Source organism: Nylanderia fulva, unplaced genomic scaffold (genome assembly GCF_048542155.1).
Source record: "Nylanderia fulva isolate GAGA-0341 unplaced genomic scaffold, ASM4854215v1 Scaffold127, whole genome shotgun sequence".
NCBI classification, from domain to species: Eukaryota; Metazoa; Arthropoda; class Insecta; order Hymenoptera; family Formicidae; genus Nylanderia; species Nylanderia fulva.
Window position 1 is genome coordinate 20,121 of NW_028189485.1, and position 60,948 is coordinate 81,068.

Genomic DNA, 60,948 nt, shown 5'->3' on the forward strand with positions numbered 1-60,948 from the left:
TTGTGATCTCATATTTGTGATATATGTAATCATCGCGGGCACATCATATATTCCTTCTTCGTGAAAGCTGATAGAAAATACAATACATCTTCATAAAATATTTAAATATACACACGCATTTGTACATATACTTCTGTATATATAATATTAATATACATATATATGATATTAAATTATATATATATATATATATATATATATATATATATACACACACACACACACACACGCACATGCTAACGCACACGCACACGCACACGCATACGCACACGCACACGCACACGCACACACACACGCACACGCACACACACACACCCACACACACATATACAATATATATATATATATATATATATATATATATATAAAGTGCGCGATAAGTCCAGAACTGTCCAATATTTCGGAAAGGAAATATTTTAAGAAGAGATATGTTTTAAACGAGAATTGTAATGTTAAAAATATTTGAAGAAAACTTAATTGGTTTTACGGTTTGAACCTTAGATAATATTATTAGAATCGTACTAAACAGCATGAATTTTTTAAATGGGATTATTATATTTTTTCATTTAAAAAAATCAATATCTTACAAATTGTGTATAAAAGTGATGAAGATATTTAATTATTTTTGCGATATTTAATTATTTTTAAATTATTTTATACTTTAATGAGATATAATTTCATACATATAATGCTATAAAATATATCGTAAAATATTCAATTTCTGATTATCTTACCTCAATATTTTTATGCATGTATTATAATGTATTAACAAATGATACAATAATATTTATATAATATATGTATACATATATGTATATAAATTTAACGCCATTCCCATATTGTTTGTCCAAAAACTCAAAAAATTTTTATTAAAGTATCCAAAAATGCATTTGTTTTTGAAATAATTTTTAAAAATTTTAGATGAATATATTAGCTGTTTCCTTGAATCTTTAAGTAATATGTATAAAAAATTCTTTGTGTAAAAATTTTGATAATTTTATAACAAAAATTATTTATACATAAAAATAAGAAAGCACCGTATTGGTATATTGAAAAATAAATATAAGATGTATTTAGGAAAAATGCTAATTCTTAATTTTGTTGTAATTATATTAAATTTGCATTTACAAAAACTTCACTAAAGGAAAAACTATCTAATTTCAAAAAATTATTTTTTTTTTTAAATTAATACAATTGTCGCTCGTATATTGAAAACAAAGTGATAAATATAAGGCCAACTTATCGAGCTGAATATTCGAGATGTTCAGTCAACTACCATTTATTACATGTATAAATTATAAAACTACAGTCATTATATTAAAACTAACGCAAATTACAATCATTCTATAAACGTTTCGACCGCACGCGGTCTTCTTCAGTATAATTATTGAAATATAAATTCTTACAATTCACATAATATCGAAATTTAATTATAGTTATTCAGAATCAAGAGTTTTTGAGCAATTAACGCGTGTTTCAATCCGTCCTGTCCAACAATGTTCGCCTCGATATGATCCCTGATTTTGTTCAGATCTCGGATAGTTTCATCGTTAATATGCGAGAAATTAACCCGTTCCGTAGGCGCTGCGATTAATAAAAAATTACCGATCAACGTATGTCCAAATTATAATATGTATCCCCTACAATTGGTAGTATGCTTACCTATCATCGTTCTTCTTGACAATTTTGCTACTTATTAACAGTTATTAAGGATGACACATAACAAACCAACAATACAGAAAGACAGCTCATTTTAAACTCTACTTAATCGGAGAGCGTGCGTGTTTATATATGATCTAATATCTATGTTTTACTCGTTAATGACCTATTTGTCCTATTATTATTTCTTGTTCGCTAATATATCCAAAATATCAAAATACGACTCGCTAAGTAACTCAGTATCTTTGTTTAAATTTAGTCCATTTTTTTGTTCCTTGATATGTAGCATCTCAGAAATGAGTCTTTTATAATAATTATTTTCGTTGTCCATGATCTTAACATTGTCCCAATTAAAAGTATGATGTTCATTTATTATGTGTTCAGAAATTACTGAATGTTTCGTTGAGTCCAACCTAATATTATTTTTATGTTCTTTTATTCGCGTCTGCAATTGCCTCTTTGTTTGGCCTACATAAGATGCATTACAATTATTGCAACTGATCTTATAAACCACATTCGAATTGCATGGATGTTTAGTTTTATCTTTCTGCGCTTTAATAATATTATCCAGTTTGTTGAGACATCTATACCCTACCATACAATTTTTATTTTTTACCGAGGAAACAATCATTTCTGAGATCCCATCTATATACGGAATGACAAAGAATTTTTTATTGACCGAGTCATTTCCTATACTTTTTGTTCTTTCTATGTTGGCCTGTCTCTCTATAATGCTCCCCTTAGATATGATGTGTTCTATCCGATGATTAATTTTGTTAAAAATCAGATCAAGAGGGTAACCATTGCTTCTGAGTATATTAATAATTAACTCCAAATTTTTATTAAAAAATAGTGGATGTGATAGCAATAGACATCTGTCTACAAGGTTATATATTATTCCAATTTTGTGGCATAATGGGTGGTTTGAATAAAATGATAACGTCCTTCCTGAGAAGGTTTCTTTTTGATACCAGTCTATATATATTTTGTTATTAATAATTTTAAGTGATAAATCTAAGAAATTCAAGCTATGGTTAACCTCTTGTTCGACCGTGAATTTAAGTCTTTCATGATAGTTGTTAAAATTATTCACAATCTGAGTCATATTAGTCATAGAGGTGGCCACTATTATGTCATTCACATAACGAAAATAAAACAAACATTCCAAATTCAACGCTTTGAGAACTGTATCCTCAAGATCTTGTATAACCAGGTCTGCAATAATTGGTGATAACGGTGACCCCATAGGGGTCCCAAACGTCTGTTTATAAATTATGTCATCAAATGTAAAATATGTAGAAGTCAATATGAATTTTATACCCCCCAAAAATTCGTTTTTCGGTATTTTAGTATTTATTCCAATGTGATCCCATCTATCGTTAATACCGTCAATCGCAAGATCCAGAGGAACGTTCGTAAACAAAGACACCACATCCAAGGAAAACATCCTATCATTCTCATCAATCTTTTTACCAGACAATATGCTGTACAAATCAAAACTATTATTAATATGACTTTTCGCTTTGGGTAGGCTAGTTCGTAAGGTGTTTTGTAAAAACGAAGCCAGCGAGTATAGAGCTGTATCAACCGATGAAACTATGATTCTAACTGGATAGTTTTCCTTATGGATTTTAAGTAATCCATACGCTTTTGGAAGGAGAGAATCACTACAACGTAATTTATAATATTCGTTTTTTGAAATATAATCTTCTTTAAGCCATCTCTTCAACAAATCATTCAAATCGTTCTCTATTTTTTTGCACGGATTTTTTTTAACAATAGTGTAAGTGTTGACATCTTTTAAAACGTTTTCCATTTTGTTAATATAATGAGATCTTTCCATTGCCACCGTAGCATTACCCTTGTCCGCGCGTGTGAATAGAACATTCGGATTGTCTTTACAAAATTTTATTAAATCTCTGTGTGCACCAAGTAATTTTTGTTGACTTACGTCATTTTTATCCTTCGTGTTCAGAAGTTGTGCAAATTTTGGAACCGCGATATTTCTGATCGTTGTGAGATTATTAATATTATTTCGTTTGCTATTACTCTCTATGTCCTTGATGAATTCATGTATCGCTGTTTTTTTACTAATATTCGGAAGACAGAATTTATCACCCATTTGCAACAGATTAGAAACGTTAGGCGGAATGTCTGTGTTGGAAAGATTAACAAACCATTTTTTATTAGTATTTTCCAAAGGGTTAATTGTATCATTGAGAAATTTATTGGCTTCTATGTGTATATTGATCTCCTTGGCATCATTAGTGATTGCCCTGAGAGAATTTTGTGATATTTTCGTCGGTTGTGAAGTTTCAAAATGTAAAGAACAATGTATATCTATAGGTTTGATGCTGTTGATATACTTATAGTGTTGTTTTCTCTTAAGCCAATTGAATTTCTTTTCGTGTGCAGTAACCAATCTGTTGTGGCAATTTTTAAAAGCAATGTTATGATGTTCGAAAATTCTATTCCACGCGAGTACAGGTAAACGATTAAATAACCCGCTGGTGAGATGAAAAATCCTATTTTGTAATGACGAATTTTTGGGGGGTATAAAATTCATATTGACTTCTACATATTTTACATTTGATGACATAATTTATAAACAGACGTTTGGGACCCCTATGGGGTCACCGTTATCACCAATTATTGCAGACCTGGTTATGCAAGATCTTGAGGATACAGTTCTCAAAGCGTTGAATTTGGAATGTTTGTTTTATTTTCGTTATGTGGATGACATAATAGTGGCCACCTCTATGACTAATATGACTCAGATTGTGAATAATTTTAACAACTATCATGAAAGACTTAAATTCACGGTCGAACAAGAGGTTAACCATAGCTTGAATTTCTTAGATTTATCACTTAAAATTATTAATAACAAAATATATATAGACTGGTATCAAAAAGAAACCTTCTCAGGAAGGACGTTATCATTTTATTCAAACCACCCATTATGCCACAAAATTGGAATAATATATAACCTTGTAGACAGATGTCTATTGCTATCACATCCACTATTTTTTAATAAAAATTTGGAGTTAATTATTAATATACTCAGAAGCAATGGTTACCCTCTTGATCTGATTTTTAACAAAATTAATCATCGGATAGAACACATCATATCTAAGGGGAGCATTATAGAGAGACAGGCCAACATAGAAAGAACAAAAAGTATAGGAAATGACTCGGTCAATAAAAAATTCTTTGTCATTCCGTATATAGATGGGATCTCAGAAATGATTGTTTCCTCGGTAAAAAATAAAAATTGTATGGTAGGGTATAGATGTCTCAACAAACTGGATAATATTATTAAAGCGCAGAAAGATAAAACTAAACATCCATGCAATTCGAATGTGGTTTATAAGATCAGTTGCAATAATTGTAATGCATCTTATGTAGGCCAAACAAAGAGGCAATTGCAGACGCGAATAAAAGAACATAAAAATAATATTAGGTTGGACTCAACGAAACATTCAGTAATTTCTGAACACATAATAAATGAACATCATACTTTTAATTGGGACAATGTTAAGATCATGGACAACGAAAATAATTATTATAAAAGACTCATTTCTGAGATGCTACATATCAAGGAACAAAAAAATGGACTAAATTTAAACAAAGATACTGAGTTACTTAGCGAGTCGTATTTTGATATTTTGGATATATTAGCGAACAAGAAATAATAATAGGACAAATAGGACATTAACGAGTAAAACATAGATATTAGATCATATATAAACACGCACGCTCTCCGATCAAGTAGAGTTTAAAATGAGCTGTCTTTCTGTATTGTTGGTTTGTTATGTGTCATCCTTAATAACTGTTAATAAGTAGCAAAATTGTCAAGAAGAACGATGATAGGTAAGCATACTACCAATTGTAGGGGATACATATTATAATTTGGACATACGTTGATCGGTAATTTTTTATTAATCGCAGCGCCTACGGAACGGGTTAATTTCTCGCATATTAACGATGAAACTATCCGAGATCTGAACAAAATCAGGGATCATATCGAGGCGAACATTGTTGGACAGGACGGATTGAAACACGCGTTAATTGCTCAAAAACTCTTGATTCTGAATAACTATAATTAAATTTCGATATTATGTGAATTGTAAGAATTTATATTTCAATAATTATACTGAAGAAGACCGCGTGCGGTCGAAACGTTTATAGAATGATTGTAATTTGCGTTAGTTTTAATATAATGACTGTAGTTTTATAATTTATACATGTAATAAATGGTAGTTGACTGAACATCTCGAATATTCAGCTCGATAAGTTGGCCTTATATTTATCACTTTATTTTTTTTTTATTTTAAAAAAGAGTACCTAAAATCCCAAAATTTCCAATCTGATGTTGATAGAGAAATGTGCTTTCTAGAATAAGTAGTACCACGCATATTAGCCAACCAAACATCATACCCCTGATCCGCTAATAAATAAGCTAGAACATAAAATGTAAAAATATTTGCAATACTTGATTTCCTTTTTTTTTCATATTCCATATTTTTATCATATTTTTACTATAAAATAGTTTTATAACAAAATTAACACCGTAACTTGATTTATAATTCACTAATTACAATTCTAAATATAATCGTATATGTAAATTATATAAATATATAAAATACACACACACACATGTATGTATATATGTGTGTGTGTGTGTATTTTATATATTTACATAATTTACATATACGATTATATTTAGAATTGTAATTAGTGAATTATAAATCAAGTTACGGTGTTAATTTTGTTATAAAACTATTTCAGATATATATATATATATATATATATATATATATATATATACATATATATATCTGTATACAGATATACATCTGTATGTAACAAAATTTCTCTCTCTCTCAAAACTCAACTTTTAAATTCCAAAAAATTTCAAAAAATAAGATAAACTAAAATTGTAACGCAATTCTAAGTGCATTAAAATATTTTTGTTTCTTGCCATTTAAATTCAATATTTTTTTCTTCAATATTTTTTACTTGAAAGAAAGATTAACGATATGATGTGATTAACATTACTGGTATATCTTTCAATGATTATATAAAAAGTCGTACCGAGTGCTTTGCCTTTACCAAGAGTGATCCAAACACTGTCGTCGTTAAAAGCACCATGTACCAGTAATACAGGTAGAGATGCATTGCCACCTGGGATACGATGTAACGTCAAAATATAGCCATCTTCTGTTATTACAGTGTGAGTTTCCGTGGAGTAACCTGCTTTTTCTATTATCTCTGGCTGAAAAAAGAATAACGAAAATGAGAGTATAATATAAAATAACAAAACACTTTTGTGTATTATTAATTCAATCCCTGGCTATGCATTAAAACCTATAAAAATTTACTTGTGTAGCCTTTATATGAAAACCAATAATCAAGTACTCGCGAAAAAAATGAGGATGTCGCGTATAAATACACGGTCGGTCTGGCCCTTCATGCATTTACTTGGAGCTAGACACTACAGTATCTCTTGATATTTTCTTAATAATGTAGCGTTTTACAATAACAATATAAATATAAAAGATCATATACAATATATAATAAATATATAGGGTAATACTATGATAATAATTACATGATAAAAATAATAAAATTTAAAATAAAATCAAATAAACATTAATGACATCTAATTAAGCATATAATTATAATTTTCAAAAAATATAAAATAATTAAAATATTTTTGCGAGGTAAAGTGTAGAAGTCAATTAAAATTATTTTAGAAAAAATTGTAGAGGATTATATATTGTTGTCCATATCTCTCTAATATATAATATGTATGTATCTAATAATGTTTGTGTAGACACTGATAGAGTGTTCAATTAATCATTCACAAAGTTCGAAACCCCGGAACATCTTGAAAAATTTTAAGTTTTATAAAAAAATGTTTCAGATAGAAATTGTTTGAAAATATTTACTGATCTCATCATTTGGACTTTGAATGATATTGCCAAGGCCAAGAAAAATAATCTTGAATTTTTTAAATGTAACCACAGTATTTTTTAATATATTTTTTAAATTGATTCTTAACAATAATCTGCATAAAAAATAAATAAATAAATATTAAGAGTTTAACTAGGCTCTGTAATATATAAATATAAATTTAACATATATAAGATAGGCAATAAGAGCCAAATCGCGGATGACAGTGCGTTATTCTAAACGAAACTAAATTTTTTCGTTAGAATTAAATACCTGTGCACAAGGCACCAAATTTTTACTTGGACACGGCCAAGATATAAAATTGGAATAATCTCTACAAGAGATTTTTAATTCCATGTATCCCCTATTCCCCCTAAAGAAATAAAGTGCGAGAGAAAAATATAGATCCGAAAGTCGCAGAATCGGGAATCGAACCCGAGACCTTTCGCTTGCCGGGCGACTGCTCTTCCAACTGAGCTATTCAGATCCTTTCGATTCTATACTTTTCTCTGTTATATATATTAATGTTGGTAAATAAACGCCTTTAAGCCAGCGTGTATAAATTAAGAGTTTAACTAGGCTCTGTAATATATAAATATAAATTTAACATATATAAGATAGGCAATAAGAGCCAAATCGCGGATGACAGTGCGTTATTCTAAACGAAACTAAATTTTTTCGTTAGAATTAAATACCTGTGCACAAGGCACCAAATTTTTACTTGGACACGGCCAAGATATAAAATTGGAATAATCTCTACAAGAGATTTTTAATTCCATGTATCCCCTATTCCCCCTAAAGAAATAAAGTGCGAGAGAAAAATATAGATCCGAAAGTCGCAGAATCGGGAATCGAACCCGAGACCTTTCGCTTGCCGGGCGACTGCTCTTCCAACTGAGCTATTCAGATCCTTTCGATTCTATACTTTTCTCTGTTATATATATTAATGTTGGTAAATAAACGCCTTTAAGCCAGCGTGTATAAATTAAGAGTTTAACTAGGCTCTGTAATATATAAATATAAATTTAACATATATAAGATAGGCAATAAGAGCCAAATCGCGGATGACAGTGCGTTATTCTAAACGAAACTAAATTTTTTCGTTAGAATTAAATACTTGTGCACAAGGCACCAAATTTTTACTTGGACACGGCCAAGATATAAAATTGGAATAATCTCTACAAGAGATTTTTAATTCCATGTATCCCCTATTCCCCCTAAAGAAATAAAGTGCGAGAGAAAAATATAGATCCGAAAGTCGCAGAATCGGGAATCGAACCCGAGACCTTTCGCTTGCCGGGCGACTGCTCTTCCAACTGAGCTATTCAGATCCTTTCGATTCTATACTTTTCTCTGTTATATATATTAATGTTGGTAAATAAACGCCTTTAAGCCAGCGTGTATAAATTAAGAGTTTAACTAGGCTCTGTAATATATAAATATAAATTTAACATATATAAGATAGGCAATAAGAGCCAAATCGCGGATGACAGTGCGTTATTCTAAACGAAACTAAATTTTTTCGTTAGAATTAAATACCTGTGCACAAGGCACCAAATTTTTACTTGGACACGGCCAAGATATAAAATTGGAATAATCTCTACAAGAGATTTTTAATTCCATGTATCCCCTATTCCCCCTAAAGAAATAAAGTGCGAGAGAAAAATATAGATCCGAAAGTCGCAGAATCGGGAATCGAACCCGAGACCTTTCGCTTGCCGGGCGACTGCTCTTCCAACTGAGCTATTCAGATCCTTTCGATTCTATACTTTTCTCTGTTATATATATTAATGTTGGTAAATAAACGCCTTTAAGCCAGCGTGTATAAATTAAGAGTTTAACTAGGCTCTGTAATATATAAATATAAATTTAACATATATAAGATAGGCAATAAGAGCCAAATCGCGGATGACAGTGCGTTATTCTAAACGAAACTAAATTTTTTCGTTAGAATTAAATACCTGTGCACAAGGCACCAAATTTTTACTTGGACACGGCCAAGATATAAAATTGGAATAATCTCTACAAGAGATTTTTAATTCCATGTATCCCCTATTCCCCCTAAAGAAATAAAGTGCGAGAGAAAAATATAGATCCGAAAGTCGCAGAATCGGGAATCGACCCCGAGACCTTTCGCTTGCCGGGCGACTGCTCTTCCAACTGAGCTATTCAGATCCTTTCGATTCTATACTTTTCTCTGTTATATATATTAATGTTGGTAAATAAACGCCTTTAAGCCAGCGTGTATAAATTAAGAGTTTAACTAGGCTCTGTAATATATAAATATAAATTTAACATATATAAGATAGGCAATAAGAGCCAAATCGCGGATGACAGTGCGTTATTCTAAACGAAACTAAATTTTTTCGTTAGAATTAAATACCTGTGCACAAGGCACCAAATTTTTACTTGGACACGGCCAAGATATAAAATTGGAATAATCTCTACAAGAGATTTTTAATTCCATGTATCCCCTATTCCCCCTAAAGAAATAAAGTGCGAGAGAAAAATATAGATCCGAAAGTCGCAGAATCGGGAATCGAACCCGAGACCTTTCGCTTGCCGGGCGACTGCTCTTCCAACTGAGCTATTCAGATCCTTTCGATTCTATACTTTTCTCTGTTATATATATTAATGTTGGTAAATAAACGCCTTTAAGCCAGCGTGTATAAATTAAGAGTTTAACTAGGCTCTGTAATATATAAATATAAATTTAACATATATAAGATAGGCAATAAGAGCCAAATCGCGGATGACAGTGCGTTATTCTAAACGAAACTAAATTTTTTCGTTAGAATTAAATACCTGTGCACAAGGCACCAAATTTTTACTTGGACACGGCCAAGATATAAAATTGGAATAATCTCTACAAGAGATTTTTAATTCCATGTATCCCCTATTCCCCCTAAAGAAATAAAGTGCGAGAGAAAAATATAGATCCGAAAGTCGCAGAATCGGGAATCGACCCCGAGACCTTTCGCTTGCCGGGCGACTGCTCTTCCAACTGAGCTATTCAGATCCTTTCGATTCTATACTTTTCTCTGTTATATATATTAATGTTGGTAAATAAACGCCGTTATATCTTGGCCGTGTCCAAGTAAAAATTTGGTGCCTTGTGCACAGGTATTTAATTCTAACGAAAAAATTTAGTTTCGTTTAGAATAACGCACTGTCATCCGCGATTTGGCTCTTATTGCCTATCTTATATATGTTAAATTTATATTTATATATTACAGAGCCTAGTTAAACTCTTAATTTATACACGCTGGCTTAAAGGCGTTTATTTACCAACATTAATATATATAACAGAGAAAAGTATAGAATCGAAAGGATCTGAATAGCTCAGTTGGAAGAGCAGTCGCCCGGCAAGCGAAAGGTCTCGGGTTCGATTCCCGATTCTGCGACTTTCGGATCTATATTTTTCTCTCGCACTTTATTTCTTTAGGGGGAATAGGGGATACATGGAATTAAAAATCTCTTGTAGAGATTATTCCAATTTTATATCTTGGCCGTGTCCAAGTAAAAATTTGGTGCCTTGTGCACAGGTATTTAATTCTAACGAAAAAATTTAGTTTCGTTTAGAATAACGCACTGTCATCCGCGATTTGGCTCTTATTGCCTATCTTATATATGTTAAATTTATATTTATATATTACAAAGCCTAGTTAAACTCTTAATTTATACACGCTGGCTTAAAGGCGTTTATTTACCAACATTAATATATATAACAGAGAAAAGTATAGAATCGAAAGGATCTGAATAGCTCAGTTGGAAGAGCAGTCGCCCGGCAAGCGAAAGGTCTCGGGTTCGATTCCCGATTCTGCGACTTTCGGATCTATATTTTTCTCTCGCACTTTATTTCTTTAGGGGGAATAGGGGATACATGGAATTAAAAATCTCTTGTAGAGATTATTCCAATTTTATATCTTGGCCGTGTCCAAGTAAAAATTTGGTGCCTTGTGCACAGGTATTTAATTCTAACGAAAAAATTTAGTTTCGTTTAGAATAACGCACTGTCATCCGCGATTTGGCTCTTATTGCCTATCTTATATATGTTAAATTTATATTTATAAATAAATATTATTAAAGACTACTTACTTAACGATGATGTATATACAAGTTTGGGAAATTTTGTAGATGTAAATGTATGCGTATAATTTTTCAAAAAATATGATGCGTAACTACGCATTTGTGTCTGACCCCGCGTCCATATTGGACGCGATTTTTACTGGACGACAAGAATACAACTTTTTTTAAGCCCTAAAGCAAACGAAGCTGTGTTTGGTAGATTTTAATTTGCGAATCTGGCTCAGAAAATGTCGTATCACGTCAAGTTTTTGAAATATTCTAATCTAAAGGTGCAAAAATGAGCTTTTAGGCCATTTTCAACGACCTATAATATTTTTAACAATTTTTTAAAAATATTTAGGTAAATAGCATATTAAAGTGTTATACAGGGTGAATTTGAAATAAGTTTGGACCGTACAGGATGTTGTAGAGAATGAAAATATAAGCAAATAATATAAGTAACAATTTTGCCTGGGATCAAATAATAATTGTAAAAATTAGTAATTAGTTTTTCGACACTTGGCAGTGACTTTTTTCATTTGACGAATAGTTATCGATATAAAAATTAAAAAGTGTCTTATTTTTAAATCTCTGTTTTACGAAAGCAAACGACTATCTTAATTTTTCATGTCAAGGAAGAAACTTTTAAGTAGTTTAAATTAACATTAGCAGCAGTATGTAATTTTTACAACCAATAGTTTAATTCTGAAGAATGAAGCGAGAAACTTTGAGAATTTGTTAATAAATTCCGAACTCATTGGCAGTGGCAACAAAACGATTTGTTTATGCACATCAGCTGATAGTGCTTAGTTGCTAAGTGTCGAAAAACTAATTACTAATTTTTACGATTATTATTGATCCCAGGCAAAAACGTTACTTATAAAGGTATATCTATACGTGTAGCGGAAATACAAGGATTTACATATCTTGAAAAGATAAAACAGATTCGAATCATAGCAATCGAGTAAGCGTGGTAAAGGTTAAGAATAGCACTTTAATATATTATCTATCCAAATGTTGAAAGAAAATATTTAAATATTGTTTTAAAAAAGGTCTAAAATCTCATTTTTGCACCTTCCAATTAGAATATCTCAAAAACTTGACATGATATATTTTCTGAGCCACATTTGTAATCAGCGCATCAAAATCTACCAGAAACATTTGCTTCATTTGCTTTAAGACCAAAATGGTGTCGATCAGTGTAATTATTTCTTTATTAAAAATGTAGACAGAAAATGTATAAAAAATATTTTTTGTTAAGGAATAACGCTATGTACTTACAAATAGTGAGCGTGAATCAAGTGTCATCATGTATAAGATTGCACTTTTTAATCAATTTTTGACAACGTTGAAGATATTCAACTAATCGGAATAATGAAAACTTTAAGCCTTATTGTAATTAGTTAAAGTGTGTACTTACAGTGTTGAAAATTCTATTGGAATTGAGCTCATTGTTCGAGCTAGATCGAATTGTTTCCACGAGTTTGTTTAGCCCGATGGTCGCCCCATCAAGACAACGGTAAAACGACAACAAACATATAAACCCTATCAATCTTATTCCATCCATAATTAACTATACTAAACAGTAAATGAAAATGGACAACCCGAGAGAGTTTTCTGGAGTATCGGGATATGTATTATCAAAGAAGAAGAAGGGCAGAAAACAAGCGAGTAAATATGAATAAAGACTGAGCGCATTAACATCCTGTCCACTATTTGTATTTATAATGTTACATCGATGACGTGAGATATTATGCTAATAGAAAAAAATAAATTACATACTGATTGATAGAAAGAGCAAAGGTTGTACTGCGTTACTGACCACGTTCAATAGAATCAACAGTTTGACAAAGGTTAATAGATTTTTTCATATACATTATATGAAGATATAATAATTATATAATTTAATGTGTATAATATATAGTTTAATATATAATACAATATGTATAAAAAATTTATAAATTGTTAAAATTATAATAACATAATACAAAAGGCGTGGACAACTAGCTAACAATATTTTTGAATATTTTAAATCACTGAATTAAATTATTTACTTATTTATTTATTTTATTATTTATTTATTTATTTATTATTTATTCATGTATATATATTTCTTTGTTTATTATTATTTTTTTTACTTTGTATATTTATTTATTTAACTTCTATAATTTAGATCACCAATGTACCTATTATCATATCGTTGTTACATTGTTTGTATATTTCCCTCTCATGATTTAAAAAATTCTTTCGTACACAAGTGTAGGCGCATCCTCGGTCCATATAAAGCAAAATTTCCACTATAATTAATATTTAAATAATTTCTATTATAATATTTTTTAATAAATCTCTTTTTGTCAATGTACATTTTTTACAACGGGATTACCTGTATTACTTATAACAGGATCAACCATCGTCATTGTTAGCATAGAATATCGCGATCGGTACCATAATACTCGATAGATCATATAATCCGGAGATTCTATCGAATTATAGATTAAGAGATTTTCATGGCACCGTAGAATCTCGACGAAACTTGTCCGATTGGATTTTCTGAATTATGTGTACTTTTGAAAGATGAAACTAATGTAAATATTTTGAAGGATATTTTTTTTCTCTTACTACGATAATTCTGTGCAGTAAACATTTATCAGTTATTGTATTCTGAACAGTTATATCATTTGTCAATATCAGTTTTTTAATGAGCTTTTAATGAAGTAGAAATGCGCGAGGTGACATCAATCTTCAATCTTCTACTGCAGTAGTGTTAAACATTATATAATAAAAAACTGATAATGATAAATGGTGTAATTATGCAGATTACAATAACTATTAATGTTATGGGGGGGAGAGAAGAAAATATTGTTAGAAATAACAAAAATATTTTCATCTTTTAAAAGTGGACACCTAATCAATAATAACTAAATATTTATTTGAAAAATATACATATAATTTAAAATTAAGATTTAGAAAGACAGGGCCAACTATAACGAGCATATTAAATTAGTGAGAGATGTAATGTCAACACATAATTGATTTATTTCTTAGTATATACAATGATAATAAAATTAATAAAACGTTTCGGCTGTTACCTCAGCCTTCTTCAGTAAATATAAAAACAATAAAAATTCTTTTAAGCAAAATTATGACATATTACGCATTAGAGTCTATTTTTTAATGAACATTTTGGTTTAATAAGTCGATGAATTTAAATTGGGTTACGCATATAACATTTATTAAATTAGATATTTTTTCTAATCGGCTAACCATTTTTTAGTTAAGATGGTAAGCTTTTTGATTATGTCAAAAAACATGTAAACGAGTTCCCTGTTGTTAGTAGAACAGGTTGACGGCCCATTCCACGTCATCAATTCTTTTGAACATTATTAGTTAAAATTATCGTCAGAACCGCTTGATATGAGAATTGAAAACAATTAGATGTTATCCAGCATCAAAAAGTTAGTCCCCATCATCAAGGATATTTCCGAGTAAGTTCGTCATTGCAGTACATTTCACCGTGATTGTTTAAATTTCTGACGATAATTTTAACTAATAATGTTCAAAAGAATTGATGACGTGGAATGGGCCGTCAACCTGTTCTACTAACAACAGGGAACTCGTTTACATGTTTTTTGACATAATCAAAAAGCTTACCATCTTAACTAAAAAATGGTTAGCCGATTAGAAAAAATATCTAATTTAATAAATGTTATATGCGTAACCCAATTTAAATTCATCGACTTATTAAACCAAAATGTTCATTAAAAAATAGACTCTAATGCGTAATATGTCATAATTTTTCTTAAAAGAATTTTTATTGTTTTTATATTTACTGAAAAAGGCTGAGGTAACAGCCGAAACGTTTTATTAATTTTATTATTATTGTATATACTAAGAAATAAATCAATTATGTGTTGACATTACATCTCTCACTAATTTAATTGTGTTGCATAAATTTAGAATGGAAATATTAAACATAGAGATATTTGACTTGCACAGACAAATAGGGTATTTTAACAAAAACATAAGATACTTTACACAAAGATTAAATAACAACATCCCATCCCAGGTATGGCAAGAGATTTATAACCACCATAGTAGATTATTCAAAAAACAAATTTTAAACTTACATTACTTACATAAGAAAAAATTCTGTTGGTTATTGCAAAAAAAAGAATCGGATTACTACAATAATATTAAACCCATAGTTTTTTCTTGTTTAGAGAAAAATAGTGTAAACTCTCAAAATAATAAATATATTAATAACCACATTAACGCAACAAATTTTATAAACAGAACTATTAATCCATTAGAACAAACCAATGATAAATGGTTTATTAATTTGACTGATGTAGATATTCCAACTGATGTCACAAATTTATTGCAATTAGGTAGTGAATTTAGCCTTCCTATTAATACTGATAAAAAGACAGCTGTCCATGAATTCATTAAAGACATAGAAAGCAATTCGAATAACATAACTAATCTCACGACAATAAGAAACATAGCTATTCCACAGTTCTTTGTTTTTTTAAACAACAATACTAGGAAAGACATAATTAACGACAAACTTACTGTTATGTACAAAAAAACCATGACATTTTGTAAACAAAATCCCAGCATCATTTTCACAAGAGCAGACAAGGGAAACACGACCGTAGCAATGACCAAAGAATTTTATATAGACAAAGTTGAAGAATTATTAAATGACAAAGATAATTATATGACAATCAAAAACAATCCAATAATAAAAATAGAAAAAGACCTTAACAAAAATTTAAAACAATGGTTAAAAAATGAATGGATCACAAAAAAAGACTATTATTGTTTAAGTTCCAGTGATTCAGTGCTTCCTAAAGCATATGGCTTGCCCAAAATTCACAAGGAAAATGTTCCATTCAGAGTAATAGTATCATCGGTCAATACAGCACTACATCATTTAGCTGCATATTTACACAACATTTTAGTGACAAGTTTACCCAAAGGCAAAAGTCATGTTAACAATAGTTTTGAATTGTGCAACGCTTTGTCTGATCTTAAATTAAATAACAATGAAACAATCGTATCTTTGGATGTGATATCGTTGTTCACAAATGTTCCTGTGGACCTTGCAATAGACAGCATAAATAATAGATGGCATTACATTGAAAACCACACATCAATAGACAAAAATAAGTTTGTTAATGTAATTAAATTTATTTTGACTTCAACGTACTTCACATTCAACGAAACGATCTATAAACAAATACATGGAACTCCTATGGGATCGCCTTTATCTCCAATTATTGCTGATATTGTCATGCAAGATATAGAAACTAGGATTCTTGAAACTATAAAGGTTAATATAAGGTTTTACTATCGCTACGTCGATGATATCTTGCTGTGCTTGCCGGAAGATCAAGTCACATATCTAGTAGAAAAATTTAATGATTGTCACGATAGATTAAAATTCACAATAGAAAGAGAGGATAACCGTAGCATAAGTTTTTTAGATATCTCACTCAAAATTATAAATAACATAATATACATAGATTGGTTTCAGAAAAAAACATTTTCGGGGAGAACACTCTCATATCATTCAAATCATCCTATATGCCACAAAAAAAGTGTAATATATAATTTAGTAGACCGGTCAATATTATTATCACATCCCCGTTTTCATAGTAAAAATTTAACATTAATCATAGAGATTTTATTGAGCAATAGTTATCCTCTTGATCTCATTTTCTCAGAAATCAATAATAGACTGAAGTTCCTTATTGTTAATAGATTAAACAAAGAAATGACTCAAGATATAAATAACGAAATCATAAATAATGACAATAATAAAAAATTCATAGCGATACCTTATATTGAAAGAATCTCGGAACTAGTAGCATCAGAATTAAAGAAATCAAATATAACAGTAGGATACAGATGTCTAAAGAAATTAAACAGAGTCATAAAAACGCAAAAAGACAGAGATAAGCTCCAAAATAATTCGGGGGTCATATATAAGATTTCGTGTAATAATTGTGATGCTACATATGTAGGACAGACGAAAAGACAATTAGGTACAAGAGTAAATGAACATAAAAATAATATTAGATTAGATTCAGCAAGGCACTCGGTGGTTTCTGATCATATTGTAAAATTTACACACAATTTCAATTGGAACGACACAAAAATCCTAGATTATGAAAAGAATTATTATAAAAGGTTGATATCAGAAATGATATATATTAAAGAAGAAAACAACAGTATCAACCTAAAAAAGGACACCGAGCGTCTTGACGGTTCTTATTATGATATTCTAAAAAAATTGTCTACGTCATCTTAAAAATTGGGTATATATACAGCGCGCCGACATTGTAAGATACAGATATCGATTTGTTTTTTAAAAAAGTACACATTGTGATTATGTTAAGTAAAAAGAAATAATTTTTTAACAAAGGTGTTATGTTCGTTGACAAAAAAGTAAGTTAATACTACAACTCCAAGTAAAAATTTGGTGCCTTGTGCACAGGTATTTAATTCTAACGAAAAAATTTAGTTTCGTTTAGAATAACGCACTGTCATCCGCGATTTGGCTCTTATTGCCTATCTTATATATGTTAAATTTATATTTATATATTACAGAGCCTAGTTAAACTCTTAATTTATACACGCTGGCTTAAAGGCGTTTATTTACCAACATTAATATATATAACAGAGAAAAGTATAGAATCGAAAGGATCTGAATAGCTCAGTTGGAAGAGCAGTCGCCCGGCAAGCGAAAGGTCTCGGGTTCGATTCCCGATTCTGCGACTTTCGGATCTATATTTTTCTCTCGCACTTTAATTCTTTAGGGGGAATAGGGGATACATGGAATTAAAAATCTCTTGTAGAGATTATTCCAATTTTATATCTTGGCCGTGTCCAAGTAAAAATTTGGTGCCTTGTGCACAGGTATTTAATTCTAACGAAAAAATTTAGTTTCGTTTAGAATAACGCACTGTCATCCGCGATTTGGCTCTTATTGCCTATCTTATATATGTTAAATTTATATTTATATATTACAGAGCCTAGTTAAACTCTTAATTTATACACGCTGGCTTAAAGGCGTTTATTTACCAACATTAATATATATAACAGAGAAAAGTATAGAATCGAAAGGATCTGAATAGCTCAGTTGGAAGAGCAGTCGCCCGGCAAGCGAAAGGTCTCGGGTTCGATTCCCGATTCTGCGACTTTCGGATCTATATTTTTCTCTCGCACTTTAATTCTTTAGGGGGAATAGGGGATACATGGAATTAAAAATCTCTTGTAGAGATTATTCCAATTTTATATCTTGGCCGTGTCCAAGTAAAAATTTGGTGCCTTGTGCACAGGTATTTAATTCTAACGAAAAAATTTAGTTTCGTTTAGAATAACGCACTGTCATCCGCGATTTGGCTCTTATTGCCTATCTTATATATGTTAAATTTATATTTATAAGTTAATACTATTTATTAAAAATCTAAATGTATTGTAATATTTGAGCGGATATATTAATTTGTTCACAGTGTCGTTACATAATATAACAGCATCTGACGCTCTAACTCATGCCAACAATCATGAATTTTGTACTGCGTTCGTCATATATATCTTATAATTGTTGTATTTATTTATGATGTCGAAATGACTAAATTAATTTTTTAACATATTATTAAGATATTGAGAAAGACTGTCGTACAGTCGAAACGTTTATCGTAACTTTTGTATAGTATGACGTAAATTAATAAATAAAAATTTTTCAATTATTAGCATATAAGCTCGTTAAGTTGGCCTTTTATTATATCACATATTTTAATATGCTCGTTATAGTTGGCCCTGTCTTTCTAAATCTTAATTTTATAATATCACACGAGCCTTGTCTTTAAATATCTAATTGTTTTCCTTATTAAATTTACATATAATTTATTTAATTATTTATTTATTTTATTTTTATTTTTTTACAGATTCTGATTCAGCGAATAAAAGTATATTGAAAACTTGACTTTTGCACTTCATCTGCAAAAAATAGTAGAGTTTTTATAAGATAGTACTTATTATTGAATTCAAAATCTCTACTTTAAATTTTTTTCAAAATCATTGAACTGCATCGAAACATAGAAGCTTTAAGCTAAATTTTGTTATCTTATATAATCACAAGTTAGACTTCAATACAATTCTAGGCAAGGGGATTTGACGTAGAATGTTTCATATAGTACTATATAGTATTATCAAATTAGACATTTAAAAAAATGTTATCAACAAAAATTATTTGATGTTGAGGGAATCATCTGATAATGATCTTTATTTGATCTTTAATCAAAGTACACAGGGTTATTATATTAAGACCAACATTTTATTTTTTTATATGGAACCATTATTTTATTTGGCATAAAAAGTTATAAGGGTAGGATATAATAAAAAAATGAATAATTTATGAGATATTTTGTACTTTGGTGTTAAAATTTTACATAAATTACAAAATATCTTGTAAAATATTCCTTTTTCGATGATCTTATCTCAATACTTTTATGTACAAATTGATGACAGCAATTAATTGGTGTACCAAAAGCACAGTTGTTTTTAAGAAAAAGTATGTAATTTGCAACTATCAAGTACATATTTTTTAAAAACAACCACGCTTGTTTTTACACTAATTGATACCGCGATAAAAATTAAATATGAAAAAAACCCTAAAAAACAAATATTACATTATACATGTAATTAATTATAATGTATATGAAATTGTGCGAAATTTAGATCGCATTTTTCAATTATTTTTTGACAGAATTGAAGAAATTCGCGAGACTGATTCTCCTGTAATGCGGGATCCCGCGTTTGCCGATATCTCGCACGAGAATCAGTCTCGCGCGAACCACGCAGCGTGACGGACATATGGGGTATGGAGTCTCGCGCAAGTCTAATGAAAGTGTAGATATTTGATCACAAAAGATTCTTGTAGAAAAATTTATTTAATAAATAAATTCTTCAAAAGGTCGCCAGTAATAATTAAAACAAATATCTAATGAGCAAGTCGACCAAACTGGCAATTTATTACAATTGTTTAATACCTGTAAATTATTATTGCAATGCATGCATAAAAATATATTTATGAATCACGTAATTAATAAACATATTTTTATGCATATGCATTGCAATAATAATTTTATACAAGCGTTGCAATTTTTAAAGTTTTATTATAAAAGAATAATATAATTTTGCTTCGCACACGTAATTATATTCAATTAAACTAAACAAAATGAGAAAAAAATATATAAAGATATACATATATCAATACAAAATAGTTTTCAAACAATATAATAGAAATTTGGCAAATTAAAATTATGTACATAATATTGTAGAAATTTAATAAATTAAAATTATGTATATAACAGAAATTCAGCGAATTAAAATTATAGTCATAGCATTAAGCAACTGTCATTGCGAAGATTAAAAATTTGCCAGTTGTAAAATAAACAATAGAAACGATATCAAAGATCGTCTAGTTTAATAAATAAACAGTGAAAAAATGCATAACTCGAAAAATCTTCTAAGATATCGGGACATATTCGAACACAGGGAAAAAAGACGAGAACGAAATGAATAATTCCCAAAACTGCATTTTACACACTATTTATTAATGCTGCACTGATGAATTGTCATTGTGATATTAATGGAAGATCTTATTATAATAGAAAAAAAGATTGTTATAGAAAAGCGAAAAGAGAAAATACATTTCATTATTGGTCGCATTCAGATTCCACAGTTGGACATTGTTACTAGAAATTCATATATTGATATATGAAGATATAATATAAAAATTCTTTGTATATGTATGAAAGGTAAATGATAAATTTGTGTTAATATTTAGCATATATTGTTGACAAAAAAACATAGTTAGAAATAACTAAAAAAAAACCAGTTTAAAATTTACTTTAGAGGATATGATTTAGTATACTTTCTCCTTTTCAATATTTCTCTTAATATTAATTAATATTAATATAATTAATTATATATATTAATATTAATATATAATTAATATGAACTTAAAATATTAATTATAATATGAAGAAAAACGGGCTAATTAAGAGCTAAACGTGATTATTAATACGCAAAAATATGGAAACTTTATATTTCAAAGTTTTTTTATTTACATATTTAAAATAATAAATATAATAATATTAAATATAATAAATATAATAAACTTTACATTTCAAAGTTTTTTTATTTACATATTTAAAATATTGAATATAATATTATTATCTATTATATAAATATTATTTAGTATTTTGTATTAATATAGATATTAATATCAAAATTCTTATTAGATTTTAATATAAAAAAGTTTTGAAAAAATATATACATTTTGTTATACGTAATTTATGAACTATATATAACATGTTACAAAAATTAAGAAATTAATAAATTGTTATTGTTACTTCGCAAGTATTAATTCTAAATAATGCTAAATTATATTATAAGCTTGCTTAATTGAAATTAAAGCAAATAACATCAATCGTGTTCGTTATTACAGAGTTTAATGTGCAATATTCAGATCATCAATATATTTTATTATCATACTGTTAGTACATTGTTTGAATACTTCTCTTTCATGATCTTCAAAACTCTTTCGTACAAAAGCTTTGGCGCATCATTACCAAATACAAAGTCCAGATGATTAAAATTGGGCCATGGCACTTCGTACATATCTATTACGTTAGGTAGTATATCGTACAGCATCTTCACATCCTTGAAGAAACATTTTTTGAGTTATCATGCACTATAATTTTTTTTGTTATATTCTCGATTATAAAAATACAAAATTTTATCTACATATATACAAAGTTAAGTCACAATCACTACTGTAAAATCTTATAATTTCTATACTATTTATCAATAAATAAATACTTTTTTCATTACTTACAATGGGACTTATAAACAAGTCATTGTCGCCGTAGTATATCGCTGTCGGTATATTCGCGATACTCGATTGATTGTACTCTGGAGGTTCCACCGATTTATATACCAAGAAATTTTTCGCTGCACCGTAGTCAAATGGACGAGGCGTACCCGATTCAATCATTTGAACGATGTGAATCACAGTCTTAAGTGAGACGGCGACGGGTATATGACTCACGATGAAGGGCAGTTGAGTCTAAAAAGGATTATTATTATATATTCTTTCATCGCGACATTTTACGGAAGATTAGGTATGAAAACAATTAATAAAAATCAGGCGCAGATATTATGCGCGACAAACTTGTCTGTACAATCTTCTCCAATTATTTTATATAATATAATTAAATATATATATTTTATAAATTAAACTTCGGCTCGTATACAATTAAAATATGTGATATAATAAAAGGCCAACTTAACGAGCTTATATGCTAATAATTGAAAAATTTTTATTTATTAATTTACGTCATACTATACAAAAGTTACGATAAACGTTTCGACTGTACGACAGTCTTTCTCAATATCTTAATAATATGTTAAAAAATTAATTTAGTCATTTCGACATCATAAATAAATACAACAATTATAAGATATATATGACGAACGCAGTACAAAATTCATGATTGTTGGCATGAGTTAGAGCGTCAGATGCTGTTATATTATGTAACGACACTGTGAACAAATTAATATATCCGCTCAAATATTACAATACATTTAGATTTTTAATAAATAGTATTAACTTACTTTTTTGTCAACGAACATAACACCTTTGTTAAAAAAATATTTCTTTTTACTTAACATAATCACAATGTGTACTTTTTTAAAAAACAAATTGATATCTGTATCTTACAATGTCGGCGCGCTGTATATATACCCAATTTTTAAGATGACGTAGACAATTTTTTTAGAATATCATAATAAGAACCGTCAAGACGCTCGGTGTCCTTTTTTAGGTTGATACTGTTGTTTTCTTCTTTAATATATATCATTTCTGATATCAACCTTTTATAATAATTCTTTTCATAATCTAGGATTTTTGTGTCGTTCCAATTGAAATTGTGTGTAAATTTTACAATATGATCAGAAACCACCGAGTGCCTTGCTGAATCTAATCTAATATTATCTCCTATGGGATCGCCTTTATCTCCAATTATTGCTGATATTGTCATGCAAGATATAGAAACTAGGATTCTTGAAACTATAAAGGTTAATATAAGGTTTTACTATCGCTACGTCGATGATATCTTGCTTTGCTTGCCGGAAGATCAAGTCACATATCTAGTAGAAAAATTTAATGATTGTCACGATAGATTAAAATTCACAATAGAAAGAGAGGATAACCGTAGCATAAGTTTTTTAGATATCTCACTCAAAATTATAAATAACATAATATACATAGATTGGTTTCAGAAAAAAACATTTTCGGGTAGAACACTCTCATATTATTCAAATCATCCTATATGCCACAAAAAAAGTGTAATATATAATTTAGTAGACCGGTCAATATTATTATCACATCCCCGTTTTCATAGTAAAAATTTAACATTAATCATAGAGATTTTATTGAGCAATAGTTATCCTCTTGATCTCATTTTCTCAGAAATCAATAATAGACTGAAGTTCCTTATTGTTAATAGATTAAACAAAGAAATGACTCAAGATATAAATAACGAAATCATAAATAATGACAATAATAAAAAATTCATAGCGATACCTTATATTGAAAGAATCTCGGAACTAGTAGCATCGGAATTAAAGAAATCAAATATAACAGTAGGATACAGATGTCTAAAGAAATTAAACAGAGTCATAAAAACGCAAAAAGACAGAGATAAGCTCCAAAATAATTCGGGGGTCATATATAAGATTTCGTGTAATAATTGTGATGCTACATATGTAGGACAGACGAAAAGACAATTAGGTACAAGAGTAAATGAACATAAAAATAATATTAGATTAGATTCAGCAAGGCACTCGGTGGTTTCTGATCATATTGTAAAATTTACACACAATTTCAATTGGAACGACACAAAAATCCTAGATTATGAAAAGAATTATTATAAAAGGTTGATATCAGAAATGATATATATTAAAGAAGAAAACAACAGTATCAACCTAAAAAAGGACACCGAGCGTCTTGACGGTTCTTATTATGATATTCTAAAAAAATTGTCTACGTCATCTTAAAAATTGGGTATATATACAGCGCGCCGACATTGTAAGATACAGATATCGATTTGTTTTTTAAAAAAGTACACATTGTGATTATGTTAAGTAAAAAGAAATAATTTTTTAACAAAGGTGTTATGTTCGTTGACAAAAAAGTAAGTTAATACTATTTATTAAAAATCTAAATGTATTGTAATATTTGAGCGGATATATTAATTTGTTCACAGTGTCGTTACATAATATAACAGCATCTGACGCTCTAACTCATGCCAACAATCATGAATTTTGTACTGCGTTCGTCATATATATCTTATAATTGTTGTATTTATTTATGATGTCGAAATGACTAAATTAATTTTTTAACATATTATTAAGATATTGAGAAAGACTGTCGTACAGTCGAAACGTTTATCGTAACTTTTGTATAGTATGACGTAAATTAATAAATAAAAATTTTTCAATTATTAGCATATAAGCTCGTTAAGTTGGCCTTTTATTATATCACATCTTTATATATAAGCACCGTCTGTCTGTATGTATGTACGCGAACTACTTCCGCATTTGTGGACCGATTTTCGTGAAACTGGTACCAAAATGTCGCAAATTTTTCGGGGGTGGCTGCTGTGGGGTTTTTTTTTTAAATTTTTTAATTTTTTTTTTTTTTTACAGAGGAGGGTATGTTTAATCTTTTTTTGCAATATTTCTGAACACATGGTATCAAAATGTTGCAAATTTTTTTGGAGATAGCGACGATGCGGTTTTTTTAAGTGTTACACCTCCACCCACGCACCCACCCACGCATCCACCCACGCGCATGCGCATTTATGGACCAATTTTAACGAAATTAGTACCAAAATGTTGCAAATTTTTTTGAGAAAACTACTGGTTTATTTTTTTAAGTTTACCCCTCCACCCACGCACCCACCCACGCAATCGTATATTTATGAACCGATTTTTTTAAAATTGGTACTAAAATGTTGCAAATTTTTTGAAGATGAAGACGATGTGGTTTTTTCAAGTGTTACACCTCCACCCACGCATTCACCCACGCGCGTGCGCATTTATGGACCAAAAGCACCGTCTGTCTGTATGTATGTACGCGAACTACTTTCGCATTTGTGGACCGATTTTCGTGAAACTGGTACCAAAATGTTGCAAATTTTGCTGTGGGGTTTTTTTTTTAATTTTTTAATTTTTTTTTTTCTACAGAGGAGGGTATGTTTAATCTTTTTTTGCAATATTTCTGAACACATGGTATCAAAATGTTGCAAATTTTTTTGGAGATAGCGACGATGCGGTTTTTTTAAGTGTTACACTTCCATCCACGCACCCACCCACGCATCCACCCACGCGCATGCGCATTTATGGACCAATTTTAACGAAATTAGTACCAAAATGTTGCAAATTTTTTTGAGAAAACTACTGGTTTATTTTTTTAAGTTTACCCCTCCACCCACGCACCCACCCACGCAATCGTATATTTATGAACCGATTTTTTTAAAATTGGTACTAAAATGTTGCAAATTTTTTGAAGATGAAGAAGATGTGGTTTTTTCAAGTGTTACACCTCCACCCACGCATTCACCCACGCGCGTGCGCATTTATGGACAAATTTTTACGAAATTGGTACAAAAATGTTGCAAATTTTTATGAGAAAGCTGTTGTGTGGTTTTTTAAAGTTTTATCCCGCCCACGCATCCACCCACGCATTCACACATTTATTCACAGACTTTTTCGTAATTTGTATTCAAATTTTGTTGGGGATGGCTACTATAATTTTAACAAATTTTTATCATCCTATTCATCCACCCACGCACCCATGTGCATACGCATTTATTGACTTGGTCATACCAAGAAGTAATTTTTAAAAAATTTGTGTACGTGTTTGTGATTATGTGTGCAATTCGTGTAAATAAACCTTTAATTTGTATGCCTTGACCATAGTAACATTTAAATTCAATATTCTTATCTTATACATACATTTCCTTCACGACTCGAAGCTGATGCCCAAAGACATGCTCAGGAAAGGCAACAAGCTAGACAATTAAATCATCATATTGCGCTAATTGCTAAGGGCAATGAAATAAATGTGTCAGTTCATACACTTGGCCAAATGAATATAGAATGCCAATTTTGCAAATCGTTAAATTTTGAATGTGAAAAACCTAAAGATGGGAAATTTACATATTGTTGTCAAAAGGGTAAGCTTACATTAAAGTCAATAAATTGTCCTGATTTTATTAAAAAATTATACATGGGAAATGATTATGCATCGAAAAATTTCCTTCATAATATTCGTTCATATAATAGCGCTTTAGCTATGGCTTCTATGGGTGCCCCGGGCAATAGAAATCCATTGGATGTTGTGAGCAATGCTCCTTATTGCTTAAAGATTCATGGGCAATATCATCATTTGACTTCGACAGCAATGCGCCCAGCAGATGGGCAAGCTCCGCGCTTTGCGCAGCTTTACTTTTTAGATATAGAAGAAGCTATAAATCATAGAATGAATAAGAAAGCTAATCAAGAGTGTGATTTTGAAATAATGAAAAATTTGTCAAGTTTTATGGTTGAATGCAATGAATTTGCAAAGACTTTCAAGATGATGCGTCAAGTTGAACAAGATCTTAATCCGATAGGGAATAAAAATATAAATTTAATGTTGTCCTTTCGAAACGATCCTCAACATGATCAAAGAAGATATAATGCTCCACAAGCTAATGAAATAGCTGTGGTCTTTCAGAATGTAGATGGTGAGCCTCCATTTGAAAGAGACATTCGGATTTATAATAAAAATTCAAACGATGTTCAACAAATATCAATTCTGGACAAAAGGTGTGACCCAATGTGTTATCCTTTGTTATATCCATATGGTAACGATGGATGGCATTCAGAAATGAAATCTTATAATTATAAATATTCAGGATTTAAAGTAACTCAAATGGATTATTATGCTCATCTATTGGCACCAAGAGCCGAATTTAGCCAATTTAAAAGAGCAGGCAAATTGAGATGTCAATTTATACTTGATGCCTATATGAAAACTGAAGCCAATAGACTTAATTATATTAAATTAAATCAACCTCAATTAAGAGCAGAACTTTATTCAGGATTAATGGATCACCTTGATAATCGAGCACAAAATAAGGGAATTACAGTTGGTGTACCTGTAATATTACCATCTTCATTTATGGGCAGTCTAAGGAACATGCAAGAAAGATACCAAGATGCCATGTCTTTGGTAAGAAAGTATGGTAAACCAGACATTTTTTTAACCATGACTTGCAATCCTCAATGTCCTGAAATTAAGGATAATCTTGATGGATGTCAAATAGAGTTTCGACCTGATTTAGTCGCTAAAACATTTAATTTGGATGTCAAAGAGATTTTAAAAGATTTAATTCAAAATAAAATTTTTGGAAATATTATAGCTTATGCAGGTGTGATTGAATTTCAAAAAAGAGGACTTCCACATTTGCATTTACTTGCAATGTTGAGCGATGAAGATAAGCCCCGACTTCAAGAAGTCATTGATATGATGGTATGGGCTGAAATTCCTAATGAAGAAAAATATTCAGAACTTAATGAAAAAGTTTTGAAACACATGATTCACGGTCCATGTGGAGATCCGTCGAGGAGATATCCTTGCACTGGGGACGATGGAAAATGTTCAAAAGGTTTTCCAAAAGAATTTTGTGATAAAACTAATGCTAATGTAAATGGATATCCCATCTATCAACGTAGGAATATTGGAATAAAATACATCGTTAGAAATAAAGAAGTGGATAATCGATGGGTGGTGCCGTATTCACCATATTTAATCATGAAATATAATCGACATATTAATTTAGAAATATGTTCATCAGTGAAGAGCGTAAAATATCTATATAAATATATTCATAAAGGATTTGATTGTGCTGCAATTGAAGTGCAAGCACGAGATGGTACAAAATTCATTAGAGTAGATGAGGTTAACTCATTCCTGGATGCAAGATATGTTAGTGCTCCAGAAGCAATGTGGAGACTTAATGGATATGATCTGTTCATGAAATCTCATACAGTAATAAGATTGGCAGTTCATTTGCCTGATCGCCAAATGGTTTATTTTCGAGCAGGAAATGAAGAACAAGCTGCTCAAAGAGAGCTAAATCGAGATACTACGCTGACTGCATGGTTCAAATTAAATCAATATGATGAAAATGCAGTAAATTATCTTTATACAGATATTCCTTATCATTATGTTTATAATAAAAAAGAAACTAAGTGGAAGCCACGTAAAAAAGGTGGTGAAAAAATAATTTCAAGACTATATACAGTAAGCATAAAAGATATTGAAAGATTTTATCTCCGTCTTCTTCTACTACATGTGACTGGAGCAAAATGTTTTGAAGATTTGAGAAATGTAAATGGAATTATTTATAATACGTTTAAGGATGCAGCAATTGCAAAAAATTTAGTAGAAACTGATGACTTTTGGGGAAAAACGATGGAGGAAGCAACAGAATCGAATATGCCTGCACAACTTCGAGAATTATTTGCTTACATTTGCATCTTTGGAAATCCAATAGATGTACCAACAATTTGGAATAAATACAAAGATTTTATGATTGAGGACTTTGTAAATAATAATGTTGTAAATCCCGAAAATATGGCGTTAAACCATATACAACAAATTCTGATAAATAATGGAAGTAGTTGTGAGAAATTTCAATTACCAAATCCAATTGAAATAAATATTTATGAAACAGAGTATAATGTAAATGAAGAAAAAATACGTGGTGATTATTTATTATCTACACTAAATGATGAGCAAAAATACGTGTATGATATAGTAATGCGAGCAATTGAAAATGAAAATGAACCTAAGCGTTTGTTTTTTATTGACGGGTTTGCAGGAAGTGGTAAAACCTATCTATTTAATACATTTCTAAGTGTTATTCGAGGAAGAAATGAAATAATTCTTCCATGTGCTTCAACTGGAATTGCAGCCACACTTCTGAAAGGAGGAAGAACTTATCATTCTCTGTTTAAGCTTACAATTCCAATTGATGATGCAGCTAAATCAAATATTAGAGGAAATTCTCAAGCTGCACGAGAATTGATCAATGCCAAATTAATCATATGGGATGAAGTAAGCATGACTGTTGGACATGCCTTAACAGCAGTTGATAAACTTTTCAAGGATTTAATGAAGAATCATCAACCATTTGGAGGAAAAGTAATTTTATTTGCAGGAGATTTCAGACAAAATCTTCCAGTAGTACCTCATGTACACAAAACAGCGATAATTGAATCGACTGTAAAATACAACCCTATATGGAGGAATGTAATTAAGGTTAAATTACAGCAAAATATGAGAACTGCGGAAGAAAAAGAATTTGCAAATTGGTTAATGCAACTCGGAGATGGTAAATTATCAAATACAGATGGACTAAATTTAGACACGATTGAAATTCCACAAGATTTTATATCAAAAGAATCTCTTATTAATGAGATTTTTGGTGATAGAATTACCATGAAAAGGATTAGAGAAAATCAGAATCGAGCGATTCTTTGTCCTAAAAATGAGGATACTTTCAAAATTAATGATGAAATTCTTTGTCTAATGGAAGGAGAAGAAAAGGAGTATCTCTCTATTGACTGTATTGTAAGTGATGATCCACAGGAGCAATTAAATTTTCCAACTGAGTTTCTAAACTCACTAACACCTTCTGGAATGCCAGTTCATCGGCTTAAAATAAAAGTTGGTGCTACAGTAATTTTATTAAGAAATTTAAATACTAAAAAAGGACTTTGTAATGGTACAAGATTTATTGTAACTAATTTGAAAAATAATATAATTTATGTAGAAGTTATAACAGGTCCTGCTCGAGGACAAATTGTCATGATTCCGAGGATAGATTTAATTACAAATGATTTGGAACTGCCATTTAAGTTTAAACGAAGACAGTTTCCTATTCGAGTGTCATTTGCTATGACAATAAATAAATCACAAGGACAAAGTTTAGAAAAAATTGGAATTTATTTGCCACATCCTGTATTTGCTCATGGTCAACTTTATGTGGCATTTTCTAGAGCAACAAAAAGAGAAAGTGTAAAAATTAAAATTGATGAATGTAGCAATCAAGGACATTTAATTGAAGAAAGTGAAAAATGTTTTACAAAAAATGTAATATACAGGGAAATTTTGTAAATTGAAGAATTATGAAATTGTATGAGAGCTAATAATAGCGGGTTAGCGGTGGGTACATTAGAAATAAAAAATAATTGAGTAAAATGTAAAAAAGGATATAATAATTAAGTAATAAAAAAAATATTTAAAGTATATATTAACCAAAATAAATGTTTAAATTTTTTATGGATGACTACTATGTTATCTATTTCTTTCTCCCAGATATTTTATACATAACATTTTGACAAACAACAAATGTGGAAGTAGTTCGCGGTAATACAAAAAAAGAATTAATTTGTTGTGTTAAAACGGATTTAATATAGGCTATATGAGGACCGCGCGGAGCGCGGTCCGAATAGAATGGCTTTGAGAACCGCGCGAAGCGCGGTCCGAAAAGCTAGTATTTTAATATAATTAAATAATAATATATAAATTTTCTTTCCTTTTTTCTGTTTCTTTCTCTCTCTTTTTCTCTAATATCATATTATAATATATTCTAATTTTTAATATAATTTTATAATATTTTACACAATAAATAAATAATTTTTAAATTATGCCGTAGTTACCTTCATACAAGATTAAAAAAGAAATACAAAGCCAGTAAAGAAAAATAATATAATAGTTTTTTGTGTAAAATAATTAATAAAGAATATAGAAACAAGTTTGTTGTGTTTAATATAAGCACTGGATTTTTATTAGCCATTTTTACATCCTATTTTGTATTTGTATATTAGAGCCTTTTTAATTTATTATTATAATTTGTAGAAGAATTATTACTCACTAAATTTAACTGCTCCGGGTCGTAACCGAGGGGATTAAATAATAAATTTTTAGCGCACATCTCTGCTCGGTAAAAATTCAAGTTGCACCCGAGTAACGTCTTTAATGTGTTATAAAACTCTTGCGGGAATAATTCGTCATGGAATAAAACTCGCAATAATGACTGCAATCAAAAATGTCTTTATTACATGATGATAATTTACTCGTAAATCTATACTCATTCAAATTTTTAGTGTATTTTTCAAGAACAAAAAATTTAAGATTTTTTTAAAGAAATTATAATATTAACAATAATTGTAACAAATTAGTTCTTAACAACAGTAGCAATCAACGGCAACGAGCCACTTTATAAAGTATTTTAAAAATCTTAAACAAGATATATAAAATGTTGTGCTGTTTATGCATTAGTTTGTAACAACAAAACAAATTATTTTTCATACTTTTTTATAATTTCTAACATCAACTTTTAAAACATATTGTAAGCTATAACATTCTATATTTATTGGTGTTTCAATATTCATACTAGAGAAAAACATTTTTACTTTATACGGTATACTACAGTGTTTAAGAGAATATTAGAGAAATATGTTCTTCTGTTTTACAGGTAAAATTGAGAGAAAAAATTTTTTTTTTACAAAAAAATCATGTTCTATACAATTATTTTACAATATAATTTATTTTCTAATAGTATTTTCACATATGTTATACTATTACCTGAAACTCTTTTATCAAATAAAGTACTGGTCGTAGTGGACTTCTCATATGATTTATGAAAACTGCTGGTCCAAAATTGATCATCATTTTTACCATTCTAGCAAATTTTGGACGCTCTGTTGCCGTTACGTAAAATGAACTTGTGCCCATGGAATGACCAATGTACGCGTGCAATGGTTGTGATCTCATATTCGTGATATATGTAATCATCGCGGGTACATCATACATTCCTTCTTCGTGAAAGCTGATAAAAAATACAATATATCTTCATAAAATCTTCAAATATACATACACACACATTTGTATATATGTTTCAGTATATGATATAAATATATGTATGTGATATAAAATTATATATATATAAAGTTTACGATAAATCCGGAACTGTTCAATATTTCAGAAAGCAATTATTTTACGAAAATAAATGTTTGAAACGTAGTGATCTATCTTTATGTAACCATGTAGTCAGTTTGGTCATATATGAATAAAAATAAATAATTTTTATCGCATCACTGGTGTTTCAAACTTTTTTGATTTAAGAGTTATTTGGTTTAACGGTTTGAACCTTGCAAATATTATTAAGATCATACTAAAACAACTTGAATTTTTTAAATGAGATTATATTTTTATTTAAAAATATCAATATTTTACAATATCATGCGTAAATAGTGATAATGATATGATGGCTGAAAATTTAATTGTTTTTGAGATATTTTATAATGTCTTTAATGTGACATAATTTTTATATACATATAAACTATGAAATATATCATAAAATATTCAATTTTTGATGATTTTACCTGATATTTTTATGCATGTATTATAATGTATTAACATATATAATGGATATAATGATATTTATATAATATATGTATACAGCGTCATATAGACATATATATATATATATATATATTTAACGTCCTTCTCATATTGTTCGTTGAAAAACTCAACATTTTTTTAAAATAAAGTTTTCAAAAATTTTTAATTTTTGTATTAATAATAAAGCATTTACGAAAACTTTACCAGAGAAAAAACTTTTTATTTTCTAAAAATTATTATTTTTTATTTTAGGAATACCTAAAATCCCAAAATTTCCAATCTGATGATGATAAGGTAATGTGCTTTTTCGAATAAGTAGTTCCACGCATATTAGCCAACCAAACATCGTATCCCTGATCCGCTAATAAATAAGCTAGAACACAAAATGCAAAAATATTTGCAATACTTGATTTCCTTCTTTTTTTCATATTCCATATTTTTACCATATTTTTATAATAAAATATTTTTGTAACAAAATTAACACCGTAACCTGATTTATAATTCACTAATTACAATTCTAAATATAATCATATATTTGATTATTTCACGACGTTTCGACCATTTGGTTGTGGTCCTTTTCAAGTGAAATTTCATCAATTAAACCGAGGTTAACATAACATCATACCGGTGTTATTTGAAATCGAAAGTTAAACGTTAAAAGAGGAACACGTCCCATCGTTATGATGTTAAAAGTTAAAACTTAAAAGAGGAACACGTCCCATCGTTATGATGTTTCGTCAACGACTAAAGTGTCTTTTGACGAAACATCATAACGATGGGACGTGTTCCTCTTTTAAGTTTTAACTTTTAACATCATAACGATGGGACGTGTTCTTCTTTTAACGTTTAACTTTCGATTTCAAATAACACCGGTGTGATGTTATGTTAACCTCGGTTTAATTGATGAAATTTCACTTGAAAAGGACCACAACCAAATGGTCGAAACGTCGTGAAATAATCAAATAAAATTGCTAGTTACGTCGTAGTCAAGTCGTTTAAGCTTATTTTCACCACTAGCGACAAATATTAATTTTGATTGATATTAATTTTAATTGATCATAATCATATATGTAAATTATGTAACTATATAAAATATACATAGGTATATAAAATACCTATTATGTAACAAATTTTTGAAACTCAACTTTTAAATTTTAAAAAACTTTAAAAAATAAGATGAACTAAAAATGTAACGCAATTCTAAGTGCATTAAAATATTTTTGTTCCTTGTCATTTAAATTCAATATTTTTTTCTTCAATATTTTTTACTTGAAAGAAAGATTAATGATATCATCTGATCAACATTACTGGTATATCTTTCAATGATTATATAAAAAGTCGTACCGAGTGCTTTGCCTTTACCAAGAGTGATCCAAACACTGTCGTCGTTAAAAGAACCGTGTACTAATAATACAGGTAGAGATCCGTTGCCACCTGGAATACGATGTAACGTCAAAATGTAGCCATCTTCTGTTATTACAGTGTGAGTTTCCGTGGAGTAACCTGCTTTTTCTATTATTTCTGGCTGAAAAAAGAATAACGAAAATGAGAGTATAATATAAAATAACAAATCACTTTTGTTATTAATTTAATCCCTGGTTAAAACATATAAAAATTCGATCTGTGTAGCTTTTATATAAAAATCAATAATTTTTAACTAATTGTAAGTTCTACTCGCGAAATGAGGATGTCGCGTATAGGTAGATACACAGTCGGCCTGATCTTTCATGCATGCACTTGGCGTCACACAATATCGTGTCTCTTGATATTTTCATAATAATGTAGCGTTTTACAATAACTATATAAATGTAAAAGATGATATACAATATCTCATAAATATGAATAAAAATTATATTATAATAATAACGAATAATTATAAAATCTAAAATAAATCCAATTATATCTAATTAAGCATATAATTATAATTTTCAAAAAATATAGGATAATTAAAGTATTTTTGCAAGCTAAAGTGTAAAACTCTATTAAAATTATTGTATTTTAAAAAGAAATTGTAGAGGATTAATTATATATATTATTTTCCATATCTCTCTTACATGTAATATGTTTGTATATGTATACGTATAGAGTGTTCAATTAATCATTGACAAAGATCGAGACCCCGGAACATCTTGAAAAATGATAAATTTTATAAAAAAAAAAAAAAAAAAAAACAATTTCTATCTGAAACATTAGACAGAAATGGTTTGAAAATATTTATTTACTGATCTCATCATTTGGACTTTGGATGGTATTGCCAAGGCCAGCTCAAATAATTTTGAATTTTTTAAATAGAATCACAGTTTTTTAATATATATTCTAAATCGATTTCTTACAATAATCTATATAAAAAATTAAAAGAATTGGATGATCAAGAAGTAAATTATTCACGAGATATTTTATACTTTAATTTGATATCATTTTTATATAACTTCTGAAGTATCTAGTAAAACATTCATTTTCTGATGATCTTGCTTTAATAATTGTAGTGACAACATAATGGGAGGAATCAATTGCTGTGTAAAAAGATAATTCTTTTTACATAATTCTTTTTAAAAATAAAATATGGAGCTATTTTGATATATCATGAGTTATTATATATATATGCCAATATGTATTCAATAATTGTATAATAATAATGAATTGCAGCAAAACTGCCTCTTACGTTTGTATATACATTTGCATATAGATATACAGAGCTATATAAGCAAGATGTGGAACAAATATTGAAAACTTAATTTGACGAAAACTACACGCTACTAGTTTCGAAGAAAATGTTTTATACGAAAGTTGTAAGACACTGTGTGTTTGTGTGTTTTAAACACGATAAATATTTTTAAAGAATACTTATTTAACGATGATGTACATACACTTTTCGGAAATTTTAATTTTGATTGAACTATAAAAACGGTAAGCGCGGTATACAGGGTGTCACTTAATTCGCGTCCACTAAGTACATACGCTACAACTTGGCGTTTTTTGCCCTACTTTATTAAATAACACTGGTCGATAAAAATACAACTTTTTTTGGCCTTAAAGCAAACAAAGCTGGTTCTGGTAGATTTTGATGCGCTGATTACAAATTTGGCTCAGAAAATGTCGTATCATGTCAAGTTTTTGAGATATTCTATAAATCTTTATGTATATATCGATGTACATGATACACGTGTATGTAAATTTATTTGTTAAAAGACATTCTGTTGCAGAATGTAGCTTAAAAACAGAAATAATTTTAAGACATTTATAAAAAATTAAAAATATGTAAAAATTGTTTATAAATAACTCATTAGATATTTATTTTAAAATACAATATAAAATTATAATATATACACTGAATACTTAGGCAACACAGTAGTTTAACAAATCATTGAATCTAAGATTCCAAAAACATTTATAAAATATTTATGATGAATATATTTATAAAATATTAAAATAATTATTATAAATATTTTATAAATATTTTATAAATATTCTGTGCTGTCTGGGTATAGTAATCGAATTAGCATTGGAAAGGGTAAGTTAAGGGTGAGTATAGCAATTTAATATGCTATTAATCCGAATGTTGAAAGAAAATTTTTAAAGATTATGTAGGTATAGTTGAAAATGGCCTAAAATCTCATTTTTTTGCACCTTTAAATTAGAATATCTCAAAAACTTGCCCTGTTACGACATTTACTGAACCAGATTCGTAATCAACGCATCAAAATTTTTCAGAAACAACTTTATTTGCTTTAAGGCAAAAATGATGTCGACCAGTGTAAATATTTCTTTATTAAGTAATATAGATATAGAATATAGAAAGAAAACGTATAGAAATATTTTTTGGTAAGAAATAACGCTATGTATCAAAAATATTTTTTGGTAAGGAATAACGCTATGTACTTACAATTAGTAGGCGCGAATTAAGTGACACCATGTATAAGATCGCGTTTTTTAATCATTTTTTTAACAGCGCAGAAGAAATTCAGTTAACTGTAATAATGAAAATTTTAATCCTCGTTTCTATTAGTCAAAGGTGTATACTTACGGTGGTAAGATCTAAATCGGAATTGAGTTCGAGATTGTTCCATGTGGATTGAATTATTTGTTCCACGGGTTCGTTTGGTCCGATGATCGCCCCATCAAGACAACCGCAAAACGACAACAAACACATAAATCCTATCAATCTGATTCCATCCATAATTAACAGTACTAAATAGCGAATGAAAATAAATCGAGAATGTTTTCTGGAATATCAGGATTTGTATTATCAAAAAAGGCAGAAAACAAATGAGTGAAATGAATAAACTGAGCGCATTAACATTCTGTCCACTATTTAATAATGCTGCATCGATGACTTGTGATATTATACTAATGGAAAAAAATAAATTATAGTTTGATCTAAAGAGCAAAGGATGCGCTGCGTTATTGACCACATTCTGTAGATTCAACAGTTTGACAAAGTCAATAGATTTTTTCATATATTATATAAAAGTATGATAATTATATAATTATATAATTCAGCGTGTATAATGTATAATTCAATAAATAATTCAATATGTATCAAAAATCTATAAATTGCTAAATTTATAATAATATGTATAAAACAAAAAACGTGGATAGCTAGCGAACGATATTTTTGAGTACTTTTAATCGCTGAATTAAATTATTTATCTATTTATTTATTTATTTATTATTTATTTATATATATATTTATTTATTATATTTATATATTTATTAATTTATTTAACTTCCATAATTCAGATCACCAATGTACCCATTATTATATCGTTGTTATTTGTATATTTTTCTTTCATGATTTTAAGGATATATTGGTCCGTCTATCTTAAAAGTTAATCCAAAATATCAAAAAAATTAAGTTGGGCATAATACGAATCTAACTGATCAAAAATTTTTTAAAAATTACGAAATCATACTTCAAAGTATTTTTTAATATAAATAGATCTGAATTTCCAAGAAAATATAATAAATTTGTATATATTTCTCAAAGAAACATTTTTCATTTTAAAAGTTTTGAAAATTATTGTGTCCTAAATTCAACTTAAGAAAATTAAAATTATGAAATATTAGTTTATTATAAAAGTAAATAAAATATTTTTAACTATTCTATACAATTTCTACTATAATATTTTTTAATAGTTTTCAAAAATTTTTAATTTTTGTATTAATAATAAAGCATTTACGAAAACTTTACCAGAGAAAAAACTTTTTATTTTCTAAAAATTATTATTTTTTATTTTAGGAATACCTAAAATCCCAAAATTTCCAATCTGATGATGATAAGGTAATGTGCTTTTTCGAATAAGTAGTTCCACGCATATTAGCCAACCAAACATCGTATCCCTGATCCGCTAATAAATAAGCTAGAACACAAAATGCAAAAATATTTGCAATACTTGATTTCCTTCTTTTTTTCATATTCCATATTTTTACCATATTTTTATAATAAAATATTTTTGTAACAAAATTAACACCGTAACCTGATTTATAATTCACTAATTACAATTCTAAATATAATCATATATTTGATTATTTCACGACGTTTCGACCATTTGGTTGTGGTCCTTTTCAAGTGAAATTTCATCAATTAAACCGAGGTTAACATAACATCATACCGGTGTTATTTGAAATCGAAAGTTAAACGTTAAAAGAGGAACACGTCCCATCGTTATGATGTTAAAAGTTAAAACTTAAAAGAGGAACACGTCCCATCGTTATGATGTTTCGTCAACGACTAAAGTGTCTTTTGACGAAACATCATAACGATGGGACGTGTTCCTCTTTTAAGTTTTAACTTTTAACATCATAACGATGGGACGTGTTCTTCTTTTAACGTTTAACTTTCGATTTCAAATAACACCGGTGTGATGTTATGTTAATCTCGGTTTAATTGATGAAATTTCACTTGAAAAGGACCACAATCAAATGGTCGAAACGTCGTGAAATAATCAAATAAAATTGCTAGTTACGTCGTAGTCAAGTCGTTTAAGCTTATTTTCACCACTAGCGACAAATATTAATTTTGATTGATATTAATTTTAATTGATCATAATCATATATGTAAATTATGTAACTATATAAAATATACATAGGTATATAAAATACCTATTATGTAACAAATTTTTGAAACTCAACTTTTAAATTTTAAAAAACTTTAAAAAATAAGATGAACTAAAAATGTAACGCAATTCTAAGTGCATTAAAATATTTTTGTTCCTTGTCATTTAAATTCAATATTTTTTTCTTCAATATTTTTTACTTGAAAGAAAGATTAATGATATCATCTGATCAACATTACTGGTATATCTTTCAATGATTATATAAAAAGTCGTACCGAGTGCTTTGCCTTTACCAAGAGTGATCCAAACACTGTCGTCGTTAAAAGAACCGTGTACTAATAATACAGGTAGAGATCCGTTGCCACCTGGAATACGATGTAACGTCAAAATGTAGCCATCTTCTGTTATTACAGTGTGAGTTTCCGTGGAGTAACCTGCTTTTTCTATTATTTCTGGCTGAAAAAAGAATAACGAAAATGAGAGTATAATATAAAATAACAAATCACTTTTGTTATTAATTTAATCCCTGGTTAAAACATATAAAAATTCGATCTGTGTAGCTTTTATATAAAAATCAATAATTTTTAACTAATTGTAAGTTCTACTCGCGAAATGAGGATGTCGCGTATAGGTAGATACACAGTCGGCCTGATCTTTCATGCATGCACTTGGCGTCACACAATATCGTGTCTCTTGATATTTTCATAATAATGTAGCGTTTTACAATAACTATATAAATGTAAAAGATGATATACAATATCTCATAAATATGAATAAAAATTATATTATAATAATAACGAATAATTATAAAATCTAAAATAAATCCAATTATATCTAATTAAGCATATAATTATAATTTTCAAAAAATATAGGATAATTAAAGTATTTTTGCAAGCTAAAGTGTAAAACTCTATTAAAATTATTGTATTTTAAAAAGAAATTGTAGAGGATTAATTATATATATTATTTTCCATATCTCTCTTACATGTAATATGTTTGTATATGTATACGTATAGAGTGTTCAATTAATCATTGACAAAGATCGAGACCCCGGAACATCTTGAAAAATGATAAATTTTATAAAAAAAAAAAAAAAAAAAAAACAATTTCTATCTGAAACATTAGACAGAAATGGTTTGAAAATATTTATTTACTGATCTCATCATTTGGACTTTGGATGGTATTGCCAAGGCCAGCTCAAATAATTTTGAATTTTTTAAATAGAATCACAGTTTTTTAATATATATTCTAAATCGATTTCTTACAATAATCTATATAAAAAATTAAAAGAATTGGATGATCAAGAAGTAAATTATTCACGAGATATTTTATACTTTAATTTGATATCATTTTTATATAACTTCTGAAGTATCTAGTAAAACATTCATTTTCTGATGATCTTGCTTTAATAATTGTAGTGACAACATAATGGGAGGAATCAATTGCTGTGTAAAAAGATAATTCTTTTTACATAATTCTTTTTAAAAATAAAATATGGAGCTATTTTGATATATCATGAGTTATTATATATATATGCCAATATGTATTCAATAATTGTATAATAATAATGAATTGCAGCAAAACTGCCTCTTACGTTTGTATATACATTTGCATATAGATATACAGAGCTATATAAGCAAGATGTGGAACAAATATTGAAAACTTAATTTGACGAAAACTACACGCTACTAGTTTCGAAGAAAATGTTTTATACGAAAGTTGTAAGACACTGTGTGTTTGTGTGTTTTAAACACGATAAATATTTTTAAAGAATACTTATTTAACGATGATGTACATACACTTTTCGGAAATTTTAATTTTGATTGAACTATAAAAACGGTAAGCGCGGTATACAGGGTGTCACTTAATTCGCGTCCACTAAGTACATACGCTACAACTTGGCGTTTTTTGCCCTACTTTATTAAATAACACTGGTCGATAAAAATACAACTTTTTTTGGCCTTAAAGCAAACAAAGCTGGTTCTGGTAGATTTTGATGCGCTGATTACAAATTTGGCTCAGAAAATGTCGTATCATGTCAAGTTTTTGAGATATTCTATAAATCTTTATGTATATATCGATGTACATGATACACGTGTATGTAAATTTATTTGTTAAAAGACATTCTGTTGCAGAATGTAGCTTAAAAACAGAAATAATTTTAAGACATTTATAAAAAATTAAAAATATGTAAAAATTGTTTATAAATAACTCATTAGATATTTATTTTAAAATACAATATAAAATTATAATATATACACTGAATACTTAGGCAACACAGTAGTTTAACAAATCATTGAATCTAAGATTCCAAAAACATTTATAAAATATTTATGATAAATATATTTATAAAATATTAAAATAATTATTATAAATATTTTATAAATATTTTATAAATATTCTGTGCTGTCTGGGTATAGTAATCGAATTAGCATTGGAAAGGGTAAGTTAAGGGTGAGTATAGCAATTTAATATGCTATTAATCCGAATGTTGAAAGAAAATTTTTAAAGATTATGTAGGTATAGTTGAAAATGGCCTAAAATCTCATTTTTTTGCACCTTTAAATTAGAATATCTCAAAAACTTGCCCTGTTACGACATTTACTGAACCAGATTCGTAATCAACGCATCAAAATTTTTCAGAAACAACTTTATTTGCTTTAAGGCAAAAATGATGTCGACCAGTGTAAATATTTCTTTATTAAGTAATATAGATATAGAATATAGAAAGAAAACGTATAGAAATATTTTTTGGTAAGAAATAACGCTATGTATCAAAAATATTTTTTGGTAAGGAATAACGCTATGTACTTACAATTAGTAGGCGCGAATTAAGTGACACCATGTATAAGATCGCGTTTTTTAATCATTTTTTTAACAGCGCAGAAGAAATTCAGTTAACTGTAATAATGAAAATTTTAATCCTCGTTTCTATTAGTCAAAGGTGTATACTTACGGTGGTAAGATCTAAATCGGAATTGAGTTCGAGATTGTTCCATGTGGATTGAATTATTTGTTCCACGGGTTCGTTTGGTCCGATGATCGCCCCATCAAGACAACCGCAAAACGACAACAAACACATAAATCCTATCAATCTGATTCCATCCATAATTAACAGTACTAAATAGCGAATGAAAATAAATCGAGAATGTTTTCTGGAATATCAGGATTTGTATTATCAAAAAAGGCAGAAAACAAATGAGTGAAATGAATAAACTGAGCGCATTAACATTCTGTCCACTATTTAATAATGCTGCATCGATGACTTGTGATATTATACTAATGGAAAAAAATAAATTATAGTTTGATCTAAAGAGCAAAGGATGCGCTGCGTTATTGACCACATTCTGTAGATTCAACAGTTTGACAAAGTCAATAGATTTTTTCATATATTATATAAAAGTATGATAATTATATAATTATATAATTCAGCGTGTATAATGTATAATTCAATAAATAATTCAATATGTATCAAAAATCTATAAATTGCTAAATTTATAATAATATGTATAAAACAAAAAACGTGGATAGCTAGCGAACGATATTTTTGAGTACTTTTAATCGCTGAATTAAATTATTTATCTATTTATTTATTTATTTATTATTTATTTATATATATATTTATTTATTATATTTATATATTTATTAATTTATTTAACTTCCATAATTCAGATCACCAATGTACCCATTATTATATCGTTGTTATTTGTATATTTTTCTTTCATGATTTTAAGGATATATTGGTCCGTCTATCTTAAAAGTTAATCCAAAATATCAAAAAAATTAAGTTGGGCATAATACGAATCTAACTGATCAAAAATTTTTTAAAAATTACGAAATCATACTTCAAAGTATTTTTTAATATAAATAGATCTGAATTTCCAAGAAAATATAATAAATTTGTATATATTTCTCAAAGAAACATTTTTCATTTTAAAAGTTTTGAAAATTATTGTGTCCTAAATTCAACTTAAGAAAATTAAAATTATGAAATATTAGTTTATTATAAAAGTAAATAAAATATTTTTAACTATTCTATACAATTTCTACTATAATATTTTTTAATAATTCTCTTTTTGTCACTACATTTTTAACAACGGGGTTATCTGTATTCCGCGCAATGAGATCGACCATTAAGTCGTTAGCATATCGCGATCGATACCGTAACACTCGATAGATTATAATTCGGAAGTTCTATCGAATTATAGATTAATAGATTTTCGTGGTCGTATCGACGAAACTTGCCCGATTGGATTCTATGAGTTATGTGCACTACTGCCTTAGTTGAAAGACTGACATTTATATGCCGATATCAGGCACAAGGTTCACAAAATTATCTATTTTGTAAAGTAACCAGATTAATAGATAGTAAACAAAACTTAGAAAACAAAAGAAAAACATCATTGCAATATTTCATTTGTATCTATAATAATATATAAAATTTTTACGGGTGGTGTATGTTTGAACGTTATTAATTTAAAAACTACTGGACTGATGTTCATAGCATTAACATATTCCTTGAGATCTTAGGAGTGATATAAGGTACATATCTCTTTTTTTTCTTTATTAAATCAGTATGTCACAGCAGGGAATCGCGATGAGAATCCTACACACATACACACGCACGTGTAATGGATTGATCTTTTTTAAATCGGTGTCAAAATTTGGTGAGATTTTGTCAAAATCACCCCTTAGGGATGATATAAGCTTCTATTTCTTGACGTGAGTTATTTGATAAATGACTATATAAATAAGTTGCTGACCAAAGATCAAACAATACTTATTCTTGATGAGAGCAATAATACTCTTGCTCTTGGAATGTTATTTTTGTAAAGGTTTTTAATTATTAAAAAAAATAAATGCCAAATGTTTGAAACGCATAATAGAAAACTACTTGTGTAATAAAATATTATATTTTTAAATGGAATATTCTAGAATATTCGCTTCCGATCGCAAGTCAACAGGCATATCGTTTTTTATATGTTTTTTTCTGGAAAACATATCGCGACACAAATTATCCTGTCGTATAAAAACACGCTCGAAATATAAACAATTAACGGTGTCGCAACCGTTCCGCCGAATAATTATATTTTCTTGAGCATGCGCGGCTTCTCACGGGCGCCTCGTTTCGCCAATAATCATCGTGATTGCCAGCTCGCGCATGCTTTCTAACAGCCGTTGTTCTGTCAAATTTGACAGCGGCCAATTACGCGTAATACGCTCAGGTCACCTCGCGCAACTTTAAAAAGACGCAAAATTATTGGCGCGTCACACGAAGGTGGGCTCCGCTCCGGAAATTATAAATGAGGAGCTCTCACCCCGCTTGCCAGCTTTATCGCTTTTCCGTCGTGAAAACATATCGCAAACCGCTTATCCGATAAACCGCAAAATTCGTTGACGACCGCCGCTATTCCGCACTTTGATTTTTGATTCCGATTTCACTGTAAAGATAATTAAGGTTTTGTAATAAGTTGTTATAGTATTTTGTCAATACGTGTGTGATATTATTAAAGTCTTTGTTTTACGAAAAACTGACTCAGCCTTTGTGCAGCGCGATCCTTTGTTCACGCAGCGCGTTCGCGAACATATTTCTGGTCCTTCGAGCCGGATACTTCTCGCCGGCACCCGCAAGTTTGTGAACGTGACTTCGTGTAGTTCGTGGGCGCTCTTAGTTCACCATGGATGTAAACACGTTGATCGACTGTCAACGTGAGATCCAGGTCCGCATTTCACGTTCCGTGGAATATTTGAAGAAGCTGGGCACCACCAACATCACCGCCAGTGCCGTATCCACACGCACCAGAATCTTAGATCAGCTGTGGACGAAATTCGAGACACAGCATGATCTCATTCGAGCGGCTCTGAAAGAAAAATTTTGCGAGAGCGATTACTACAAGTCGGAGTTACATGGCGATACGGAAAATCTGTACGTTGCACAACGCAGTACTTTAGATAGTTATACCGAACATTTTCGGAAGCCGAACGTGTCTCCATCCGTCGACGTCGCATCAAAGTCTTCGCTGCCGCGCATCAAGTTGCCGCCGTTCTCTGGCGCCTACGCTGACTGGCCATCCTTTCGCGATCTCTTCCTGTCAGTCGTGAGCAGCAATTCAATCTCGAACATTGAGCGCCTTCATCACCTCCGCTCGTGTCTGACAGGTCCGGCTGAAAAGTTGATAAGGTCACTACCTGTCACGAGTGACAACTACGATCGCGCTTGGGCAATCTTGGACAAGCACTACAATAACAAAAGAGAGTTGATCCGCTCCAACTTTGCCACGTTTACCGCCGTGCCAAAGATGAAGGGAGATACCGCCGAGGAGCTGAGCCGCATTCACAACGCTGTCACCGCCGCAGTCAACGCACAGGAGAGCATCGGACGTCCTATCAACTCGCACGGGATGGATCTGTTCAACCACATGGTCGTCGAATTGTTCGACGCACGCACTCGTCTCGAATGGGAGTCAACCACTTCAGACCCCACCGAACCACCACGGAACGAGGCACTTCTCGACTTCATTAGTCGACGGATCTTGACACTCAACGCCGCACGACCGAGGAGTGTCACAAAGGGATCTGGAGAGACATCACGATTCGTCAAAGCGCACGTCACGAAGCACCAGGGCACAGATTCACCTCAGTGTGTACTGTGCCGTGAAAACCATACACTGATGACGTGCAAGGGCTTCAAGGCCAAGACCGCGGTTGAGCGGAAAACGTTCGTGGAGGCCAACCGACTGTGCTTCAACTGCCTAGGCAATCATTTCCTAGCACGGTGTCAGTCAAAAAGGAACTGCCTCACGTGCAACGCGCGACACCACACCATGCTGCACGGGGCAGCCACATCAACACCATCTGCTGAGGCCACTTCACTTGCCACCACACTGGCCACGGCACGGCAAACTGAAACACACAAGGCCGTCCTCCTCGCAACCGCTCGCGTCAAGATCGCTGATCGCTACGGATCACCACACGAGGTTCGAGTCCTGATAGACCAGTGCTCCGAGGTGTCCATCATCTCTGAGGCACTGGCTCAGCGTCTTCGGCTGCCTCGAGCTTCAACAGATCTGTCCATCTTTGGCATCGGAGGGACTCGCTCTGGATCAGCGCGTGGCAAGGTCACGCTAGACATCACATCTGACGTGACCAATGTCGAGCTCCGCGTGGTTGCTTTTGTGCTGCCTCGCATCTCATTGCAGCAAGGCACCTCTCAACGCGAAGATCGTAGCTGGCCTCACATCCAAGGACTTCGACTGGCCGACCCGCGCTTCCTGGACGACGATCCTGCGGAGTTACTTCTTGGAGCAGAAGTTTACGCATTGATCCTCGAGGAAGGTCTTCGCAAGGGCGGATCACGGATGCCGATCGCCCAACAGACGAGCTTAGGATGGATCCTGTCCGGGAGCTACGATGCAGCAGCAACCGAAGGACATCGCAGCACGTTCCAGTGCACCGCAGACCACGACCTCGCTGACATGGTTCGACGCTTCTGGGAGCAGGAACACGAGCCAGTGGCTGGGACACCGCTTACCGCCGATGAAGCCAGATGCGAGGACATCTACGTGCGCACGGTCACACGCACGTCCAGTGGACGATACATGGTGAGGCTGCCATTTACTTCACCGCCGCCGACATCGCTCAGCGAGACTCGTCGACCTGCTGAACGCCTACTGGATGCCATGGAGCGGAAAGGAGCACGAGATCGTCGTTTCGGTGACCTCTATCTAGACTTCATGGAGGAATACGAGAACCTACAACATATGGAGAAGGTTAGCACAATTACAACAACTGGCAGCCCCAGGTGTTACTTACCGCATCACGGGGTCCTCAAGGAGTCAAGCACGACCACGAAGCTCAGGGTCGTGTTCAACGGCTCCCAGCGCACACGGTCCGGAGAGTCGCTGAACGCACACCTCCTCACTGGAGCCAATCTCTTGCCAGCACTCGCTGACGTCCTACTTCGTTGGCGTTGGCATCGGTTCGTGCTCGTCACGGACATCGAGAAAATGTACCGACAAATCCTCGTGCATCCGGAGGACTGTCGCCTGCAAACTATCCTGTGGCGCCACAACAGCTCTGACGACGTCCACGAGTACGAGCTGAGGACCGTGACCTATGGGCTAGCGTGTGCACCCTTCCTCGCCATCAGGACTCTTCATCAACTCGCAGCAGACGAAGAGGCACGATATCCACGCGGAGTCAAGGCACTGCGACACGACTGCTACGTCGACGACGTGGTCACCGGCGCCGATAGCTTGGAAGATGCTATCGACCTTCAGCAGGAACTACGGAGTCTTTGCACGGCGGGCGGATTTCCTTTGAGAAAGTGGGCCGCCAACGATCCTCAGGTGCTCACAGGAATTCCACCAGAACATCAGCTGCAACGTGGGCCGCACTCATGGGAAGAAGAGAGTCACGCTACCCTGGGCCTCCGATGGCATCCTCAAGGCGATTGGTTCTCCTTCTCAATTCGTCCACGTCCAGTCACTGATCTCACAAAGCGACGAGTTCTAGCCGAAACGGCTCGGCTCTTTGATCCGATGGGTTGGCTCGCGCCTGTCGTCATCAGAGCCAAAATCCTGATCCAGACGACGTGGCTTCAACGGCTGGATTGGGACTCTCCGCTGCCTGATCAGGACGCACACCGCTGGAGGCAGTTGTTGGATCAGCTTCCTCTATTGGATAACATTCGTGTAACTCGCTGGCTCAACACCGGGGACGACCATTCGCAACTGCAGCTCCATGGGTTTGCCGACGCTTCAGAGCGAGGATACGCCGCCGTGGTGTACATCCGCAACGCTGCAACAGAAAAAACGTCAATCAACCTATTGATGGCAAAATCGAAGGTCGCGCCTGTCAAGCAGGTGTCGTTACCTCGCTTGGAACTCTGTGCAACAGCTCTACTTACCACGCTCATGCTCCACGTGCGCGCTACTCTCGGTTTGACAACGACGCCGGTGCATCTGTGGTCAGATTCAAGGGTCACACTTCATTGGATCCGCGGACACAGCACTCGTTGGAAAACCTTCGTCGCCAACCGAGTATCTCAGATCCAGACCCTGCTTCCAGACGCTCAATGGAGACACGTCGCTGGACGAGAGAATCCTGCAGATTGCGCATCGCGCGGTGTTACTCCTGCTGAATTAATCAATCATGAGTTGTGGTGGACAGGACCTACCTGGCTCTCAGGAGACGAGACTGCATGGCCGGGTTCAAACATCGACGTCCCAGAGGATGACCTCCCGGAGCAGCGAGCCACCGGTCTGGTAATCAAGGCACCGGTCTCGGCAGAACCTGACCTCCTCCTCCGATTTCCAACGCTGCACAGGCTGCTGCGGGTTACGGCATGGTGTCGGCGATGGCTCAATAAGGCGAGACGTGACGCCATACCTGGCCGTCTATTGCATCCGGACGAGCTGGACGTCGCCTTATTTCGATGGCTGCGAGTGGTGCAGGCGCTCCACTTTCCTACGGACGTAGCTGCGGCTTCTGCTGGACGCACTAGCCCACCACGAAGCCACCTAGCGATGTTAAGTCCGGTCCTCGATGATCAAGGCGTGCTGCGCGTCGGAGGACGTCTCAAACATGCTCAGCTACCACTCGACGAGAAACATCCAATGATCATCCCGGCGGCATCATGGTTGACTCGGCTGGTGATCGATTCCTGCCACCGACAGACGCTGCACGGAGGTGTGCAACTGACTCTCGGCCTGCTCCGCCTGCGCTTCTGGGTGCCTCGAGGAAGGACTACCGTCAAACAGCAGCTACACCGATGCATAACCTGCACTCGATGGCGCGCCGCCACACCACAGCCTCCGATGGGTAACCTTCCTCGGGAGCGAGTAACGCCAACTCGACCGTTCCTCAGCACCGGCTTGGACTACGCGGGACCAATCCTCCTCCGGACCAGCAAGGGGCGTGGACACCGTGCGCACAAGGGGTACATCGCAGTCTTCGTCTGCTTCTGGTCAAAGGCCGTTCACTTAGAAGTCGTCTCAGACTACACCTCGGAGGCCTTCATCGCCGCTCTGCGCCGCTTCGTCTCCCGCAGGGGCCTGTGTGCTGAGATCTACAGCGACTGTGGCACGACTTTCATCGGAGCAGATCGGACGCTGCGAGGTCTCTTCAACGCAGCGACAGCCGAAGGTCAAAGTGTCATCCTTGCCGCCACCGCTCAAGGAATCCGCTGGCACTTCAACCCGCCAGCGGCCCCGCATTTTGGTGGTTTATGGGAGGCCGCCGTAAAGTCGACCAAGTTCCACCTCCGTCGGGTGATCGGCGCGACCACCCTCACGTTCGAGGAGTTGAGCACACTCCTTGCACAAATTGAAGCCTGTCTTAACTCACGTCCGTTGCAGGCACTCTCAGATGATCCAGAGGACGTTTCGGCGCTGACCCCCGGTCACTTCCTCATCGGGACACCGCTCCTCGCCTTGTCAGAACCGTCATTGACAGAGCAGACGGTGTCCACCTTGTCACGTTGGCGTCATCTGCAGCGGATGAGGGATCACTTCTGGCAGCGATGGTCATCCGAATACATGCACGGACTCGCCCCACGCACCAAGTGGCTCAAGGATGCACCTGCACCCCACGTCGGCGATCTCTGCCTCGTTCGCTCCGAGATCACCCCCCCGAACCGATGGCCCCTCGCTCGCATATCGCGTTTGCATCCCGGGGACGATGGAGTTACACGCGTAGTGACGATCCGAACGGCCACGTCCGAGCTCGTGCGCCCACTCGTCAAGCTCGTGTTTCTTCCGGGCGTGAACGACGTTCCTACACCGCACGTTGACGCATAGCATCACTCACTACACGATCATCACGTCATGCACCATATCAACTGTCACGCTTCACTCATTTCACTCACCACCTCACTATAACACTTGTCTCGTTTTCACCGCTCACTGCATCGGTCACTCGCCGTTCACATCTGCCACATACTTTCGCCGTCTCAGCTGATCGATTCACTTTACACGCGATCATCACGTGAACCTCGCCGCGCCGGCGCGCCTGCCCCACCATCGATCACTATCGACTTGCGATTCCGCGACCGAAATACCACAATATGTTGTCTCTGTGCGACAAGGCGGGCGGGAATGTTTGAAACGCATAATAGAAAACTACTTGTGTAATAAAATATTATATTTTTAAATGGAATATTCTAGAATATTCGCTTCCGATCGCAAGTCAACAGGCATATCGTTTTTTATATGTTTTTTTCTGGAAAACATATCGCGACACAAATTATCCTGTCGTATAAAAACACGCTCGAAATATAAACAATTAACGGTGTCGCAACCGTTCCGCCGAATAATTATATTTTCTTGAGCATGCGCGGCTTCTCACGGGCGCCTCGTTTCGCCAATAATCATCGTGATTGCCAGCTCGCGCATGCTTTCTAACAGCCGTTGTTCTGTCAAATTTGACAGCGGCCAATTACGCGTAATACGCTCAGGTCACCTCGCGCAACTTTAAAAAGACGCAAAATTATTGGCGCGTCACACGAAGGTGGGCTCCGCTCCGGAAATTATAAATGAGGAGCTCTCACCCCGCTTGCCAGCTTTATCGCTTTTCCGTCGTGAAAACATATCGCAAACCGCTTATCCGATAAACCGCAAAATTCGTTGACGACCGCCGCTATTCCGCACTTTGATTTTTGATTCCGATTTCACTGTAAAGATAATTAAGGTTTTGTAATAAGTTGTTATAGTATTTTGTCAATACGTGTGTGATATTATTAAAGTCTTTGTTTTACGAAAAACTGACTCAGCCTTTGTGCAGCGCGATCCTTTGTTCACGCAGCGCGTTCGCGAACACCAAACAAACTTAATAAATGCGTGCCGAGAGTGCGAAGCGCGGGAGCTAGTCTTCTCATATAATATCTTTTTATATATATTTTAAGTTTCGTTCAATATTTAAATTTGAGATTTTTCTCTTATCGTTAGATATTTTTCCAATAATGTGGTTTGATTGACAATATTAGAATATTTTTCGATAATTGACCAAAAAGTCGTACCGAGCAATTTGTCTTTGCCAAAGAGCGATCCAAACAATGCTATTGCAAAAAACACCGTGTACCAATAATACGAGTAGAGAGTTATTGCCACCTGGGATGCAGTGTAATGTCGAAAGATCCATCTTGTGTCGATTTTGCGGGATAATCCGCATTTTTTATTATCTCTGTTTGCAAGAAGGTTCAGTTAAAATGAGAATAACATCCATTTTCGAAGTAATGGTGTTTTTAAAATAATAATAAAAATATAAATTTAAAACATCATGTACAATATGTAATTAATATAAATTCTCATAATAATAATCGTAAATAATTATGAAATCCAAAATAAAATTATATAAGAATTAATGACACCTAATTAAAATTAAAAAAATTAATTATAAAATTAATAGTAATTATAATTTTAAAAAATTATAGGGTGAAGTATTTTTGCACGATGTTGTGTAAAACTTAATCAAAATTATCTTAGAAAAAATTGTGTAAGGATTATACTATTGTCTATGTTTCTCTCTCATATTATCGCAATTAAAATAATTTTATTGACTATATATCCCAATTGCAATATACATAAAATTATGTATTTGCTTTAATCACATTAAATAGGTTACAACAAATATTTTATTAGAAATTTTTTATTAGAGAGAGAGAGAAATAATAGTGGTACATATAATAGGTATATATATGAATTATATTCCGAATCGACCTGTTAAAAAAAATTACATTAAAATAAATTAGATTTGCTAAAATTAAGCTTAAAACTTTTATGCTATTGTTTTTGATGCTGTCTAGTGATTTTGAAAAATTTCAGGTAATGACTTCGATCAGTCGAATAGAAAATGATCTTTAGTGTTTTTTTTTATTATTCAAATCTGTACTATTTCTTGCAGATAAGGTACAAAAATAATTTTCAACATAATTTTGCTTTATTCTAATCTGAAAAAAAATTATATAATTTTGCAAATAAATACATTTATAGTTATTAGTGATATCATCTTTGAAACTAGTGTAAATATTTTGAAGAACGTTTCTCTTTTTAATACAATAATTGTGTGTCGTAACATTAATCAGATATTGTATTCAGCACAATTATACCATTTGTCAATATAAATTTTTAATGAGCTTTTAATGAAGTAGAGTTGCACGAGATGATATCAATCTTTTACAATGCAATAATGTTAAACATTATATCATTAAAAACTGATATTGACAAATGGTATAATTATGCAGATTACAATAACTATTAATGTTATGGCACAGAAATTCAGTATTAAGAAGAAAAGAAAACATTGTTAGAAATAATAAAAATATTTTCATCTTTCACAAAAAAGTGGACACCTAATCAATAATAACTAAGTATTTATTTGCAAGATATACATATAATTTATTTAATTATTTATTTATATTATTTTAATATTTTTACATGTGTTTTTCAGATTCTGATTCAGCAGGTAAAAGTATATTGAAAACTTGACTTTTGCACTTTATCTGCAAGAAATAGTAGTTTTTATAAGATAGTACTTATTATTGAATATAAAATCTCTACTTTAATTTTTTTTTTTCAAAATCATCGGACAGTATCAAAATCTAGAAGCTTTAAATTAAATTTTGTTATCTCAAGTTAGATTTCAATACAATTTTAAGCAGGGGGTGGCCGATTTGACGTGGAATGACTCATAATATAGTATATATATAATATACCGAGTAAAATATTTTAAAGTATTTCAAAGCAGTATTTTAAATAACTTATTAGACATTTATTTTAAAATAGAATATAAAATTATAATATACACTGAATATACTACTTAGGCAACAGAATAGTTCAACAAATAAATTTACGCACACGTCGAGATATACGTAAATTTATTTGTTACAAGACATTCTATTAAAAGACATTCTGCAGAATGTAGCTCAAAAATAGAAATAATTTTATGGCATTTTTAATTTGATTAATTTCCGTTTTTGCCAGCCTTATATAATTCTCACGACGAAAATCAAATACGAGATACGTCACATAGCGGTAAATGAAAGAACTAACAATTATTTAATTAAAGAATATTTATAAAATAATTACTATAAATATTTATCTTTACATACCATAAATATTATATGAAATATTTAATCTATGTTTTTATAATATGTTAAATAAAGGTTTTTATAAAACATTTTCAAAATATTTATATAATATATTTGAAAAAATATATATTCATAAATATTTATGAATCTTTATCATAAATATTGTGTGCTGTCTGGGTTATGATCGTTCTTTAAAGCAAGTTAAAAAAATAAATATTATATGTAATTAATAATATGTATAAATATATGTATGTATAAATATATGTATGAAACTTTATGAAATTTAGTTTTTGAATTTAAAAAAGAGAAAAAAAAGAAGAAGCAGCAATTGCCATATTAGATCACGTTCTTCAATCATTATTTGACAGTATTGAAGAAATTCAGCTAATAAGAATAATGAAAATTTTAATTTTAATGAGTTAAAAAAAAGGTAATACTTACAATGCTGGAAAATACATCGGGATTAAGCTCGTTTTTTATTCAATCAGACTGAATTATTTTTTCTACGGGTTCGTTTGACTAGAGGGTCGCATCTTATTAAGACGACCGTAAAACGATAGCAAACAAATGATTCCGATCAATCTGATCGCATCCATAAGTGAATTCAGTAAATGAACAGTGAAAGAAAATGGATAACTCAAGAAAGTTCTTCTAAGATATCGGGACATATATTTTCGAAAAAAGGCAGAAAACACGAGAACGAAATGAATAATTGTCTACAACTGCATCTTACACGCTATTTATTACTGCTGCACTGATGACTTGTCATTGTGATATACAAAGTGTTTTATTTTAATTTTTCCACGCAAATATCTAAAAAAATATGGACGATACGGAAAAATGTTTCAAATAAAAGTTGTTTGACTCGAAGGGAGATATAATGATGTAGATAGTGCCATTGATTTGATCTCGTAAAATCATTTAAAAGTCACGTAAAGGTCAATTTTAATTTTTTAAATAGAAATACCTATTTTTTTTTGCATATTTTTATAGATTATCTTAACAGCTTTCTAAAGCCCTATAATAAATTATTATTTTTATGGAGTACTTTTTAAGTTATAAAGGTTTAAAGTTAACAATTTTTTGACATAAAATGTAAAATATATATATATATCTTATAAAATACTCAGTTTTCAGTAATTATACCTTAACACTTTTATGTACGGAATAATGAGACCAATCAAGTGGTGTACAAAAACACATAGTTGCTTATAAAACAAGTATGCAGCTGAATGTTGAATATTACATATTTTTTTAAAACAATTATCTGTTTTCTTTATGCCAGTTGATTGGTCTCATTATTCTGTGCAAAAAAGTATTAAGGTATGATTACTGAAAACTGAGTATTTTAATATTAATAAAAAAATATATAATTATATAAAAAAATTAAGTTTTCTTTACACTTACTGCATAATATCTTCAGCATTATTTTGTGATATTTTTTTATTTGATTGATCTTTTTTCATCTTATTTGAATAACATTGAGCATCCAATTTTGCTGTTGCAATGCTTTTTGCAATCATTAACATATTTTTTTTTCTCCTTTATCCTTACGATTAATCAACATTTTGGAATTTGGAAACGGGTTAGGTAAATATGCATCATCTTGCATTACATCAATAGATAAATCTCTTTTGTATGGCTTCATGGAATGATATTTGTGAGAGTTTTCAATTGAGTATAATGTCTCAATATTTTCTGTTAATAAATCTTTAATTTCTAATTTATTATTCGCATCAAGCTTTTGTATACGCTTCACCTTTCCACTGAAATAACAAATCGATAAAAATAATTTTCAAGTATAAGCAGAAGCAATATTACAAAAAGAAATATATCTTTTTTTAATCCATCCATTTATATATACCCAGCTAGTTAAAAATTTATATAAGACAAATATTAATATAAATTGTGTATGAACTAGTTCCCAGAACTGTAGATCCTACATTTTATATTTTTATTGTATTAATGTATCTTAAAATTTAAAAATTCCAACTTATCGAAAAGAGCAAGATTCTACATCCTTTTTTCATTATTGAAAAGATTTATTATAATCTCTGTCTTTAAAGATTTTTATTTTTCTTAATTTATTATATATAAGATCCTGCACATATGCACCAGAGTATTGATGCATATTATAAACTTAAGTATAACTTGTGATAGTTTTATATACTTTAAATTAATAATATAACTTATATATTAATTACATATTAATTGTATATTTTATATATAAGTAATATATTGCACAATCAATAATTATAAGATTTTTTTATTAATACATTATACAACTATAGTATTACTAAGGAGAAAAATACATACATAGATTGACTTATTGATAAATTATGAATAATAAAATTTATATCACACAAGAGCAATGTCAATACAAAAATTATATCTTAAGTAAAGATTAAACATACGGATTCAATGAATGAGATGCATGTTTCAGCCACTGCATGTTATGTAGCTTGTTGACCATTGCCTTCTGGTTTACATCAAATGTCCTTTTTACATTTTCCATTATACCTGTTATAAATGTAATATTGTAACTAAATATTGATGCGACATACATGCAATTTAAGTTAAAGTTAAAAATAAAACAATTTCTTTCGTCTTAATATGTTAAATCTCAACATCATTGTTTGGATGTAGAAAAATAGATTTTCCTAATATAGTTTGTAATAGCAACAATGTAACTAATGTAAAATGGTTTACTTTTCTCTTCAGTTATCTTAAAATTACGACAGGATTAATATCCTTCTTTTATGCATATATTTTTTCCATAATTTAATTCAGAATCAACAGAGCTTCCCAAAATACTGTATAAAATAAAGCTAAATTTTATGTAGTATTAATATTACATTGATCTATTTTAAATTTACGTTATTTAGTGGCACAATAATATTACACAGGAGTAAAAACATTATTTCTTCAAAAGATCATGTAAGTACAACAAAGATATGTAAGAAAGATAAGGTAAAAATATGATAAAATTGTTAGAAATTGTTTAAATTATCAATCAACGAGAATTACAATGATAAATTCTTGAAACCAAAAGATATTCTTGCACACAAAACGCCCTTACACACAAAACAAATCTAATATTTTTTGCAAAACTCTTTTGCGTACAACCTAAAACCAGAAACTTATCTGCTTTAGGGAGGGAAAACTCGAATCACGTCAAATCTCGCTTATAGGAAAAATTCAAATCCTACTTTATCGACACTCAGCTAAACAAGATTCGAGTCTCGGCTAAATAGAGTTTGAATTTTCACTAACAAGTAAAGTTACCTTTCTGTTACTCGCCGATTTTGATAAAACTCGGTATGCTTGTACAGTAGTAAAAAATAATAGACACGTATTTTTTTTATATCGACAATGGTGCACTTTTAAGGTTCGCGCAACCAATTTATGGTCTGAAAAATCCATTTTTTCTCGCTCTTTGCCGAATCCAAAAAAAAACCGACGAGAAGGTGGCGAGAATCTATTCCCACTATTTCTTTTTGTATTTTTATTATTTATTATTTTTATTTTTTATTTTTTTAATTAAAAAATTTTTTTTTAATTAAAAATTTTTAATATTTTAATTTTTTATAATTGTTTTTAAATTATCTATAATTACGTTACTTTTCTCTTATTTTTTCATTTTTATAATTTTTGCAGAAATGATAAAAAAATATTTCATACATAACGATTTTTCCACACCAAGCACACTTTATGATTGATATATCGTTGCATAATATGCACATGTATCTTTACAATTTTTAAAACAATAATCTACGGGATTATCTATAACTTACATAAGTAGTTTCTCTTGTAAGTAGCCATTTTTGTACCACGAATACTTATTGAATAATTTATAAATTTATATAAAATTTAAAAATTGTGAAGATACATGTGCATTATGCAACGATATAACAATTATAAAGTATACTTGGTGTGAAAATTCGTTATGTATAAAAGATTTTTTTTTATATGTTATTTCTGCGAAAATTATAAAAATAAAAAAATTAGTGAGAAGTGACGTGATTATATGGTACATAGATAATATAAAAAAATATTTTAAATTAAAATATTAAAAATTTTTAAATTTGTGGCGATTACATCGTCACATACTTCCCTGAAATTAATAAAGAAAACACGCACACGAACACGGACACTCACATATACGAAAAGGACAAAGGCACAAATAAATATAAATAAAATATAACAGACGAGACGAAAGACGAGTAGGACAGAAACAAACAAGTAAAATAGATAGAAAATTTGCGAAGCTTCTCGAAGCCTAGCGAAGGGCGTTTTTGAGGCAAGGTATAAATAGAACATTTTTAAGATGACGAGAGATTCCGTCTTCGACAGTTGCCGCGCACGGACGCATTACGTTATTAATCCGAGCGATACAAGTACATGTATTAACATTTATAGTTTGCGTTGAAGAATATACTCAGTTACTATTAATCATTGCATAACGTTAATTAATTCCCGCATCGTTCCTCCTAAGTATTCGCGACGCGCGAAAAGACTCTAAAAATTAAAAAAAATAAATAATAGAAATACAAAAAATAGTGGGAATATAGATTCTCGTCACTTTCTCGTTGGTTATTCCTGGGTTCGGCAAAGAGCGAGACAAAATGAATTTTTTAGAACATAATATTGATTGCGTGCACCTTAAAAGTGCACCATTACCGATATAAAAAAATACGTGTCTATTATTTTTGACTACTGTACAAGTATACCGAGTTTCATCAAAATCGGAAAGTAACAGAAAGTTAACTTTACTTGTAAGTGAATAATTTGAATCTTTACTGAATAGAATTGGAAATTCCGCTGAGTGAGTTTACCATAAGTTACACTAAATAAAGATGCTTTTAAATAAAATGCAAAATCAGAAATTTAATATATATATATATACAATATATATATATATATATATATATATATATATATATATACGGGAAAATATTTAAACGACCAACTGGCTATTATTAATGGTGTTAATTTATTTGTGCAGCAACGTATCGATGAATTGGGTCCTCTTTAGGCTGATGTTAAACGTTAATATTAATTAATACATCTTAAATAACGAGATAGTAGGTATTTGTTCACAACCGTGATAACAATGTTCATCATGAAGCGATACAAAACAAATGAAACCTCGTTCTTTACTTCACATATGTACTAAACATGATTTAATGTTACATCATGTTCACCTAACACTGAATAATTAAAGGTAAAGTAAAAATAATAAAATAATATAATGCAATAATAACATAAATTAATATAATACATTAAAAAGGATTAAAATAGATTAAGAATATCGTCATAAATAGAATTTAAATTTTCCGTGTTTCTTTGCAAATTTATCGAATTCTTATGTTTTTTGATAAAAATCATTTCACTTATTTCTCTTTTTTTTACATTAGCTTCATTATGTAAGATAGAAACATGCGACCAATCAAAGTCATGATGAAGTAACTCAGTGAGAAATGATTGGTCGAATCGTCATCGATTCGACATCAATTCGACAACAAATCGACGTCGATTCAACTATCATTTCTCACTGGGAAGGCTCACACTACAGAATTTCTTGTAAGAATTGCACTTCATGTTATATCGGGCAAACCAAACGTTACCTTCGGACACGCATAAAAGAACATAATTCTATAATATTAAGAAACATGAATCTAATTACTCGGTCATTAGTAAACACAGAGCTTCACTTCATCATGACTTCGATTCGTCGCATGTTTCCATCTTACACAATACAGCTAATGTAAAACAATGATATTAATAAAAAATAAAAATAAACGTTTCGGCTGTTACCTCAGCCTTCTTCAGTAAATATATAAAAAATAAAATTAAGAAATATTACGCATTGGAGTCTATTTTGTAATGAACCTTTGGTTTGATGAGTCATTAAATTTATATTGGGTGACGCTTATATCATTTATTAAAAATAGATATTGTTTTTGATCGGCTAACCATTTTTTAACTGAGATGGTAACTTTTGAATATGTCAAAAAACATGCAAACGAGCTCACTGTTGTTATTAGATCAAGTTGACAGTCCATTCCACGTCATCAATCCTTTTGCACATTATTAGTTGAGAATATCATCAGAACTGCTTAATATGAGAATTGAAACAATTAGATGTTATCCAGCATCAAAAAGTTAGTCCCCATCATCAAGCATATTTCCGAATAGGTTCATCATTGTAGTGTATTTCACCGTGTTTGTTTAAGTATATTTTTATTTTTTTGGTATATTAATTTATATTAATTAGTTATTTTTTTATGAAAGATCTTGATTATGATTAAAAGTGCTTACTTAAATTGATGATTAGTCAAGATTCCGCCAAGTCAATGTGTTTATTATACAGTGTCACAATATGATATGTCGAATTCAAACCGTGACTCCTATTATTATTATTATTTATTTATACGACAATTCTTCTAGAATGTCAAAATATGACTCGTCAAGCATATCGGTATCTTTTTTTAAGTTTAGACCGTTTTTTTGTTCCTTTATATGAATCATTTCAGAAACATTTCTCTTCTGAAAATTAGATTCGGAATCTAAAATTTTTATGTCTTCCCAATTAAATGAGTGTTGGTAATTAAGAATATGTTCCGAGATGACCGAGTGTCTTAACGAATCTAACTTTATATTATTTACATGTTCTTTAACTCTCGTTTTAAGTTGTCTTTTGGTTATATATATATATATATATATATTGTGACGTGACATTTTTTACTGTCCGTCACAAGGGCCGAAGGCCCGGCCGGGAAGGCGGGAAATTCGGGAACCTTTGCTCTCTCGCCAATCTTTGAGAGAGAGAGAGCACCCGAAAAATCATTTTTGCGTTTACTACCGCGTCGGAGGATGCGCTTCGCGCATCCGTTTCGCGAATTACTTTATTTATGATTTTTGTTTGAGCAATTTTTGCGTTTTCGGCGAGCAATTTTGCATAGGGTACGTGTTTCAACCGGAGAAACAGAAAGAGAGAAAGCCTGAGAGAACGGAGAGGACGAAGAGGACGATTTAGGACCGAGCAGAGGCCACCAAGTCCGGATCACGCCCGGTAAATATTATTTTCACATAGATGTTCTGGATTGCTCCTCCCGTTAAGAACCTAGGTACCGCCGTAAAATGTTCCTTCTTTCACAGAGATTCCGACCAGAGACGGGGATGACCACTCTCTCGCAAGAGGCGAGAGAGCCCCGGAAACAAAAGGCGCGGGAGATACTCTGCCTCGAGCCTCCGCAGATCCGGATACACAAAATTTCACCATCGATCAAACAATCGATCTGGCGGATTTTTGGGAGGAACCGCAAAGAGGTGCGCTCGTATGAGTCTTCCCGACGACCAATATAGAGGAACAGCGGAACTCAATGCAGAGGAAAAGAGGAACGGCGAGAGAAAATTTGCATCAAGCAAATTTGCAGGGCCCCGCGGGGCACCCGGCGGCCCTGCCAAGATAAGGAACGCCACGGGTGGAAAATGCCCAAATTCATTATCGGCGTGATCCC

At 31.4% G+C, this 60,948-nt stretch overlaps 6 protein-coding genes and 1 long non-coding RNA gene across 10 annotated transcripts in view; 2 read left to right on the top strand and 5 right to left on the bottom strand.

Annotated features, from left to right (window-relative positions):
- The window catches only part of LOC114930690 (lipase 3-like), a 21,711-nt gene extending 8,254 nt beyond the window's left edge, over positions 1–13,457 (bottom strand). The window contains exons 1-4 of one of the 2 annotated variants that reach the window (XM_085479664.1): positions 13,103–13,407; positions 6,754–6,934; positions 6,004–6,118; positions 1–67 (exon numbers count right to left, since the gene is read on the bottom strand). The exon at positions 1–67 is cut by the window's left edge and continues 177 nt beyond it. In XM_085479664.1, the coding sequence (XP_085335790.1) occupies positions 1–67; positions 6,004–6,118; positions 6,754–6,934; positions 13,103–13,249 (510 nt within the window). In that variant the 5' untranslated portion in view covers positions 13,250–13,407. Of the gene's footprint in view, positions 68–6,003; positions 6,119–6,753; positions 6,935–13,102 lie in introns of both variants that reach the window. The other variant, XM_085479665.1, reaches the window with a different exon arrangement.
- An 8,763-nt stretch (positions 13,458–22,220) lies between these two features.
- Positions 22,221–39,679, bottom strand: LOC114930676 (lipase 1-like). Of its 2 annotated transcripts, XM_029302539.2 has the most exons (9): positions 39,615–39,679; positions 38,529–38,643; positions 37,308–37,318; positions 34,628–34,808; positions 33,542–33,656; positions 32,465–32,708; positions 31,752–31,913; positions 22,595–22,825; positions 22,221–22,419 (listed from the first exon to the last, which is right to left on the bottom strand). In XM_029302539.2, exons 2-9 carry the CDS (start codon positions 38,614–38,616, stop codon positions 22,246–22,248), a joined length of 1,206 nt encoding a protein of 401 aa, XP_029158372.1. In that variant the 5' UTR covers positions 38,617–38,643; positions 39,615–39,679; the 3' UTR covers positions 22,221–22,245. The 2 variants fall into 2 exon arrangements, with proteins under 2 accessions (XP_029158372.1, XP_029158370.1); XM_029302537.2 differs by lacking the exons at positions 38,529–38,643; positions 39,615–39,679 and having other exon boundaries at positions 37,308–37,713.
- A 4,554-nt stretch (positions 39,680–44,233) lies between these two features.
- Positions 44,234–50,306, bottom strand: LOC146724525 (uncharacterized). 2 transcript variants are annotated; one of them, XM_085479671.1, is made up of 6 exons: positions 48,518–50,306; positions 48,248–48,444; positions 47,152–48,138; positions 45,302–47,090; positions 44,876–45,200; positions 44,234–44,780 (listed from the first exon to the last, which is right to left on the bottom strand). In XM_085479671.1, the coding sequence occupies exons 1-2, from the start codon at positions 48,725–48,727 to the stop codon at positions 48,322–48,324; spliced, it is 333 nt and encodes a 110-aa protein (XP_085335797.1). In that variant the 5' UTR covers positions 48,728–50,306; the 3' UTR covers positions 44,234–44,780; positions 44,876–45,200; positions 45,302–47,090; positions 47,152–48,138; positions 48,248–48,321. The 2 variants fall into 2 exon arrangements, with proteins under 2 accessions (XP_085335797.1, XP_085335796.1); XM_085479670.1 differs by having other exon boundaries at positions 44,234–45,200.
- LOC146724526 (uncharacterized) lies at positions 45,018–48,285 on the top strand. The gene is made up of 2 exons (XM_085479675.1): positions 45,018–48,085; positions 48,186–48,285. The coding sequence occupies exons 1-2, from the start codon at positions 45,018–45,020 to the stop codon at positions 48,283–48,285; spliced, it is 3,168 nt and encodes a 1,055-aa protein (XP_085335801.1).
- LOC114930691 (uncharacterized) lies at positions 48,867–50,138 on the top strand. Its single transcript, XM_085479676.1, has one exon. The coding sequence runs from the start codon at positions 48,867–48,869 to the stop codon at positions 50,136–50,138; it is 1,272 nt and encodes a 423-aa protein (XP_085335802.1).
- Positions 50,307–50,463: 157 nt separating the features above from the next.
- On the bottom strand, positions 50,464–51,154 carry LOC146724527 (uncharacterized). Its single transcript, XR_014924029.1, has 2 exons — positions 51,106–51,154; positions 50,464–51,010 (listed from the first exon to the last, which is right to left on the bottom strand). It is a non-coding gene; the product is annotated as an uncharacterized LOC146724527 (long non-coding RNA).
- Positions 51,155–54,837: 3,683 nt separating this feature from the next.
- Positions 54,838–56,587, bottom strand: LOC114930684 (uncharacterized). The gene is made up of 3 exons (XM_085479669.1): positions 56,453–56,587; positions 55,840–55,945; positions 54,838–55,191 (listed from the first exon to the last, which is right to left on the bottom strand). The coding sequence occupies exons 2-3, from the start codon at positions 55,938–55,940 to the stop codon at positions 54,948–54,950; spliced, it is 345 nt and encodes a 114-aa protein (XP_085335795.1). The 5' UTR covers positions 55,941–55,945; positions 56,453–56,587; the 3' UTR covers positions 54,838–54,947.
- Positions 56,588–60,948: the final 4,361 nt, after the last annotated feature.

Excerpts from the sequence above, each read along its gene's own strand:
- LOC114930676 (XM_029302537.2), bottom strand. The coding sequence starts at position 37,460 with ATGGATGGAATCAGATTGATAGGATTTATGTGTTTGTTGTCGTTTTGC. Across the intron at positions 22,826-31,751 it reads ACCCGGAGCAGTTAAATTTA|ACTCAACTGCCCTTCATCGT; the intron begins GTGAGTAATAAT and ends AATCCTTTTTAG. Across the intron at positions 22,420-22,594 it reads ACTTGTTTATAAGTCCCATT|GATGTGAAGATGCTGTACGA; the intron begins GTAAGTAATGAA and ends TGTTTCTTCAAG.
- LOC114930684 (XM_085479669.1), bottom strand. The coding sequence starts at position 55,940 with ATGGAAAATGTAAAAAGGACATTTGATGTAAACCAGAAGGCAATGGTC. Across the intron at positions 55,192-55,839 it reads GCATCTCATTCATTGAATCC|TGGAAAGGTGAAGCGTATAC; the intron begins GTATGTTTAATC and ends TTGTTATTTCAG.
- LOC114930691 (XM_085479676.1), top strand. The coding sequence starts at position 48,867 with ATGTTAAGTCCGGTCCTCGATGATCAAGGCGTGCTGCGCGTCGGAGGA.
- LOC146724525 (XM_085479671.1), bottom strand. The coding sequence starts at position 48,727 with ATGGCGTCACGTCTCGCCTTATTGAGCCATCGCCGACACCATGCCGTA. Across the intron at positions 48,445-48,517 it reads TCTCGTCTCCTGAGAGCCAG|GATTCTCTCGTCCAGCGACG; the intron begins GTAGGTCCTGTC and ends CGCAATCTGCAG.
- LOC146724526 (XM_085479675.1), top strand. The coding sequence starts at position 45,018 with ATGGATGTAAACACGTTGATCGACTGTCAACGTGAGATCCAGGTCCGC. Across the intron at positions 48,086-48,185 it reads TCGCAACTGCAGCTCCATGG|GTCGCGCCTGTCAAGCAGGT; the intron begins GTTTGCCGACGC and ends GCAAAATCGAAG.